This window comes from Thamnophis elegans, chromosome 9, assembly GCF_009769535.1.
Source record: "Thamnophis elegans isolate rThaEle1 chromosome 9, rThaEle1.pri, whole genome shotgun sequence".
Taxonomy (NCBI): Eukaryota; Metazoa; Chordata; class Lepidosauria; order Squamata; family Colubridae; genus Thamnophis; species Thamnophis elegans.
This window is the reverse complement of record NC_045549.1, coordinates 11,891,098-11,963,186: the sequence shown is the minus strand read 5'-3', so window position 1 is coordinate 11,963,186 and position 72,089 is coordinate 11,891,098. Positions and strand designations below refer to the sequence as shown.

General features: G+C 41.5%; 1 protein-coding gene and 1 long non-coding RNA gene across 2 annotated transcripts; one reads left to right on the top strand and one right to left on the bottom strand.

Moving 5' to 3' along the window:
• Nucleotides 1-20,800: 20,800 nt before the first annotated feature.
• CDS1 (CDP-diacylglycerol synthase 1) lies at nucleotides 20,801-51,351 on the bottom strand. The gene is made up of 13 exons (XM_032224222.1): nucleotides 50,146-51,351; nucleotides 41,638-41,765; nucleotides 41,090-41,186; nucleotides 40,664-40,761; nucleotides 40,056-40,195; nucleotides 38,421-38,479; nucleotides 37,293-37,375; nucleotides 35,206-35,293; nucleotides 32,224-32,292; nucleotides 29,824-29,976; nucleotides 28,359-28,478; nucleotides 27,611-27,714; nucleotides 20,801-24,198 (listed from the first exon to the last, which is right to left on the bottom strand). The coding sequence occupies exons 1-13, from the start codon at nucleotides 50,218-50,220 to the stop codon at nucleotides 24,078-24,080; spliced, it is 1,335 nt and encodes a 444-aa protein (XP_032080113.1). The 5' UTR covers nucleotides 50,221-51,351; the 3' UTR covers nucleotides 20,801-24,077.
• Nucleotides 51,352-51,452: 101 nt separating this feature from the next.
• LOC116513490 lies at nucleotides 51,453-62,989 on the top strand. The gene is made up of 2 exons (XR_004255995.1): nucleotides 51,453-51,498; nucleotides 62,915-62,989. It is a non-coding gene; the product is annotated as an uncharacterized LOC116513490 (long non-coding RNA).
• The last annotated feature ends 9,100 nt before the right edge of the window (nucleotides 62,990-72,089 follow it).

Here is a 72,089-nt window from a genome sequence, read left to right as displayed (position 1 = left end):
AATAAGCTATCTTAGATTGCATCTCCTTTATGCCCCAGATAGTCACAAAAAATGATGGATCCAAAACTTACAGTAGGCCATAGATTGTATACTACCGAAGACTTGGAAGATGAAAATATTGTATATGATATCTGTTTCATTCTTTGACCATGTTGTTTTTACCCTGTTTCAACGAAAATAAGACCTCCCCGGATAATAAGCCCAATCGGGCTTTTGAGCGCATGCGCTAAAATAAGCCCTCCCCCGAAAATATTGCAACACAGCAGCAACGATGAGGTCACCACACTCGCCTCCTCCTGCACCTCAAAAATAATAAGACCTCCCCAAAAATAAGGCCAAGCGTTTATTTCGGGGGTCAAAAGAAAATAAGGCCCTGTCTTATTTTCGGGGAAACACGGTATCTAATTTCCAGTTTTCATTCCAGAATTAAAGCTCTATTTCTACAAGGAATTGGTTACTCTACTTTGCCTTCCTAAATATCAGAAATATGAGCTATGATTGATAAATCACACCTATAAAAAGTAACTTAATGTTAATCTTCTTGAGGATTACACAACATTTATTTATTTTATTTTATTATTTATTAGATTAACCAAAAGTGCAAAGCATACACTCTGGGACACAGTTTGGGATTTTTTTGCGATCACTTTTCTAGGCTCTCTTTCCCCATAGCAACAGCACTTAGACTTATATACTGCCCCCCTGGTGCTTTGCAGCACTCTCTGAGCAGTTTACAACATCAATCTATCTGGGTCCTCATTTTACCCACCTTGGAAGGATGAAAGGCTGAGTCAACCTTGAGCTGGTCGGGATCGAACTGTTGGCGGTCAGCAGAATTAGCCTGCATTTACTGCATTTTAACCGCTGCGCTACCACCGCCAGAGGCCTTAGTATCGTGTTTATTCCTACTGCTTTAATATATCTTCTATTCTCTATTAATTATACATTTCCAAGTCTTGCTTTTCATGGGCCTGAAGAAATAACCGTTTGTCAAATTGTCTGGCAGTGTGTCTTGATTCCGATTCTCGTTCTCTTTTGCTTTGCTTTCAGGCGCTGCTTGGCCATACGGAGACGGTCACATGTTTGACGGCTTCCCTAGCCTATCACATCATTGTGAGTGGGTCATGTGACCGCACCTGCATCATTTGGGATTTGAACCAACTTTCCTTTGTAACGCAGCTTCGCGGCCACAGGGCTCCGGTTTCCGCCCTCTGCATCAATGAACTGACGGTATGAGTGCGCCCAGGCCTGAGATGAGGCTTGATAATGTGTTTTATAGGTAGTCCTTGACTTGCGACCATTTAGTGACTGTTCGGCGTTGCCCAGGATCATTTTCCCCACTGACGGCCGTCGCTGCCTCCCTGTGGTCACAGGATCAAAATTCAGACTCTTGGCAACTGGTTTATAGTTACGACCGTTACAGTGTCCCGGGGTCCTGTGGTGACCTTTCACAACCTTTTGGGAAGCCAGATTCACTTCAGGAAAGTTTCGCTTATGTAACAAACTGCAGTGATTCTCTTAACAAATGTGGCCAAAAAACCCCAAAAAGGTCGTAAAATGGGGCAAAACTCACTTAACGCCTTGCTTTGCTATGGAAATGTTGGGCTCGGTTGTGGTCGTAAATCAAGGACTACCTGTATTCATTCTAATAGATGTCAAGCATTATGTTACAAGTCTGAGCAGCAAATCCTCCTTGGCAATGTTTCTAAAGTTGATGCACATTCACCTTAGCTGATCACCTGGGGAATCTTTGTCTTTCCTCCCATCAAGGGCAGCTTTTCCTCTCAGGCCATCTCTGTTCAGATTGCTTGTTGGCTCAGAGTGGACCCAGAACAATTAAACTCCCACCCAACCCCACCCCATTTCTCCCGTCTTTCCCCAACATCCCAGCGCAGTGGTGATCTTTTAAAAGAAACTAAGCCGGAAGAATAAGGCTGTTCTGATCGAGGCTTCCCAAGAGCATGAAGCAAGCTCCTCGTCCTGACAAAAACCCCTTTTATTAATTAACTGTGAGTTCTGCTCATTCCCATCCAGCAAAGTCTTTCAAGGGAGGATTTACAGTCACAGACCTTATCTGGCTTGGAGAGCTGCCAGGCCAATATCTGCAAAACTTGGCAAAGAGTCTCGGAGAGTCACGAACCAATGAAGCGAACAAATTGTCTCCTGCAAACTCCACTCCCCCTTCGCTCCTCTTTTATTTCCTCTGGGAGGGGCCGTTCATCGTCCACCTGTGGCCTTACTCCCAAGTCGACCCCTGTTCTTTAGCTGTTACCTTCGTCTGGCAACTCTGGACATGCGCACACTGGGAACAGGCTCCAGCTGTTTGTCTGCCTCATGGATGTCTGACTTTGAAGGCAGCTGATAACGGGCGTATGGCTCTGGCCTCTTCTCTGCCTCCGACACAGAGCCTTCCCCAGACTCCAGGACTGGCCCATGTTCCTCCCCAACCTCCCCACTGTCCGAATCTGCTGCCAGCTCCCCTGGCCGCTGGAGGGCCACAACAAAGGCAACTTAGCTGGCAGCCGAGAACTGTCTCACCTGCCAATTCAGAGGGATGGATTTGCCAAGAGAAAAGGAGGCCCAGATAATTTCTTGAGCTTTGAGGCAGGAAGAAAACGGTGCTCTGATGAGATTGAGGCAACACCCTGCAGAGCTACTATTTCTGAAGTTTTCCTTCTTGCTTTTCCTGATAGAGCAGCTTCCTCTTTTGTCCTCTTGTTGACAAACGTTAGGGCGGAGGCTGTCCGAAAAAGCTGACTGATGGGGCTGGGGCCAAAATGCTTGTGGGTCAGATAGGGGTGAACACAGAGGCAGTTTCTAACTTTTTTTTTTTTTAAAAAGTTTTTTTATTTTTTGTTCTCTATGTACAATTATAGGTACACATTCACATAATTATTATTCTTTTTTACATTCTTCATTCTTATACATTTGTCATTCCATTTACGGGGTTAAAGCATACCGTTTGGGTTGCTTTGTTTACCATCCCTCGCCTATTTTGACACCACCTTCTTTTCCCTTTCTTTTCTCCCTCTCTCCTTCCTTCCTCCTCTCCTTTCCCTTCCTTCTTCCCTTACCTCTCCTCTCTTCTCCTCCTCTCTACTCCTCTCTTCCTCTTCCCCTTCCTACCTCTCTCCTTCTCCCTTCCATCTTCCTCTCCTCACCTCTATCTTCCTTCCCTCCTCTTCCACTCCTCTCCTCCTCTCTTCCTCTCGCCCTTCCTACCCTCTCTCCTCCCTTCCATCTTCCTCTCCTCACCTCTATCTTCCTTCCCTCCTCTTCCTCTCCTCTCCTCCTCTCTTCCTCTCCCCCTTCCTACCCTCTCTCCTTCTCCCTTCCATCTTCCTCTCTTCACCTCTATCTTCCTTCCCTCCTCTTCCTCTCCTCTCCTCCTCTCTTCCTCTCCCCCTTCCTACCCTCTCTCCTTCTCCCTTCCATCTTCCTCTCCTCACCTCTATCTTCCTTCCCTCCTCTTCCTCTCCTCTCTTCCTCTCCCCCTTCCTACCTCTATCCTTCTCCCTTCCATCTTCTCACTATTTTCCTTCCTCTCTCCTCCTCCTCTCTTCCTTTCTTTTTCTATTGTTGTAGGTGTCTCTTCCAGTTCTTACTTTTTATTTTCTTGGGGTGGTATATCCACAGTCCCAAAAATAGTTAAATATCATTCCTTGTTCCCTTTCCTTCTCAAATCTATCCTGATTAGGCAGTTTCTGACTTCTGTACGAAATGAAAACACCCTTTTTTTTCCTAAGGATTTTCTGTACAGCACAGGTGACTTACAAACACAATTGAGCAACGCATTTCTAACTGCAGATTCTAACCCACATTTCTAATGCATATCACGTTCCTCACTGAAACATTTTGGTGAACTTTCCCCCTTTTTATGACCTTTCTTGCCACCGTTGTCACTGTGAATCACTCCAGTTGTTAAGTTAGTAACACGGTTGTTAGGTGAATCTGACTTTGCTGGTCCGAACGTCGCAAGAGGTGAATCACTTGACCTCAGGACATTGATAACATCACAAATGCGAACCAGCTGCTAAGCATCCAGATCTGGATCGCATGACCATGGGGATGCTGCAACCGTCATAAGTGTGAGGAACGGACATTAGTTACTTTTTCAGCGCTGTTGTAACTTTGAATGGTCACTAAACAAGGCATGGCAAGTTAAGGACTGCCTCGATGTGAAGTTACAGTCCCCAGTACGTAGAAACAATGTATGTGATGAATTAAACTTTTAAAAAATCCTTCCTCATCTGAAACTATTATTCACCACGTTAGCACTTAATCCTCCTGTCGTTTCTGTGGCTATGGAAGTTATTTCCCTATGGTTTAGTTACAGCCTGTTGTGATGTCATTCCCAAATGGGGATTGGAACAAAAAGGTGCAAAAATGATCTTGTTCAAGGGATGCGGATGTTCTGATTGAGGCTTCCCAAGAGCATGAAGCAAACTCCTGGTTCCAACAAAAACCTCTTTTATTAATTGACTGTGAATTCTGCTCATTCACATCCAGCAAAGTCTTTCAAGGGAGGATTTACAGTCACAGACCTTATCTGGCTTGGAGAGCTGCCAGGCCCAATCTCTGCAAAACCTGGCAAGGAATCTCGGAGAGTCACGAACCAATTAAGTGAACTAATTGTTTCCTGCAAACTCCACTCCCCTTTCACTCCTCTTTTATTTCCTCTGGGAGCAGCCATTCAACATCCACCTGTGGCCTTACTCCCAAATTGATCCCTGTTCTTTAGCTGTTCCATTCATCTGGCCACTCTGCACATGCGCACAATGGGAACAGGCTCCAGTTGTTCTTCTGCCTCACTGATGTCTGACTCTGAAGGTAGCTGATAACTGGCATATGGCTCTGGCCCTCTCTCTGCCTCCGACACAGAGCCCTCATCAGAGCCTTCCCCAGACTCCAGGACTGGCCCATGTTCCTCCCCAACCTCCTCACTGTCCGAATCTGCTACCAGCTCCCCTGGGCCGCTGACGGGCCACAACAGGGGATCAGTTTGAGTGTCACTGCAGTGATGGGAACATGACTTCAGTGCTAGGCCGTTTACCTGCTCAATCTCTGGTGTGTGTGTGTTTTTTTTATTCCACTGCCTAATGATAAAACATTTGTAGTCTCCAGGCTGATCATCCATGCTTCAGAAACATTTTTTTGTTTCCCCATCAAGCTCTGAACGGCACCCTTGAAAGTAGAGAGAAATTGTCGCGCGTTGAAAATTGTTTCTGTGTGAACGTGTGTCTGTATCTAAAACATTTTCCTTTTCTTCTAGGGGGATATTGTGTCCTGTGCGGGCACATACATTCATGTCTGGAGCATTAACGGAAACCCCATTGTGAGTGTGAATACTTTCACCGGGCGCAGTCAGCAAATTCTCTGTTGCTGCATGTCAGAAATGAATGAGTGGGATACGCAGAACGTTATTGTGACTGGGCATTCGGATGGAGTCGTCCGAGTAAGTACCTGTAGTAGTGAATTTCCCCTCTCTCTTTTTTTATATCTTCCTCCTGTTCGAACAATTGATCCTACCTGTATACCTTGGAAGGCCAGCGATGGTTATGCGTATTTGTGGAAGAAACAGAAAAATAAATTAAAACTTGAAAACGGCCCGTTCTTTGCTCGTTTTGCCCTCCCCAGCCCCCAGCAGCACTTTGCAGGTCCCCCAAACCCTCTGGACTTTTGCAAAGGGGGCGGAGTTTCAGGAGGTCAAAAATGCTGCGTTCAGTGTATAAGACACACCCAGATTTTCACCCTCTTTTTTGGGGGAGGGGGGAAAGGTGCGTCTTATACTCCGAAAAATACGGTAACTTTCTAGGATTTCCCGCTGCATTGTAGCAATTTCTGTAGATTTCCTTTATATTATAATGATTCTGTTCATTACTATTATTCTAAACCAGTGGTTCCCAACCTTTTTTTGGCTATGTCCCACCTAAACATCTTTAAAATCTTGATTCCCCTCCTCCCCCCCCCGTGACATATAATTCTAACTTTACTCAAAAAGCTAATTCTACTCACGTGGAGGAAGCCTTAAAAGACCCTTAATTTGGTTTAAACAAGGTTGAAATTGCCCCCATTAAAAATCAAATTGCCCCTCTATGGGGCATGGGCCCTCCTTTGGGAACCACTGTTCTAAACCCTTTTCGACTGGATGTATCAATAAGAATGGAGTCGATTTTAATGTGTTTAAAACATTAATCCTTATGTATTTTAATGAGCCGTGATTTGCCCTAAGAGACCATTTGCTTTAGCTGGAAACCAAGTTAGGCCAATGTAAAAAAAATAATACTGTATGTGTTAAAGGATGTTGCCTCAGTTCCACCCTGTGTATCTGTCATCCTAGTTTTGGCGGATGGAGTTTCTACAGGTCCCGGAAACTCCCGCTCCTGAACCTGTGGAGATGCTTGAAATGCAGGAAGACTGTCCGGAACCACAAATAGGTGCTTTATTTTACATTCTAAAATTATCTTTCTTTTTTTTCAACTGTTCTTCAAGTTCAGTTAGTCCTCGACTTACAACTGGTTTGATCAATGACCATCTGGGATTACAAGAGTATTGAACCAAGGGGGGCATAAGAAGCCCTCCCAGATTCCAACCCTGGCAGTGTCCCTGAGTGTTCTGACCTAGGTTTCCCAAAATCACAAAAGCAGACTCCTTATCCCAACAAAACCCCTTTTTATTAAAGTAGTATGAATTCCTCTCATTCACATCCAGCAAAGTCCTTGCAAACAGTCTTTCAAGGGTGAATTTACAACCACGGGCCTTATCAGGCTTGGAGAGCTGCCAGGCCGATATCTTCGCTATGCTGAACAAGAAAATACTTGGCAAGGAGTCTCTGAACAAAGCTTCACACTAATGAAACAAACAAATTGTCTCCTGCAAACTCCATTCCCCTTTTGCTCCTCTTTATTCCCTCTGGGAGGGGCCATTCACCGTCCACCTGTGCCTTTACTCCTGAGTCAGCCCTCGTTCCTTAACTGTTCCCTTCGCCTGGCAGCTCTGCACATGCGCACATCAGGAACAGGCTCCAGCTGTTCTTCTGCCCCACTGATCTCCGACTTCAAAGGCAGCTGATAACTGTCGGACAGCCTTGGCCCCCTCTCTGCCTCTGACACAGAGCCCTCATCAGAGCCTTCCCCAGACTCCAGGACTGGCCCATGTCCCTCCCCAACCTCTTCACTGTCTGAGTCGGTCACCAGCACGCTACAGCATTTAAATCACATGACAAAAGGCAGCAGTACACCCACTCTTAACAGCCGCAAGACCGCTCCACTGTGGCTTTAATGGCTGCAACCGGAGGGAACTTAGATTGCAGTCATTGATGAGGTGGTTACATAGATACCTGGCTTAACAATTGCAACAACTTGTAGCCCAAATTGTGGTCTCCGTTGTGGTTGTAAGTTGAAGACTACCTGTGTAATGATTTATGATCAGATTGTGTGAAAATTTGATACGTGGGTTTCGAAGAAGAGAAACTTTTAGGACAAAGTGGAATGGACAATTCAGGTGCTTGAAAGCTACCTTTCACGCACGAATAGCAATAGCAATAGCAGTTAGACTTATATACCGCTTCATAGGGCTTTCAGCCCTCTCTAAGCAGTTTACAGAGTCAGCATATTGCCCCCAACAACAATCCGGGTCCTCATTTTACCCACCTCAGAAGGATGGAAGGCTGAGTCAACCCTGAGCTGGTGAGATTTGAACAGCCGAACTGCAGAACTGCAGTCAGCTGAAGTAGCCTGCAGTGCTGCGTTTAACCACTGCGCCACCTCGGCTCGAAGAGGTTGGTGTCCACTGGATAGTGCTCTGAGGTGCTGCCAATCAACCAGGGAGAAATTGAATACGAGTACATATTTTTTAGAAGGACGTGGTGGCTCGATGGCTAAGATGCTGAGCTTGTCAATCAGAAAGGTCGGCAATTCGGCATTTCCAATCCCTAGCGCTGCAGAACGGAATGAGCTCCTGTTACTTGTCCCAGCTTCTGCCAAGCTGGCAGTTCGAAAGCATGTAAAAAATGCAAGTAGAAAAATAGGAACCACTTTTGGTGGGAAGGTAACAGTGTTCCATGCACCTTCGATGTTGAGTCATGCCACATGACGACGGAGACATCTTCGGACAGCGCTGGCTCTTCGGCTTTGAAACAAAGATGAGCACTGCCCCCTAGAGTCGGGAACGACTAGCACATATGTACGAGGGGAACCTTTACCTTACTTTTTTTCCTTTTTTTCATGAATCAGACTAAGATAAATGTCATGGACAAGTTCCAGCCATCTTAACATGCTAATACAGTCCAAAATAGACTTAAAAAAATTAAATGCAAAAGAAATCGTATTAAAGAAATTGAATTTTCATTTAGTTTATACAGCAGTGACTGTGGGGCTGAAGAAGAAAATTCTGCCTGAGTAGTGTTATTATTAAAAGGGAGTCCCTTATCGGCTTGTTACTGACCATAGGGGGCAGTGTTCATCTCCGTTTCAAGGGCCGTTGAGCCAGCGCTGTCTGAAGACATTTCCGCAGTCATGTAGCCGGCATGATATTATGGAACACTGTTCCTTTCCCATCATAGTGATACCTATTTATCTACTCACATTTGCATGCTTTGAACTGCTAGGTTGGCCGGAGCTGGAGCAAATAACGGGCGCTCACCCCATTATGCACGCTTGAGTTCGAACCTTCCAGGCGACAAGCTCAGCTTTTTAATCACTGAGCCATCACGCCGCCCTAGTGTTGTCATTAAAGCCTTTATTTTTGCCTTCCAAGCAGAAGGGCAAGAAGGTCCCGAGGAAGAGAGCAGTGATTCTGACGCAGAAGACCAAGCCCCTGCCCACGACGCCAAATTGCCCGAGAGCCAGCCCCAGCAGGCCCCCGCTGGTCACAGACCTCGGTCCTCCTCAGCTCGAGCAACAGCTGTATGGTCAGTAGAAACCAGTTCCGAAGACACAAGGCGTTGGTCTGACCACCTGAGCTTGGACGAGAAAGACGGCTTCATTTTTGTGAACTATTCCGATGGGCAAGCCAAGGGATACTCGCATGCGCCCACAAACCACTCAAACGCCAACCAGGGGGAATTGCGGCATTACAGCAAGCTCAAACCAGGTATCAGACACCTTTGTAAAAGGGCAGAATTAGAGGTGGTGTGGGTGCCAGCTTCCTTGATTTTAGCATGTGTGGGGTGGAGACAGGAGTGAAATCTACTTACCTTCGCTACCGGTTCACAAATGTGAGTGTGCGCGCGTGCCCAGAGCCTCAAAAATGGACATGATGACATCCAGGCGGGCGGGTGGAACCTGCCGCCGAGCGTGCCTGCAAAGGTAAGTAGAAGAGCGAAAGGGGGGGGGGAGCGGGAATCCGCTGTGCCATGCGATTTAGATTAGCTAGAAAGCAGGAAATCCTGCTTTCTACGTCATATAAATCCCATGTCACAGCTGATTGTCAGAAATGCCACTTCAGGGGAACCAGTAGCATTTTTTTTTGCTACTGGTTCAGGCGAACCGGTAGCATTTCACCCCTGGGTGGAGACTTCATCTCGTCTAGCAGCATCGTGCCCTAATGATAGTGGGATAGGAAAGAGTTACAGTGGAGACTGGTGGTTTGTCTTGATTCGATAGTCGCGGGTTTACATTTTTGCACACTTGAGGACTCATGGGAACGTCGCAGCCGTTGTTTTACGAGAACGGTGTTTTTCCCAAATGCATTGAAATGTCTATATTGATCCAGGATAGCTGTCAAAGAAAACATAACATGTCCTGGAAGCTAAGGGGGGATAATTATCGGTCTCACAAATGCCTGTTCTATATTAGAAGAAGATGTTAGAGGCAGAATCCTGGCAACTGGAGTTCTTTTCGCTTTGAAAAGTTTTGCTGCTTATCCAAGTACCTTCTTCAGCCCTGTAGAAAGTTAGCAACCCAAAGTTTAGCTAACCTTTTCTGAATCGAGTACCCAAAGCGCACTCGAACCCCCCAAATGCAACGCGCGTGCAGTCCCCGTGCATGCGCACGGGGCCCCACCACATGCAACTCACCCCTGCGCATGTGCCCTGCCCCCGCATGTGCCCTGACCCCTGCGCATTCATGCATGCACGTCCCGCACACCCTCATGCATGCGTGGCAGAGACCTGAGAACCAGCATGCGCAGTGGAGCTGAACTGGGGTAACGGCTCGCATGCCCATAGAGAGGGCACTGCGTGCCACCTGTGACACATGCACTATAGTGGTTCTGGGAGATATTAAAAAGGCAGAATGTTATATTTCCCAGGATGAGAAAAGGGGAAGCGTGTTTTTAAAACCATAAAGCAACTCCCTGCCCCCAGCAGATATTTGGTGCACATTAAGACCGTGGCAGCCTATCTACAAGACAATTGGACCTTCAGCTCCAGGGTGATGGGATTAAGACATGACTTCTCAGGACATAATAGTATTAGCTCTCTGCCCATCATCACTGCATTGCGAAATCACCTGGGGACATGACATCAGCCCAAGGTTCAACCAAACTTGATTCAGATAAACATGATTCTGCATGGGAGTCTGACAACAACCAATAGAATACATATTCCTGCACAGGAACAGGAAGCTCAAGGGCAAGGCCCAAGAGAGGGTATAAATATCTCTCTCTCTCGCTCTCCACTCCATGTACTCAGCTGCCCAGAACCTCAAACCCATGTCCAATCCTGTCCACCAATAAACCATCTTTCCAATCAGCCTCCATGTTTCCAGTGTCTTTCTCCCCACTTGGAACTGAACCAGATGGACATTTCTTCCAACCGTCCAAAGCAGCAAAACATTTCAAACCAAAAAGAAAAGAACTCCAGTTGCCATAAATGAACTTCCAGGTAACTCTGGGAGCCTGCGAATCTTCATCAGCACTGGAATACAGAGCTTCTATTCTTTTGTCCACCCGTGTTAGGGATGGGTACCCTTTTCTGCCTCTTAGCCCTGTGGCTTGTTCTGAAAAAAGGGACCAGCTGCTCCACAGCCAACAGAGATGTGCATCCCCCTGTTTCCAGTCGAGTGTTAAATTTGTGGATCAGAAGTTTCTCGCTCGCCTACTTTCCACGTTTGCTTACCTTATCACCTGCATCTATTTTTAGGCTACAGATGGGAGAGGCAGCTAGTGTTCAGGAGCAAATTAACTATGCACACCGCCTTTGACCGCAAGGACAATGCACACCCTGCAGAAATCACAGCGCTGGCCATTTCCAAGTAAGTAGGTTGCCCTCTCCTTAATTCCTTGCACATAATTCTTCCAAATGGCAGCAGAAAGCTTAGTAGGGCATTTAGGCTTCAGATCACCGAAGCAAAATAGAGGGGGGGGGGGGGACCCTGCTTCCTATCATCTGTCTGAAAATGGCATTAAATCCAGTGGTGGGATTCTACCAGTGTAACAAGCAGTTTGTTGAGCGCACACGCAGTGCATTTGAAAGCAGCTCAACAACTCGCCTTCTACTCAGTGGTGGGTTTCAAAAATTTTTAGAACCTCTTCTGTAGGTGTGGCCTGCTTTGTGGGAGTGGCTCGGCGGTCATGTAATTGGGTGGGAGTGGCTTGCCGGCCATGTGACTGGGTGGAAGTGGCTTGCCGGCCATGTGACTGGGTGGGCATGGCCAACTTGTGAAATGTGGTGAAACTCACTTAACAACGCTCTTGCTTAGCAACCAAAATGTTGGCTCAGAAACTCTGGCATTGAAGCACACAAGTCTTAAAGCTGTCAAGTTACAAGACCCTTGCACCCCTAACCCTTTAGGGAAAAACCTCCAGGGATGTTCAAACTTGACAGCTTTAAGATGTGTGGGCTTCAACTCCCAGAAATCCTCCTCTCGCTCTTCATCTTGATGATGTGCGGACAGGCGGGGGGGAAGGAGCTGGAACCGGTTCTAAATGGCACTGTGGATTTGTAGAACCTCTTCTATAGAAGAGGTTAGAACTGGCAGGAACCTATCCCTGCTTCTACTGCAGCACCGGCGAGTAAAACAGCTGAGACATGGCAAGTGCTCTGTCGCGCCCGTCAGCTGGGCTTCAAACAAAGGAAATATAGGGCAGACTAGGGCAGAGGCCGGAGGGGGGGGGCAACTCATCACCGGAACTACCGGTTTGCACAAACCTGTCTGAACCGGCTGAATCCCACCTGATTAAATCGATTCATCATAAAGAGGCTGAGATAGTTAAATTAAGCCATCTTAATTTCTGAAAATAGAAAGTTGACCTATCTCACTGGGTCCTACTTGCATGCTGACAATATTTGGTGGAATGTAAGAGGCATCAAAAGGAAACGAGGCCTCAAAAATATTTTGCAAAATATATAAAATGTTCATGAAATAGCAAAAATCCCATTTCACTGAAAAGTGTCCTTCAGGTGCTCTGAAAGAACTTTAAAAGAAATAAAACATGAATATGGCTAGTCCTCATTTACGATCACAACTGGGACCAGAATATCTGTGGCTAAGCAAGGCGGTTGTTAAATAAGTCACACCTAACATTACTAACCAATTTTGTTGTATACATGATGTACAATGACAATAAAGGCTATACTATACTACCTTTTTTGCAGTTCTTAAGTGAATCACATGGTTGTTAAGCAGATCTGGTCCGTCCCGTCCCGTCCCCCCCCCAATTGATTTTGCTTGTCATAAACTGCCTGGGAAGGTGGTAAATTTTTTTATTTTTATTTTGTACCCCCTTCCCTTTCTGATTGTTAGCTGCCCTGAGTCTCTCGGGAATAGGGCGGCATACAAACTGAATAAAATCTAAAATCTAAAAAAATCTAAATGATGGTCACATGACCCTGGGACCATTATAAATAAATGCTGGTTGCCAAGTCCCTGATTTGGATCTCATGACCAAACAAATGTTCATAAAATTGGGCTTATTTACTCACTTAACGACCCTATTGCTTAGTGACAGAAGTTCCAATTGCAATCGTAAGTCAAGGACTGCCTATAATGGAGGGATGATGGACGATAGACCTGAGTTTCTTTTGACCCGCTGGATTGCACTCTCTTCTTCAGACCGGAAGCTAATGCATATTTGTTTCTTCCAGGGATCACAGCAGGATTCTCGTTGGGGACAGCCGAGGCCGCGTGTTCAGCTGGTCTGTGAGTGACCAACCGGGCCGCTCTGCAGCTGACCACTGGGTGAAAGACGAGGGAGGAGACAGCTGCTCCAGCTGCTCGGTCCGCTTCTCTCTTACCGAAAGACGTCACCATTGTAGGAATTGTGGACAACTCTTCTGTCAGAAGTAAGAGCAGCCACTTTCAAGAGCTCGGCTTCTCTGTAACCAAACGATTCTTGGGCGAGTCTATTCTCCAAAAACCTTGATAGCAAAGTACCGTATTTTTCGGAGTATAAGAGGCTCCAAAGTATAACAAGCACCTAGCTTTTGGGAGGGGGGGAGGGGGAAACCAGGGGGGAAAAATCTGTCTCTGACTCCCAGCAATTTGCCTCCTTGCAACAAACAGCAAACAGTACAGACAATATACACTATTTGTGATGGATTTCTGTGCATGTGTGCCTGACCCATAGAAATAGCAAAGAATTGGAGAAATGCACATTATGGCAGCATATTAATGCCAGAAAGTTTTCTTACATGTAATCACACTAACTCCTCCCAATTATTTAAATAGATCTACTCCAAACTTGACTAAGTCAGGGTCTAATTAAACAACAGGACACTATTGCATTTCAGACTATACTTGTATAGACGCTGTTAAAATTGATGTGGCTTTCTGGAAAATATGCGTTATTCTCTTCTATTTAAAAGAAGATACCATAGCACTGGGCCTCTTCAGATCGAGTATTTATTTTAAAAACTTCGTTTTGTTAAGTTGTCTAGAACAATAATAAATCAGTCTTTAAAAAATAAGTCTAATAATTTGAACATTCTATAGGCATTTATAGTTATTGACTTAGCTCCTTGCAGCAAACAGCCTGATTAGCACAAGGGGGGAAAAAAATCTGCCTCCTAGCAATTTGCCTCCTTGCAGCAAACAGCAAGTTTCAATCTCAGCAGGGGCCTCCCAACCATCAGCTGTTTCAGGCTGCAGGGATTGCCCTAACCTATTGCCACCTCCGCAAGCCCCATTTTCCCCATTTGCTGCAAGGAAGCAAATTGCTGGGAGGCAGAGGCCAAAGGGTGGGGGCTGGTGGGTGGGTGGGGCTACATTCAGTGTGTATAAGATGCACCCAAATTTTCACCCTCTTGTACTCCAAAAAATAGTGAGCTTCATTGGGTTTAGGAACAAATTAGGCAAAGTGTTCTTCCCACTCAAAAGCATCCATGGCCCTTTTGACTCCACTTACCAATAAAGGAGAATATTTGCAATTCGGGATTGAAATGAGGGGTCCTTGGTGCCCTCTGAGCTTGGTTGTTCTCTTGCAGACGTTTCATTACACAAACCAGCTAAGATCATCATTGCTAGTCCCGATATGTTCCCTAGTTTGGATTATTATTCTTAGAGCTTTATTGATTAGCCTATAGGCCAGTGATGGTGAACTTTTTCAGCACCAGGTGCCCATACCGAAATGTGGGTGCATACACGTGTGCTGAAGCACTGGAACCCGAAGACCAGTTGGGCGGTGCATGCTGTTTTGGGGGCATTTTTGGCTGTTTTTCAGGCCATTTTTCAAATAGCCTGAAAAACAGCCCACCATAGGTTCACCATCAGTGGTGGGATTCAAATAATTCAACAACCGGTTCTCTGCCCTAATGACCATCTGGGTAGGTGGGGCTTGGTGATCATGTGACTGGGTGGCCATGGCTAACTCAACGTCACTCGCATCAATGGGCGCTTCGCCTTAGTTGTTACAATGTAATGAGGGTTAACCGGAGAGGCAGTTTCTGTAAGCAGGGCAATAAAGATGAGGCTAGAAACAACACCAGAATGTTTCCTTCCTGCCTTCCTTACAGGATTAGCCCTGTAAAGTGGAAAAAGGATAAAATGAGATTTTTTCCAACAACCAGTTCTCCAAACTGCTTAGGAAGTTAACAACCGGTTCTCCTGAATAGGTGCGAACCGGCTGAATCCCACCACTGTTCGCCATCACGATTCTACAGCATTCAAAGGCTAGAGTGCATCTTCCACCTCCGCCCTTAGACACAAGTTGTGTAACACAACTGACTCTGCTTTACAGAGAGTTTTGCGTTGAACAGGAATCTGATGCTGAAGAAGGAACCGGAAGGAGAGATCAGTCTTAACCCCACATTTCTTTCTCCAGGTGCAGCCGTTTTCAGTCCGAAATCAAGCGGTTGAAAATCTCTTCCCCAGTCCGGGTTTGCCAGAACTGTTATTACAATTTGCAGCACGAGCGAGGGCCGGAGGAGGGATCCTGGAATTAACACCGCCAAGAGGAACAGGGCAAAGCCAGACGGCAATATTGCGGGGCCAGCAAGAACTCACCCGAGCGGATTAATTCCCGGCCTGAGCAGCACATTCGGAGCGGTTGCAGCGGTTACCAATTCCCCGTGTCACCTCCCTACGCAAGGACCGCGAGCAAGAGGGAGCATTCATTATTTTGTGGGGCACCTTTGCAGAGAGGCGCCAGAAAACATCAGCTGGGATCTGGCGGGAAGGGCGTCATAATTGCCCCGACTGCGTCAAGGTGCCCCGCGAGCCTCTTCCGTCTTCTCCGCCAAGAAAAGACCTCCTTCACCATCTCTCGCCCCAGCTTGATTTTGTAGTTAGTCCCATTCGATTTGGGTTGCCAGAAGCAGGAGGCTTTTTAGGAAAAAAAAATAGTTGTACATTTGCCTTCTTCGCAAAGCAAAACTGTGGATATTGTAAATAGAGAAAATGGCCTTTTTATCAAAAAAAACAAACAAACTGGACTGCCTGTTACATGGGATTTCAGACCACTAACTATACTTTGCATCTCTTCTTTGGCTCATCTATTTAAACATGATTTTGTTTTTGTTTTGTTTTTTTAAATTGAAAAGAAGAAAGCATCAAGGGGCATTATGTTTCCCCCCCCCCCTTCCCCTTTACTATTCCAACTGCATGATTCTTTTAGTTACTCACATGATCTTAAGTTAATCCAAGCTATTTTGAAGATGGGGGAGGGGGGAAGGGGGGAGGCCATCCTTTTGTTTTGTGGCATAGGACTTTAAACATTTTATTTTAAACTGTAAGATAACCAAAAAGCCCCCCCCCCCCCCGGGCGTTCTGTTGCGTTTTTAATACATCTATTTAGAATCTCTCTTCGTATTTAAATAAGGTCTGTTTTTATACACCTTGCTGCTTGCTCATCCTTTACCATTGTAAGTAACCCGCTAATCCAGATAGGTCTAAGGCAAGTCTTACTTAAAAACACTAGTAAACGGCTTGCATGAAAATCAGATTTAATACTTTTCGTTTTCGGGAGGGTTTCCCCCCCCCCCCCAAAGAAAACCAATGGACCATTTTTTTTCCTTTTAGGTGGTTTTGTTCTTGGGGTTTTGTTTTTTGTTTTTGCAAAATGGACTTGGAAACGTCCCGACAACTTGGAAACGCTTAGAGGGGTCCCAGTGAATTTCAAAATTAAATTCAGACTTGCTCCTTTACTTAGGGCTTGAACCTGATGTTGCACCCCAGTTTCATCATTCATTTGTTCACTTGGAGGACATAAATTCAGCTATTTTATAGATCAGCATTTATAGTACTATGAAAAATATACAGATCAGATCCAATCAAACATCTCAGTGAAATGAGGCTTTGAAGTGTAGTTTTTTGTTTTATCCCCTCTCCCCCCTCCCCCCCGTGTACTGGATCCTTCCTTCCTTCCTTCCTTCCTTCCTTCCTTCCTTCCTTCCTTCCTTCCTTCCTTCCTTCCTTCCTTCCTTCCTTCTTTCCTTGGTGATGAGATTATTGCTACTGCCTTTTAACTATGGTAAGACGACAGTTTTTTTTTTTAAAAAAAACAAGTAACTCAGAAACAACATGGCACATCCTGAAATGTAGCACAACATAAACCTTGTGATTTGTTAACACTTCGGTGGGAGGAGGAAAATGAATTTAAAATAATTTTGAATAGTTCGTCCAGAGCAATTTTCTCTGGTTAGAAATCAATGCAGTGATTAGGTTAAGTATGTATGTTGAGGATCTTTTTAATTGTCGCGAAGGATTGCAAGACTTCATTGGGGTTATAATAAATGGATTTCACACACACACACACACACCCCAAAAAAAACCCTTTCACACATGAGCACACACGGGTTTATGAAAATTGTTTTTCCCCACTGGATGTTTTTGTTACAACCAGCATTGAGCTAATGGCTATTCTTCTGCCTTGTTCGGTGCTGCCAAGTTTGATATCTGCCAAGTTTCTCAATAGTTTTTTTTTTTTTAAGATAGAATCTCCAACTATTGACATTATGCTAGAATAAGACTCTGTAATCATAGGCACAGTGCTGCTTATGTGGTCCTTAAACTCAGCCGAACAGAAAATTTTAAAGTACAAATATAAAAAAGGCAAGCACGTTGAAATTCTCTCAATCTCCTTCATTCCACTGAAAATTCTCCCCCTTCCCCAAATAACTAAATTTAACTTGGAAGTTCTTAATCTGAAGGTTATCTTTTTTTCAGCTTGAGAATGATTTTTTTTTTTTTTTCCAAACTCTCGATTAATTCCTCCAAATGAAATTCTAAGCCCTGGTCGACACTAACATTCGTAGACACTAATGCTGGCTCATTAGAAGATACGTATCGGTTTTCTGTGTTTTTCGTTTTTATTCTCCTAATTTTGAGTACATAGACCTATTGTACCGGTGTTATTCTACACTTTTTACATTTGGTGTTCTCAGAGGGAAGGTGACTTCTGCGTGGCGTTGTGGTTAAATGTGTATAACTTGTATTTAAATTTCGGTGTGCTGAACAAATTTGCTACTTGACTGGGGAGGAAAGCTTGCAGATTTCTACCCTTATTTATCTACTCCAAGGGGTAACTGTGAAGGTGCATCCTGTCGATGAGAGGGAAAAACGTGGGGATATTCTGCGCCAAGAAATGGTAAGGCACCCTCCGTTCCTACCGTAAAGCCCTTTCCAAGTCCCACTGGGACACATGGATACTGAGCAATACAATTCTTTGGTGTAGTGAAGTCTTCACAGCTCCCATCAGCTGCTACTATAATTCAGAATGCTTTTTTCTTTCTTTCTTTCTTCCACAGTCCCATAAAATGTTTTATCATAGCCCAAAGTTTTTCATCTCAGCATCTTACAAAGGTGTGGACTTCAGTTCCCAGAATTCCACAGCTGGGGAATTCTGAAAGTTGAAATCCACGCCCCTTGGAAGATGCTGAAGATTAGATTGAGAAAACTCTGGGCTCAACACCGAACCTTTTTCCACCAGTTGCAATTTGCTTTGTGTGTTTGTGTGTGTGTAAAAAACTGAACATTGGTTGTGCAGCAGCCAAACTTTTGCACTGTCAAGCAGTTCGCCTCACCCTGCCTTGTTCTTTGACGTGGTTCTTCCTGAAAGGTATCCATACACTCTTTGTTTGTAACGTGTGACTGTAATGTTCATGCTTAAGAAGAAGGTCAGAATGGCAGCCCCATCCCTCATCTGCCAGTCCAGGCGCAAAAGACTTTTTAGAGACATTATTTTGCACTTTCTTATGTATAAAAATTAGTAGGAACTTTTCCTTTTTTTTTCTTTCTTTCTTTTTGTTCCAGATTCCTTTGGTTTTGGTAAAATGAACTGTGTATAATAATAATAAAAAAAAATATTTATGCAGTTAAAACTGTTTTTAGAAAATATTTTTAATTTCAGCAAGTTTGGTTACTTGTTGCATGACTTAACACAACTGACTTTTTGTGTCAGTACAATGTATATTTTTTGTCCTGTTATTAATTTGTAAGCCTTGGGGTAAATGGCCATTTATTTGTACAGCAAACCGGAGTAAATTGAAGATAACTGGCTAGGACTGGAGGGGTGGATTTTTTTGTACTATATTGAAGAATCCAATATCTGTTTTTGGTGGTTATGTAAAAGGCCTGAAGAATTACTATCTAGTGTGCAATCTGTGATATCTGAATGTTTTATTGTATATTTGTCTCCAATGCAAAAAGGTAGAGTAACACAATTACAATACATGATTAAATGCAATAGTTCAGGTACCTTTTTTTTGTTTTTTCATTTCAAATAAATACTATTTACCACCACGTTTTTCGGTCCAGATCTCTTTGAAAAATCGTATAACCAGCTTTGGAAACGTCTAAACTATCGGATAAGGTGTGTACATCAAGAATTCTGTTTCCAGCCAAGTCAAACTCAATCCGCCCAAAATCAAAGGAACTCAAGTGTTTACCCAATGCAAACCAAGAAGCTAATAGAAAGCACTGAACTGTTTTAATCTGAGTTGCTGCAGCGATTAAGAGTATAGGATTGTTTTAATTTTGAACGAAAAGAGAGCTTTCTGGACACTTGCGTTATCCAATCATAGAAACCATGGTATTTAAGATGCCAAAGTTTATATATGGTGCTATAAAGATAAAAGTTCCCTTGCACGTGTGTGCTAGTCGTTCTCGACTCTAGGGGGTGGCGCTCATCTCCGTTTCTAAGCCGAAGAACCAGCGCTGTCCAAAGATGTCTCCATGGTCATGTGGCCGGCATGACTCAATGCTGAAGGCGCACGGAGTGCTGTTACCTCCCCACCAGTGATCCCTATTTTTCTACTTACATTTTTACATGTTTTCGAACTGCTAAGTTGGCAGAAGCTGGGACAAGTAACAGGAGCTCACTCTGTTACGCGGCGCTAGGGATTCGAACCGCTGAACTGCCGACCTTCTGAGCGACAACCTCAGCAAAAAGAACTATTGTATATTCTTTACATGGAACTTTTTATCATACGTGATACTCCTCTTAATCTGCATCTGTGCTTGATGCCTCTTCCAAATTATATATTGACATAATTAAAACTTATGAAATGGAATCCCAGGAGGACTCCCATTGACTAGAAACTGGGGCTACCCATTATCTAAAACATACTCATCTATGCAGTAAACAAGTTGAAGCCTCCCAGCGTGGCTTGATTGCCCTCAGAAATAATAGGTGTTTTGTCGGTAGAGGCATCTCTCTTAGAAGCCCTACAGCTTTGTAACCATAGGCAACCCAATGAAGAGGCTAGGAAATGCTGCCACTTTTTCGTGATCGTTTTTCTGGCACTTTCCCGAAGTTGCTGACCTCGCAAGCGAATTCACAAGACTGTAAAAAAAATGACTTGGTTGCCTGGCTAAGTTTTGACCCCCAGTTCCACATGTCGTCATAGTACAAGGAATACTTTTGCCATTCGCTTTGAAACAGTCTTCAATATCTGCAAGGAACACTGTCCTTTTTTTTTTCTTTTCGGAAGTTTTGGATCGAGGCGTAGATGTGTTTTTTTCACTTTCACAATTTTTTTCCCCCTGCTACGCATTCCAATTAAGTTCTAGGATAAACAGGTCATGTTGCATTATGTCCCCTTCTTAGTAAGAGGTCTGTTAATTGAAAGGGGGGGGGGGAACCCACTCTAGAAAATCAGGCCTGCAGGATAGCCTGGTTTGGCCGAAAGTGGAATTGGATTGGTAGCTAGTGCTTCTGTAACTTTTAGGAGCATGTGGATGAATTAGACCATTACTTCAAAATACTGTTTATTTGGGAACATAAGTGACCACAATTGCTAACCAAGTTTATATTGTGTGTTCCTGGCCATTAAATATCAAATTGGATTCCAAAAAATCAATTTTCCATTGGCTTGTTAGTAAACTAATAGAAGCATCAGTTAGCTTCATAAGGACCTAAACCAGAACTTGGATTGCAATCTGTAAATACTTTTTACATACAAAGAAAACTCACAATGCTGGGCTGTTGTTTTTTTCAGCAGAGCTTTATTATCTCCAGCTCAGTTCTACAAAATAGTCAAAACACATCTCAATGTTCAAACATTTACAGTATGCACAATTTTGCTAAGCAAGTGGAGGTGTTTTACTGAAAAGTGCAAATTAAAAGGCAGACATTAGCGAAGAGTTTCCTTTGGATCACACTGTTAGAATAGGGGTTGTTGAAAACTTCTAACTGCGTACAACAGAAAGAAAAACCTAAAGCTGAGTTGTATCCTTAAAAGAGACATCCAGTACACATTCTAATTCAGCCAATACGATTGGGACATTTATTTTTCCAAGTGCTTTCACTAAACCTATAAAGCAAAACTCTCATTCTTTGTGAACGGCTTATTGGCACTGCTTATATATGTGTGTGTGAGCACATATATAATAAACACCTTTTGAAATCATTTTGCAGCAGTTTATTAGGTTATTCTTACATTGTCACCAAAAAGTGTTTTATTTAAAAGACATCCTAAACGTTTGTTGATGCTAGAGCGCAACTAACATCATCAAGAAGGCTTTTTCAATTGAAGGAATAGCAGCATTACATAGTGGTGTCTCTTATTAGTGCAAACAAAGCTGACTGCTTTAATTCATTTGCGTTCAGTTGCTTAAATACAAACAAATTTAAATTAAAAAATATATATTAAAAAATTACAAACATAACCCCCCAAATTGCAATGTTATATTAAAACTGAACTTTACATATTTTTATGATTCACCATCAAGATGGAATAAGTAGCATGTTTTCTAAAGAAAACTTTTTAAGTCTTATTTTTTTATAGACCTACAATGACTAGCGTGTTCAGTGCAAATATTCCTACTAAATCTTTAACCCAATGCCAGCATCTCTTGTTAGGTATGGTCTTTTTTGCCCTGCTTTTCCTTCTTAAACGGCCATGTCCGTTGGGCTCTATCCTACTTGTTGGTAGTATCACTTTAGAAATCCAATGTTTCACCTACACAGGAATCCCATTTAAAATCCTCCTTCCACCCCACACCTCGCTGAACATAAAAGGAAGGCATGGAATGCCAAGCCACAGGATTCATTCTGTACAATCCCTACCAAACAAGTATTTTATGCAACCGGAAGAAATGGCACCTAACCAGGCAGGTTTCAGAGATGAGTAGCTGGATAGCCTCATCCCAAAGGCGTTAAGTAGTCTCGGCAGATCTTGCGATCTACCTCTGGCACTGCCTGACCAAAAGCACGGCTATAAGGATGGCTCTTCTCTGATCTTATGGCCCTCACAATTGAAAAGAAAAAAGAATGGATGTAAGTGGCCTGAACAATGGACATATTCAGAGAACCCCAGTTCCTTACAGATTTCTCAGCATGGCAAAGGTGTCTTTGGGTGTTCAAGCAACGATTCTGAACCCAGCCTCAGGGCCGCTTTGTGCCAGCCTAAAGAATCACAGCTGCTGCAAGTACTAGGAGGGCCAAAGACAATGGCTGAAGGGGAAAACTTCAGTGAATCCTGTATTATAATCAGCTTTTGCTAAGAATGGAGCAATACAGGCAGGACAAACACTACTGCTGCTTCCCTGTTTCTAAAGAAATGTTGCAAGGAATCCCCAGGGTTTAAATAGTGGCAATGTTCCTCATTTGCAGCAGTTTCAGTTGATAACATTAGTCTGAATCTATTGGATGTCTGCCTTGTCCGGAGTAATCTTACTATTGCTGAAAATCAAACAGACAGGTTTCATTATTTTGGAAGTCAAAGAGGGACAGGCGATTCCACAAAACCCGCTTTAAAAAGGTAAACAAAGCAAGGCAAAAACAGGGGTTAAGCCAGCTGCCTTAAAAACCCTACAAAAATAAGAAGAATGCTCACTGCAAAGAAAATTAACATTCAAATTAAATTTGTAGGGAACAATCCTCTAGAAATTATCTTGCCCAATCCAATTAAGTAAACTGAGCTTTTGTGCTGCTCCCTTCATTTGCATAAGCAAAGGAAGTCTGCAAAGACTGCAGCTGTTGATTGCCTTACATCCTATTTAGTCAAGTCACATTCATACTCTAATTTTTGGCTTTCCACTTACTGTTATTTGAACTTAAAAATAAGGTGTGTGGATTATGACATGATAACAGAAATCATGCAGAAGAACTGAAGAGATGAAGGAACTCTTTAAAATGTGAGAGTTTATGCAAGGCTCAAGGAAAGTCTGAATAAAATGGAGCACATCTCAGACAGGGCAGGTGACGCGGGTTTGAAGACTCCAATGTGATTGGCCAAGACCTTCCAGGTTAAGATGATGGATACACAAATCCTCCCATAAAGGTAGAAAACCACACTGAATCGAGGCTCTGTACTTCCTGAAATTGCCAAGAGAGCACTTCTATTGCACTTACCATAAAATAGGGGTCTCCAACCCTGGCAGCTTTAAGCTTGGAGGACTTCAACTCCCAGTTTTCTGGGAGTTGAAGTCCTCCAGGCTTAAAGTTGCCAAGGCTGGAGACCCTTGCCATAAAAGACACAAAACAATTAACATATCTGAACATTTGCAGGCGCGTTTCTTAAGAGCCCGCTCAAAAGCTCTGAATGGAACTTGCTTGGGAAAATGCAGGCCACCCCTCATGTAACTAGATGACTATGATTCCGTTAAGGGGCATCCAATCACTTTCAGTCCCACAGAGAAGATAACCCTAAAAGCCTGCACCCTTCCACTAGACTCCTCTCCCCCCAATACATACCTATTGGGTTTTGTTTTGTTTTTTCATTACAAACACAGTCAACCTGAGAAACCTAAAAAAGATACAAATTTGCCCATTTCCCTGCTTTTTTTGGGGGGGTGGCAAAACAGCTTCTATTGCCATTTGGTTGTTACTTAAGTTATACTATCAAATAACTGAGATACCAACACTGTCTTACATAATGCCATTCACTGAACTGGTGTCATTAATATCACTGCACTAAATGAGGGGCTACCTTTTTTTATGAACTACACACCCTAATTGTTTCTTTAACTTTTATTTACTAAGAGTATGTGCATCATTGCTCAGAACAGAACAGTTAAGACCAAAGCAAGAAGTCTCATTCCATTAAGTCAAGGATATAAATTATTGCAAAAACATGCAGTTGTTAAAAAAAACTTAAAACCTTGATGGCATCCTGGGTGTTCACAGTATCCTCCGTAAACAGTCATATCTTTGGACACAGGCTGGCTTGATTCCCACACACCTCTCTCTTCAGAAGCAGAATTGCATTCCTGGCTAGGCTTCACTTTTGTAGTCCATCCTTCAGTCCTCCTAGCTTCTCAGGGATGTTGGAGGAATCCTTTCTCGATGAGATGTGATTTCAAAGTTTTATAAATATTTAATTGCTCCTCTGGCTGGAGGACCAAGAGTTGTTTCAGCAGTTTGCTGGGATTCGGGCCTCTGGTGATTTACATTTAAGAAGACAACATTTCAATCTGCAGTGCCACTTTTCTGTGTGTTTCATTTATATATCAATTATAAAAAAACAATATAGCAATAAAAAAGAAACCCCCATAAGTAAAGATAGCAAAAGAAGCAATGAAAATGCCCCTTCCTCAAAAGGATCCACCCCCCTAATTGCCAAAGGCCTGGTGAAGAATCTGGTCTTCAAAGCACTCCAAAATACCAACAGGATCTTGGGAACTTCATTCCAGAGGGCAAGCGCTGTGACACAGAAGCTGTGCTTCTGGAGTACCAATACATTATGGCCCTTTTTAATGCACAGCAACACTGCTGGATCAAAGCCACCAGGCAGATACTAGGAACCCTCCAGGAGCTGACCCTATGCCACATAGGACTTTACAGGTAGCAGCCAATATTCTCTCTAAGCTGCGTGGCCGCACGGCCGCACACATGGCAACAAAACACCGCGTGGCAGTTTCCAACTGCCGCACAGTGGTTTTTGTGAGACGCCTTCCACGATAATAGGAGAGGAGAGCCAGCCTGGAGACAGCAATCAGTTCTAGGTCCACAAGGCAGAAAGTAGCTGAGACAAGGGGTGTGGGGGTTGGGAGAAGGAATGGGACGGGCTCCCAGCAGTGGCTGCTCAGATTTGCCATTTGAGAGAGAGAGGGAGGGAGGGAGAGAGAGTGAGCATGTGTATCCCTCCTTCCTTCAGCCCAACACTCGCACTGGCATCCCGACCAGATGAGAGGGACTGCAGAGGGTCTCCTCAAGTCTAGGGCAGCGAGTCATTCGATGGGAAACTTGCCTCTTGGAAGGAATGACCCGGCTTGGCTCCTGCTTCATCTTTCCTGCCTCGTCTCTCCTGCTTCTTCACTTCTCCGTTTGGTTGTTGGGCGGCAGATCGAAAGCAGGAGCCAAACCGGGCCATTCCTTCCAAGAGGCAAGTTTCCCATCGAATGACTCGCTGCCCTAGACTCAAGGAGACCCTCTGCAGTCACTCACGTCTGGCCAGGATGCCAGAGAGTGTTGGGCTGAAGGAAGGATACACACGCGAGAGACAGGGGGGGGGAGAGGGAGGGAGGGAGAGAGACAGAGGGTGTGTGTTAGTTAGTGCCCTCTGTTCGAGAACACTGCCTGCATGGGTACATTCTGAAGCAATTGAACTTTTTGAGTCATCTTCAAGAACAGCCCCATGCAGAATATATTGCAAAATCAAACTGTGAGATGGCCTGGGCTTTTCATTCTGTAATTTTGGTTTCATGTTTTGTTCCTTAGCTGTGTGCTCTGGAAGAAAAATAAGCACTAAAAACACTTTTGTGAGGGAAAGAGGAAAAGAACCAAATTCCAACTGATCATCACTGCTGAAGAGGTGATCTCAGATATTCTGTCTCTTAGCACTTCATAGCCTAATGACCACAAAGGCAGCGGGGGAAACAATCCGTTAACCCTAAATCCTGTGTTTCATCTGTCACTCTAATCCTTCCTCCTCCTTGTTTATTTGACTGTTAATCTCCTTCCTGCCTGCCTGCCTTTGTTTTCTAGGCAAGCACCCATGAGGGCTCTCCTCTTGACTACTCCTGGTGGTGGGACAAGCAGCAGCAAAGCATTAGGCTTTTCGGACTACCTCATGGACTTCCTGTAAATAAGTCTTTCTGTTTAGATTACGAAACCTGGCTTCTGTAAGCCTTACTCAGGTCGGATCCTGTTCTCCAGGAACACAAAGTGCTTCCTCTAACAATAGCAAGCCTACTTTCCCATTATAAAAAGCTGCCAGGGAAATTCGCCATTAGATAACTAGAGAATTTGCCGTCTAAAGCATAAATAGCTGACTCTCTTGCATGACTGACCGAGCACTAATACAGATTCCGCATGAGAGGATGTAAGCAGTGCTGCCTGCTTTGCCGTCGGAGCTCTCAATCTCTCAATTCTGCCCTAATTCACCTCTGCTTTGCTTTCCCTATTTCAAATGCCATCGGAATAATGATGTCAGGCGACAAGGAAGATAACCAGGGGGACCCAGGACTTTTGAAAAATATTTTACATCATGTTCAAGACACATGAGAATCAGTGGTTCTTGTTTCCCTGAAAATAAGACCTCCCCGAATAATAAGCCCAATCGGGCTTTTGAGCAAACACGCTAAAATACTCCCCCCTGAAAATATTGCAACACAGCAGCAGCCATGAGGTGACCATGCCCGCCGCCTCCTGCACCTCAAAAATAATAAGACCTCCCCGAAAATAAGGCCAAGCACTTATTTCAGGGGTCAAAAGAAAATAAGACCCTGGCTTATTTTTGGGAAAACATGGTATATTATACCATGTCAATCCTTACTTATTTAGAGGTAATGCAAAATTCTATGACATGAAGAAATTGTTTGTACTGCTACCCATATCTATTCTTTCTATTTTTACCCTGCTGCTGAACTCAAAAACGATACATCTCCTCTGTGCCTTTCGTGGATATCATTTCATAGGCAAACACTACTGGGCCTTCTCTGTTTATAATTGCCGACACACTCAAGAAACTCATAGAAGTTTGACACAGCATCTTTTGCAAAAAGAATGCTGAGTTTTCCTTAGCAAAACTTGTGATCTATACAATTGTAAAACCTCTTCTTCTTCTTCTTCTTCCTGGCATATTCCCGCAGATGCAGGGTCAGTTTTTCGGATCATTGAATGCCACTTTGCGTCTCTGGGACGCAGGCCCATGGCTTGCATGTCTACAATTGCCAAACCTGGAGTTTAAATTAAATACTCTCTGTGCCGGCCATATTCCATTCCTCAAAAAAGACTGAATTTTGTGATGCATTTTTCTTTCAGCTCAATAAGTATTTAAAGTATTATTATTTTTAAGGACAGAGAGCGAGTAAGTTTTGAGGATGAGAAGAATTGAGAGGACCAATTATGTAAACAGTACTCCAAACATACTGGTAATAGTGCAGTGGGACAACAGGACATTATCAGGAGGCAGCTGATTCAGAGGATGGAAACGGCCATGTTTGGTCTCTGGAAGATAAATCACTTCCATTTCCAAGCACATTGCCAGTTTTTCCTGGAAAACCTGGCTGAAATTTACCAGCCTAATTTCAGGCTGTTTTTTTCAGGCTTCCTGGTGTTGTGGTTATAGATGAGAATTAAACAGTTGGCTTCCCAGAAGCTTCTCTCCATTTGATTGAGGTTCAGCATCCTCAGGAGACCTGGGAGAAGAAATGGGGTGCTGGGGAACCACGTGCAGCTTCCTAGTTGTAGTTTTACCTCACCTATTTTGGAGTCCAAAAGAATGGCTCAATTGACTTCTTGGCTCTCAACACCACTTTCATACAGCCCAGCATTGGGGATATGGCTGGTACAAAAGCATCTGTATGTCTTCCAACCAACTCTAAAATGACGCCTTACAAAAACGTACCTTATGAAACTGGTAATGTAGACATGTACAAAAGTAGCCATCAAGTACTGACAATCAAAACGATCCATTATTCCACCATGGCCAGGAATAGTATCAGCAAAATCCTGAAAGGGAAAAGGACGTCCTTATATTGTTTGACTACATGGCCCAGTATCCAGAGTTAGAACTATTTAGTAGGACTGTCAACCAATTGAATGTTGTGAAATTCTGATCTGGCAGATCCCAGTAGAACAGAAAATGCATAGAATTCCAGTGGGGAATTGGCAAATAAAAAAAGGGTGTGATGATGTCACTATGCAAACTACATAATTTGTATCAATGCTGTCATTTGCATAATGACATACAAATGACATTATTTTGGATTGACTCGTGCCATTTGCATAATGTTTATATGCAAATTACATTATTTTGTATCAATTTATGTCATTTGCATAATGAGGCCATCACACAAAAGGCATAAATTGATACAAGTGGCTTAATCTGCATAATGATCTCATTACCCAAATGACATAAATGGCTATGTTTGCATGCTTTTGTATTGAACAGACATTTGTGAATGCAAGACATCTCTTTCGCCTTCAATCATTAAACATTATGAGGTTTCATTGTTGCTATCTTTTAAACTATCGAGTTGAAAGTTAATTATCACTGCAGTAGTCCATTAATAATAGTTTATTATCTTTAGCAACTGGAGACACATTTTTTAAAATGTGTGCTTACAAAATGCCACCCCAGGTTATGTACTCACCTTGATTTTGAAAGCTCTTTTGAATCCACTAGCAAAAAAACCTCCAAATGGCCCAATTAAAGATGCAAATGTTGATAATGCAAAGCTGTGCATCTGGAATGGGTACAATGTCACAGTTTCCTGCAATAAGACAGCATTTATTTGACATTAACAGACAAAATCAGTCCTACATTTAGCATATTAACGGATTAAAAGCTTTCAAGCAAAATTAGCAGCTTAATTGTACAAAGAGGAAATAATCTTGGTAGCCATGGTAAAAGTTGGAGTAAAGGTTGGAGATTTATATCATCCAGAGAAGTTCATATGATTCTTTTCTTCTGTTATGAAAAGGGTAAAAATGATTCCTCTTCTGAGGCTAACTTAGGACGGAAGAACTATGATTTCACCCAAACCATGTTGCTGAATGATTAGTTTTTTCCTCATCAGCATCATCAAGTTCATATAAATATTATGTCATATTATAGCAGCTAGCAAAGTAACTGAAGCTCTGTCCAGCAGAAGAGGGATGTGCATAATCATGGTCTGGTACCAGAATTATATCTTTCTATTTAAATGAAAGGCACATAACTGGGCATTCTAGTTGCAAGGAAGTTCTCAAGGTGGTAGAAAATCCTTCCTGAACCCAGAGGACAATCCACAGAATAGGTTTGTTTCACGTCTTGCTATCCAAGTGCAAAACGGACCTTTCTTTCTGCCATAGTGGGTCAAATGAGGTTCTAACCTTCCGCCAAGGGTAGAGGAGTGTCATAAAAGGAAAGGAAAAAAAGTCAGGGTAAAGGTATCCCTTGTTCAGTCATGTCCAACTCCAGGGACCTGTGCTCATCTCAGTTTCAACGGAGCCAACATTGTCCAAAGACAGTTCTGTGGTCATGTGGCCAGAAGGACTCTCTGCCGAGACACACAGAACACTGTTACCTGCTAGACTGTTGTGGTCTAGAGGTGGAGCTCTCGCCTCACAATCAGGAGGTTGTGAGTTCAATCCTAGGCAGAGGCAGAGGTAGGGCCTCCTGCTTGGGCAGGGGGGGTGGACTAGATGACCTGCACAATGTCCCTTCCAACTCTGTTAATCTGTTAAATCTGTTTGAATGGTACCTGTTTATCTACTCGCATTTGCATGCTTTCGAACTGCTAAGTGGGCAGGAGTAATGCGTGCTCTCCCCGTTGCATAGCGCTCTGGTCTTGAACCCAGACTGACAGCTTTCCAGCTGACAAGCTCACTGTCTTTAACCTCTAAGCCATTGACTTTTCTCCATAAAAGAAAAACTTAACAGTGATTTTCTTTGTGATATATTCTTGTACTTGTGGGAAATAGGGTGAAAGGGTTGTTCCTAGCGTTGTTATTTTATTTGTTCTAACAAACTAACCGGAAGGAGAGCTGAGCATTTTAGATACTTTAGCCCTTTTTCTAGCCAATTTTCTGAATGCTTAAGATCTAGCTTTTCTTTAAGGATTTAATTATGCATACCTTTCTCAGAGCAACTTGAAGCAATGGTGGTAAGGAGTATTTCTTTAGCTGGAAAAGTTCTGATGGTTCACATTCTGTGACAAACCTGTTAGTTTCACTGTTATATTCCACAGGACATACAAAGTACTGGTATTGTGCCAGAAGATGAGCAACCTGAAAGGACAACAGATATCCTTAGATATTGCTGATTAAGGGCTTCCTGTAGAGTTGGGGTGCAATTATGAGCTTCTCCAGTCCTCCACTAAGCCTTTATATCCCCTGAAATTAGATAAATGGTGGCTGGAAAGAAAGCTTGGGAGGAAGGGACACAACCTGGCTAGGCAAGCTGGCTGGCTAAACTAGCTACCCTTGATATTTTTTCATTATTACCAAACTATTACTGAACTGTTATTACCAAACTATTACCAAAATTAAACAATGCTCACACATTTGCAATGCTAGTGTATAGACCAGCAATGTCGAACCTTTTTTGGCTCGTGTGCTAAAAACGGGGGGGGGGGGAGCGCAGGGGGGGTCGTGCGCGGTCATGCCACACCCATAATGCAATGCGCAACCCCCAGCATGCATGCACGCATGACAGGCACAAACAACCCCCCCCATTTTTTGCATGCTTTTTTCGCCCTCCCCAAGCTCCAGAGGCTTTATAGGAGCATGGGGGGGGGGGCAAAAACAGCCTCCCCTGCCCCCCCTGGAGGCTCTTCAGAGGCTTCAGGAGTTTTCCTGAAACCTCCGGAGCGCAAAAAACCAGCCTACTGGCAAACCGGAAGTTCGGGAACAGACTTCTGGTTTGCTCGTAGGGCCGGTTTAAGCCCTTCAGAGCCTTCAGGGGTGTTCTGGAAGCTTCCCTGAAGGCTCCAGAAGACAAAAAATGACCCTATAAGCAAACCAGAAGTCCATTCCTGAATTTCCAGTTTGCCCGTTGGTTTTTTGCGCTCCGGAAGCTTTAGGGAAGCTCCTGAAGCCTCCGGAGGGCCTTGGGGGAGGGGAGGCTGTTTTTGACCTCCCCAGGTCCTATAAAGCCTCTGGAGCCTGGGGAGGGCGAAAAATGGCTTCAAAAAAAGGCTAAAGTCAGCTGGCCAGCATGTACATGCACACTGGCCAGCTGACAGGCAATGCCTTGCGTGCCCTGACAAAAATGGCTCCAAGTGCCCCCTGTGGCACGTGTGCCATAGGTTCGCTATCCCGGGTATAGACTAAGGAGAGGCCTTGTCTCCTTCTAAGTCAAAACGTAATTATTAAAAGTAACTCTCCTTTTAGGATTCATATCAGGTTGAATGTCTATCTTGAAACCAAGGGAAATCACCCGCTTTCTCCCATTGTCCTTTGTACCAATTAGGACAACATAAATCTTATTCCATGAGTCACCCAGGAACAGCAAGAACACCTGATGGATTCAGTTTATTATTCAAAACCAGCTGTTCTTCTATATCCCTATTTATAGCTGCAGAACTCCATTTGGTAATATCAAGAACAATATTAAAGATCTGACTATGAATATCATCCATCTATAAATTGTACTGAATTATGTTACTACTGAAAAACACTATCATGGCAGATCAGGGTATAAGTAATAATAAGTAATAAACCATGCGCCTAAGATAAACTTTTGGATGATGCCAATCACTAAAAATAATTAGGGTCACTGGCAAAAAGTTAAAGTTGCTTCAGCAGTGATCTACTGGCTATGAAACTGCTTTGAATTACACAAGGTCTTTACATTTTAAAGAATATTTCAATGCCTTTTATTATATTGCAGCCTGCTTTTTTTTAAATGTCCCTGCAGTGTTGAGTTTTATCTTAATGAAACTTTTAATAGTTACATTAGATAGCACTTTATCATAGCAATAGCACTTAGGCTTATATACCGCTTCACAGAACTTTACAGCCCTCTCTAAGCGGTTTACAGAGTCATCTTATTGCCCCCAATAATCTGGATCCTCCTTTTACCCACCTGGGAATGATGGAAGGCTGAGTCAACCTTGAGCCTGGTGAGATTTGAACTGCCAAATTGCCAGCAGTCAGCAGAAACAGCCTGCAGTACTGCACTCTAACCACTGCACCACTGCAGCTCATAATACATCTTATTTATATTCACAATACTCATCTGAGAGCCATCTTCAAAAATATCTATAAATACATACTGCTCAGCTAGATGTGAGTTACTTCTCAGTTTCCACAATGATTTTTATTATGGTGATTACAGATGGTTGCTAATATACATAGCATATTAATAACCAACCATTGTAATATCTGCCACGCATAAACTTCAATCAGAGTAGAGCATTAAGTTTTAAATTAGTTTAATGCTACAGATTACCAGCAATTCTAGTCCTTTATGCCAATTTCAGTACCAGCATCAAATAATACAACATTAGTAAAGAAAACACTGCATCAACTTACAATAAATCCAAATATAACTGTGATAAAGAAGCCACCAATGAAGCCTTCCCAGGTTTTTTTGGGAGAGAGCTAATCAAAAAGAGAAAATTAAAAATTAAAAAGCAGCAAGTGGCACAAGACTCTTTCCTCTTCTGGGAAACATTGCTATGTTGACTCATTTACTTTTGTCTAAGTTCCTTCCAAACAACATGAAAATTCAGACAGAGTTACATCAAAAGGTCACTTATTCCATGAAAGGTGGAATAATCTGTCAAGTGCAGTAAATCAGGAGTCCAGGCAGTTTTTAAAAATATATAGATTCATTGTATTGTAAGCTCTCTATAAGAAATCTGAACTATTAAACGTCAAAGCAATTGGTGGTAGATAAAGAGTGAACGGAATTCAAGGTGGGCTGGACATAGAGACATGGACCTCTAGTGGGCATGAGGAGACTCGAGACTGATGACACATTTGATCCCCCCCTCATGCTTAGCCTGGTCATCTCCTATCTTATCTTTCTCACCTCAATTCTGTTTGTCCATTGGCCCCTAGTTTATCCATTTTTTAAATAACATTTATTGTTTGATGTCTTAATGTTTTCATATTTTATCTTCCTCTTTTTATGATGTTCTAACTTGCCCAGAGTCACTTGACAGTGAGATAGGTGGCACAGAAATTTAATTAATAAATAAAATAGTATATAATGTCTATAAAACAAATTGGAATTCTTAGGTTTTATATATCCACGTTTTTAAAAAAAACTTTAAGAAGATGGGTGAGATAAATATATCGTATTAGCAAATGTAGTTGCTAACATGATCTAACAGGTGCATATAACATGCTAAATAAGACTATACACAGTGGTGCTTAAAGTTTGCGAACACTTTTGAATGTTCAATATTTCTGCATAAATACAATCTGAAATCTGACCTCTTTTCCACACAAGTTCTAAAACAAGATGAGAATACAATTAAATGATTAAAAAACATTATACTGCATTTATTCATTTGAGAAAAATGATCCCAAGCTATGTAATAGTATGTGGCAAAAGTATTGAATTTCTAGAATTTTCAATTAATTTGAAGGGGAAATCAGTCAGGTGTTTCAATCAATGGGATAATAAGCAGGTGTGAATGTGGGTGGTCCTGCTTTATTTAAAGAACAGAATTATAAGTATTCTCTATCAATATAGGATTGTTACAACACAGGTATGTGGGAGTGTATTGTGGATTAAAAACAAAGAAGATTTCTGAGGATCTCTGAAAAACAGCTGGTGATGTTCACCAGCAAGAAAAGTTTACAAAACTCTATCCAAAGAGTTTGGATTCCACCTGTCTTCTGTCAGGCAGTATGTGGGCAATGGAGGCAACCCAACACTATGATTATCCTCCTCAGGAGTGTTTGACCCACCAAGATCACCCCAAAAACAAGGCATGTAATAATCCGGGAGGTCTCAAAGAACCCCAGGAGAACATCTAAGGAATTAAAGACCTCTCTTACATTGGCAAATGTTGGTTCTTAAGGGACCACTATCCGTGAAACACTGATGAACAACAGTGTGCAGGAGGCAAAAAGAAAAGCACTACACTTCCAAAACACCATTGCTGGCCATTACTGTGAATGATCACATGGGTAAGCCAGAAGGCTCTTGGAAGAATGTCCTTTGAACAGATGAGACCAAAACAGAAATGTCTTGAGTGAAAAGCATTATGTTTATCGAAAGGCAAACACTGTATTCCAGTGTAAGAACCTTATGCCATCTGGGGAATATGGTGGTGGCATATTTCGGGCCTGCTTTGCTGCCTCTAGGCTAGGATGGCTTGCCATCATTGTTGGAAATTTTAATTCTGAATTTTATCAGCAAATTTTACAGGAGAATGCCAGGGTATCTTTTCATGAACTGAAGCTTGAGAGAAAGTGGGTCATGCAGTAAGACTATGACCCAAAACACAAAGGCCATACATATAGTTAAAGCAGAAGAAAGTTAATGTTCTGGACTGGCCAAGTCAAAGTCCTAACCTTAATCTCAAGAGATCCGAGTACCTGAAGCAGGCAGTTCACATGAGGAAGCTAACTGAACTGAAACTGTTCTGTAAGGAGGAATGGCTAAGATTTCTCAAAACTGATATGCAGGACTGACCAACAGTTAATGGAAATGTTCAGTTGAAGTTACTGCTGCCCAAGTCGGCACACAATTACTGAAAGCAAAGATAGTTATGGATCATTTTCCTAAGTGATAAAATAGAAGTATAATGTTTTTCATTTGTTTGCTTAATTTATCTAGTTTTAGGACTTATGTGGAGAATAAATCGTTTTAGGTTGTATTTATGTCAAAATTCTGCAAATTCAAAAGGGTACACAAACTGTTAAGCACCACTGTACTGTATGATTTGAGTAATGACATATCTAGGATTTAGTTTTCTAGTAATCATATTTTGGAGGTGGAATGGTGGTATTATCAGTAAGAAATAAGGATGCTTATATTTTTTATAATATACATCTCAACTACAAAAATTAGTATTATTATACACAATCATAATCTCACTGCAACAATTCTATTTCTACTTTCAGACAATGTAATATAAAACAATCAGGCATAGACAATAACTAGGGATAGAATAAATCAAACAATTTAAAATCCAGTAGAATTATAACAATCCGAAGATAGTGTTAGCCAGATAATATGTACTATATATTAGTTAAACTAAGATTATAATCTGTTAGAAATACAAGCACAAACTATGTATTTTATTTTGCACTTTCATTATCAGAAAAACACCCTTTATGTCTCTTTGCAATTCTGACGGATGTCTAAAAAAGCTTTATAAGGGATGCCTCTCAAATCATAAAGTATTTCTCAAAACCAGAGGTGGTTTCTATTAAGGTTGGATGAGGCAATGTCACTCAGATATCAAGCGGTGTGAGAAATTACTGGCAGGGTTTAAATATTTTCTCTGAACTACCTTGTAATCAATGTGCATATTTCAAACTATGTATTTTTACCTTAATTAATGGTGTTCTGCCAAAGAAGAATCCACATATATAAGCAGCAATATCATTGCAAATGACACTTGAGATTGGAACAAGAAACCTGAACAGCAAGTAGGCAAAAAAAGTTAAACGATTTAAATTCAAAAACAGACTGTATTATGACCATAATGCCTTAGTTTGTAATTTATACTTCAACAATACTGGCGTCTACTAAGTCACTAAGAACTGAATGCAGCTCAAGAGTCTGTCATTAGTTTTTTGCCAAAGGGAATCTCAACTTCAGAGCAGCTGCTAATAAAGAAAAAGGAGGCAGGAATGTTGCTCTGGAATAATGGTAACCCAAACCAGTTAAACTACAAGGAGTCCTTGATTTATGACCACAATTGAGCCCAAAATTTATATTGTTAAGTGAGAAATTTGTTAAGTGAGCTTCGTCCCATTTTGTGACTTTTCTTGCCACACTTAGTTAAGTGAATCACTGCAGTTGTCAAGTTAGAAACATGGTTGTTAATTGAATCTGGCTTCCCCATTGACATTGGCTTGTTGGAAGATTGTAAATGTGATCACATGAGGGCAGGACACTGCAACCGTCCTAAATATGAAGCAGTTGTCAAATATCTGAATGTAAATCACATGACCATGGGGATGCTGCAATGGTCCTAAATATGGAAAATGGTCATAAGTTACTTTTTCCAGTGTTGTTGTAACTTCAATTGATCACTAAATGATCTGGATTACCTGTAGACGAGGACTACCTGTAAAGCCACGTGAATTAGGGAGAGTGCTTTTCAATAATACCTGGTTGCTAAGCTACATATATTCATCCATGAGTTCTCAACAAACAGAGATTGTACTGCAAGTATTGTTAAACTGAAAGCAAGCGCTGCTACTATGTTGGTGGGAGGACTTTTTTTAGAAAAGGGTGCAGACCAGCAAAGAATGTATCTTCCTTGTTATGTTATACAGTAAGTTTACACAGTCATGCTCAGTAATGTTATGGTTCAGTTGGCCCCTTGACTTACAGCCGTTTGTTTAGTGACTCTATTTAGAGTAACCATTTAAAGTTACAACAGTGCTGAAAAGAGAGAACTTATGACTGGTCCTTGCACTTATGAGAGTTACAGCATCTTTGTGGTCATGTGATCAAAATTTGGGCATGTATTTATGACAGTTACAGCACCCCTAGTTCATGTGATTGCCATTTACAAGCTTCCCAAATGGCCTCTGACAAGCAAAATCGATGGAAGAAGTTGGGTTCACTTACTGACTGCATGATGATGCACCTAACAACTGAAATGATTCACTTAACAATCATGATCAAAAGGTGGTAAAATTGGACGTGACTCACTTAACAGTCGCCTTGCTTAGTAATGAAATTCTCAATTGTGCCATTTAATTCTTAGCATGAAATCTATACTATTTATCTCTGCACATATTCCCACATATATTATATTCCTCAATCCTAAAGAATCCCATTTGTAGGGGGGGGGGGAGGTGTTATCCTCTTAACAGTATCTCTTTAGCCACCTTTTAGCCACCTTGGAGTTAGTTGGCTTTTGTTGGTAGCTGGCATCCTGCTACTCTCGGTTCAACACTGCTGTCTGTTGCTCTGAAGTGCTGCCAACGCAAAGGCTTTCGTTATCCTTCAATTGGCAAAGTGGCGAAAGGAAAGTTTGTTACTAGCTGTTGGCTGGCTGGCTATAGGCTCTTTGTGTCTTTGGTGGACATGGAATGGCTGCTGGACTCTACTTTTCCTTTCAAGTATTCCCTGGTTATTGGAATTCATGCCCAACTTTGTTTTGAAGACAGATGATACACTTTATCCTGGCACCTGTTCACCTCTCTTTGCTCTCCCACAAGACAAAAATAATCTTCTAACTCAGACCTACACACACCAGCTGAAAGTTTGATTATCATGACCAATTCTTGTCAGTCAGAGGATAAAGGATTTAACTGTGAAACTTTATAGCAATATTCTGATACACATCAGAAAGGTCTCACTTCGAAATCATTTTAAAAAACCATTGAAAAACAGTAACATTCCTTAGAATATAGATATAGATGTATATCCAAATTTGCAAGAATTATTGTTCCCTTACCAGATCATGCCTTCAAACAGATTCTGGATGACAAGATGAGACTGGGTTACAGTTATCAGCAAAGTGACATGAGTCCATGCGAACTGGTAATAGGGTAATAACACAACAATTAGTTACAAAAGCAAAAAGCTTTACAAAACTTATGAGAACAGACATCTATAACAATATTTATATCTTCCAATTGGTAATTAAAAATGCAGAAATTAAGTTAACATGAATGGTATATAAGGAAAATCATAATCATCAGTCTAGATGTATACATAATTTAGAATTTGAACATTAAAATGTTAATGAAATCATGCTATGTAACTGAAAAATTGAGCATAGGTTCTACAAATTATTAATTCTTAAAATGTGATCTCCATAGAACTAGATAAAAAGTCCTTTCTTATTGATAAACTAGCTGATAACTTGGTGTTACCCGGGTATTTATTTATAGGGGGAAAATATCTGGACCAAACATAATCTAATGTTGGATTTTCCCTCTTACGAGAGGGAGCCCCCTTGCGGAGTACTGTGAGTTACTATGGCAACTCCACTGTCCTGTATAGTAGAAGCAATTTTATGGCAATACAGTAGAAGCCACTTGAAGGCATAACAGGCTGTATCTTAACAGAACACACAGCCCAAGGGGTGTTAGGGGTGTCTTATCCCAACACTATTTGTTTGCAGAGAGTAAGTCATCTGTGTACCAGGTTTGGTTGAAATTGCTCGAGGCGTTCCAGAGTTATGCTGGAATACACACACACACACACACACACACACACACACACACACACACATATATATATATACACACATATATATACATATACACACATATAGAGAGAGAGAGATTCAATCAATGTGTTTCCTCCTCGTAATACTTGTATAATGAAGTTAGAATCTCACTATAATCTCTCTAATGCCTGATCAATTAACAAACATAAAAGGTTTAGTTTTGATTTGTATTCTACCAATTTTTGTTAGATTTGACCCAGATCTTATTCACTACTAAGTCAAATTAACATGATGTAAATAATTTTGAGCTGTGTCCATGAGTCTTTAGAATTTACTTTATGAACATTTCTATTCCAAAACCAAAATACATTTAAACAGCAACTGAGATACCCAAAGATTGATACATACCATATAAAACTGTAAGCGATAATGTCTCTTCACCAAACTCAATACAAACATACAAAACCCTGTACAAATAAAGAAGACAGATGTATGTTTTACAATTTTTTTATAGCAATTGTTAGACTTATATACCGCTTCATAGGGCTTTCAGCCCTCTCTAAGCGGTTTACAGAGTCAGCATATTGCCCCCAACAACAATCTGGGTCCTCATTTTACCCACCTCGGAAGGATGGAAGGCTGAGTCAACCTTGAGCCTGGTGGGATTTGAACAGCTGAACAGCTGAACTGCAGTCAGCCTGAAGTAGCCTGCAGTGCTGCATTTAACCACTGCACCACCTTGGCTCAATTGTTATCATTATGCTAAATAATTAAGCTTACAGCAAAAGACTGCTGATTATTAGCTCATTTGTATTTATAAGAGTCCCACTGCAATCTACAAATATTTTGAATAAATACATTCAATTCTATATTATTTCCATCATGACACACAGGACATATGTACTTGTGTCATTTCTATCATGATATATACTTGCCACCATCCAAGTTATTTTCCCCTTCAGATATTCACTTTACAATTAATTAATGAATTTCTGTAAACCACCTTTTGAAACTATAATTTTGGCTGTTATTAAAAATGCATATTCTAGGTAGCATGTATTCTTCCTTATCTGTTAATAAAGTTTGCAAATTAACATACGCCTTGATGATCTGTACTCCATGCAAGTTTGAAAAGCACATTAAAGGACAGCTTCTATCATATATAATCTACTACCCAAAATGCCCTAGAATCTCTGCAGCACTAATACACATTACAATTACAAGGCAAGAATGCAATTTTTGAGAACATGCAACATAACTCTGCCTGTTATGTGATCCAGAGAATTTCTTCTTCCTTGAAAATGTTAACGCTCTTGCTACCTAAACACAGCTTGAAATTAAACGGAGAGTAAACTGACAACAGTTTTCCTGACATATTCCTCTAGGAGTTTTATTCTTCAAAAACCATATAAAATATATAACAAAGAAAAACTATTACTTCTATTATTATTACAATGCTATTGCTAAATACATGCTCTCGGGATTATACAAAGATTGCCATGTCTTTTCTGATCCATACTCCAATATCAGAACTAATCTACAGTTTCATTAAGAACAGAAGACAGAAAGAGTATCAAAATGATTTGATACGTCTACAATATTCATTGCAACTCTTGGATATGTATTTTATATTCCTTTCTTTTTAACCTTCAAAGGCTATATGGAGCTATGCAAAGTATTCAAAGTGTGTTTCACAAAGCATGTTGGTGCAAACAAAGAGAATCTCCTTAAAGACTGAGACATTCTCCAGAAACCCTTGTGAAAGCAGTTGCAAAAGCGCTTTCGAATTTTCTGCCAGCAAAACATTTTATGTGCACATACATGCAGAAATGTCTTCGGAAAACCTCCAGTGCCACTGCCATTGCTTATGTCAACTCACTTTGTAACACGTTGCTACGAATGTTCTCCATTCTCCTAATAAATTCATTAAGGCCATATAAAAGGATAACATTTCATATTTTGAAGAATACCAGAGGTAGAAGGTTCAACAAGTTACATTAAAGCACGTGAAATACACTGATTACTGACAAGATTTATTCTTACCTGCCAGATAAAGTGTAAAAGATATAAATCGGTGGTAGCGAATTAGGAATTGAAGTTGTTCTCGTCTCTGAACAAAAGTAGCAAAGTAATCTGCTACTGTCTCACCATAAAAGAAATAGTTCACGCATAACAAGAAGTACCTACAAAATACATTATAGATCAAGATATGAGCTACAAAGTTTATTATATTTTATTTTACTTTCTTAGTATTACATATAATTTAAAAGGATAGAATCAAAACGTTCACTCAGTTTAATCCAAAAGAATACCAATATTCTGATACTTTAAAATAAATCATAGAATTGATGGAGGGTTGTCTAAAATAGACATATTTTGCCATAAGAAGAATACAATTATTTAAATTAGTGTTATTTGATAAATATTTATAATTTGGACCTTATTAATTCAATTAAGTTAAGTTGATCCCACTGTTGTGGGGGTCTCAAGAGTTCAGTTTAAATGCATTCAGAATGGAAGCAACATACAAAGCCAGCGGCTGGAATCAGAATCATAAATCCTAGGTTGATATTTTTCTTAGGAAGCAACCATGATAAAAAAGAAATTTGGAAATCAGAGCTAAAATTTTTAAAAATCCAGTTGTTACCTACCAGCTTAATGTTCTAAACCACGGTAGGTCGTAAGATCGATATACTCTATAACCTATAGTGATGATTTCATGAAAGCACTTGACTTGAATGCTTAAGACCTGAAATAATGGAAAGGGGTTACAGAACACCAGATTTTCTAGAGGCATGAGCAATTATAAAATATTCGTATGCTGTCATTTCTAGAATTTGTACAATCAATTTGTCTTAACTAAATGAAATTGAATTGTCATTCTGCTGATATAACTAGAGAAGCATATCATTCTAATAAAACCATAGGAATTCTGAAAATTGCCCATTTATTGTAACATTGCAAGGCATCTCTGTGTGCATGAACATCTTCATTCATTGTTGTTACAATTAATCCTTGGATTGTGACGTTTATAGTTCCACCTAGAAGTAAATGAAATGTTGAGATATAAAACTTACAAGCAGCATCAGCATAAATGATCCCATGTATATAATGAGGGAGAAACCTGAAATCATTGCTAAAGTTAAAATTCCACGAATCCACCAGTTCTTCCATCTGAAAAAAAAAAAAAAACAAATATACAAGTTAGTTTTACAAGCTCTTATAATCAGAGAAAATGTTTAGCTAATCAGTAACATTACAAACAATGAAAGTTTTGAATACAGGGATTTCTTAAAAATAAATTCGACTTTCACATGAGCTGACAACATATCAGAAATAGGTCTACTTGTACTCAATGATTTTCGTTCTAAGGAAATGACTGCAGGATTCAAGCGCTTGTTCTGTTAGTAAGATACATATGTGAAGTATACAATAAAACTACGATGTATTAGAAATGTTTAACTGACTCAATATTTGTACATAAACGAGTGATCTGAACTGTGTTAACGTGCCCACTTCCATTCAAATGGTTGCTGAAGACCCTTCTAAACAGTTCTTTGCATATAGCCTGTGACAAATATTAATTTTAAGTTAATATCACACCAGCTACATTTATCCCTCATACCTGGAAGATAAGCCAGAAAGAGCCCTTTTAAAAATTTCTGGAGTGCTGTCTGTTGCCGGGACAACTTCAGGAACTTCTGAATCATTTCTGACGTCCTGTTCTCCAAATTTTTCATCTTCATCTATATCCTAAAACATAAAGTGCAGGATAAAAACATAATATTTAGCAATTTAAGCACAAAAACATACCAGAATTTTACTTAAAATAACCAAATAAAACTGCAAGTATACACTAACATAGCTGCTTCACTCAAAAAAACCCAGAAAGTATGCAGTTAGATCTCCAAACTATTTAAACTAAGATATATAATGCTGGGTTTTTTTTTTAAATCATTTGGAGGCTGACTATAGCAGTTTCACTATAAAATCCTAACTGGTCACATGATTAGGCTTTCTGGAACCTGGGATTTTGTATATACAGTCCATCCTTGACTCCATTAACATATAGTTGAGATTTACTGTTGGAATCAGTAAGATAACACATTTGAGGCAGTAATAGCCCATGCTATTTTAATACTGTAAAAATAAAAATAAAATGAATATGAATATCTTGTTGGACAACTTTAAAATATTCTCAAGGCATGTTTTAAGGCTTCACACATCTGTTCTTATTTCCAAATGCATAAATGCTTCTTTCAATAAAGCAAGTAAAAGAATTTCTTAAAAGTAAATTTTAGGTTGCAACTGTAGCATGTCCAAATGTTCTAACAACAACCATTTCTCTTTTATTTATTTATTCATTCAGTGATTTTTGTAAGATGTATCATTCCCAATGGATTGTGGGCAATGAAAAACATAACGGCAATATAATTAAAACAAAATTTTCAAATTTAAAATTATGATACATTTCAAAACTGAATATACATCTCAGGTACAGCTTCAATCAACAAAAAAAACTATGAAAATAAATTGGCATGTTTATTAAATCAACTTTATTAATTTCTTCAAAATAGCTTGAGCTATGTTTGCATGCAAAGAATAAGTCATATGGTTTATCAATAAACTAATAATGGTTTTTTAAGTACTGAGATTGTTACCCTGAAGTTCCAGAAGATTTCCTTAAGTCAAAGGAAAATAAAGATAATATTTCATTATTCTGTTGTACTTATGCAAAATGCATAATTCTGAACTGAATTATATGTGTCCTTTTGAGATCTATATACTTCATAAGCCATGGGTTCTAATTGCACAGAGGCTTTCTTAACAAAGTATTATAAAAACTCCACTAAGAAAAATGCATTATCATTTGTTGCACTTTAGTGTTTGCTATGTAAAAACCACATACGGTACATAGCAATATTTACATAATTCCACTCTTATAATGTCTAGTCAATCCAGAATCTGTTGGGTCAACATTTTAGAGATATTTCCTTGCCTAAATATAAAACCAGAGTGATCATGGGCAAGTAAAGAGCAGTGGGAACAGGAACAACTTCCAACTTCCTGCCAACTTCCCCATTGACTTTCCTTGTAGGAAGCTGGCAGGGATTGTTGGAAATGAATATCACCTGACTGTGACTGATTGTGGCGGCGCAAAGCACAGAAGCAGTCACAACTTTGCCAAATTTCAATTTCACAGAAGTCATGAGTCCCAGATTTTTGACAAATTCTCTAAATTAGCCCACTTGAGCTATGTTGATTCAGAAATAGTTGGCTTATGATGCACTGTTTCTAACTGATTACAAAATATCAAACAGACATCAAACAGAATTTTATAGGTATATAGATGTACTGATTAAAGTTTACATCTCAAATCATACTCTCCCAATGCTCCTTCTCAGAACAAATGTCTTTCTAAAAAGCCTTACAGTAACATTCTGTGGTAAGGAATTATACCATCTCTTAGCAACAAATAATCTCAACTTTTACAAATCAGGAATTGCTTCCAAGTGGGTCACATAAAAGCATGTGTAATAAATAAATAAAGTTATTTCTGGATGCCAATAGTCCAAATGGTGTATCTTCATGCTAAAATGTTTGAATCGGCATACTTCAAATCCCCTAACTTAAAGAATGAGTACAAAATCTGGAAGTCATTACTTCTGTGTAATTGAAATTTCAAGGATCTTCACATCACTTGTTTTTGCAAAGCTGTGACTCTGTAGCATTGCCATAAGCACATGATCATCACTTCTGACACTCCCTGCCAGCTTTCTACAAGCAAAATCAATGGAGAAGCTGGCAGGAATTCAACATTCAGAAGTTGATCCTGCTCCCACTAGGGTTTTTTTTTTTGCCCACCCATAGTTATTCTGTTTATCGGTGAGGTAAAGAAATATCTCTAAAAGGACGACCTAACAGGTGGTTGTCTAGTAATTCAGTAATGTAATTAGTACTATTAATAGCAATTCAAAAATAGTTAAGAGCACAGAATAAATGGAGATGAGAAAATTTAAATGTTGTCCTACAGCTGCATAGCACTCAAGGAACAATCATTAGATATGTATCACTGAAAAAAATGTTTGATTAGATGCACTAATGGTTTCCTTGCATTAAATAAACAGATTAAAATGAACCCTTCAGCATCACTTTCCAGCAAAAGGGGTATTGTTGTGAGCATCTTGAAGGACACATATTTAGGTAACCACAGAAGTCGGTAAAGGAGGATCCTGTGCATCCTTTCATTTTTGCTAATTGACATTATGGGAGTAACTCATTTTCTTGATTAGTTGGAGTACCACTTGCAATAATAGTATTAAACTATAATAACAGAAAACCATGGAATCCTAATATGTGATACCCATAACTGAATGCAACTAATAAGTCGTTGTTTTAAAGTTGCCTAAGATAATATAAACATAAAAGAAATTTTGGGCTCAATTGTGATCATAAGTCGAGGACTACCTGGGGTGAGTTAGTGTCATCCCCTTACCCTTCAGATGGCAATATACTATGCCTATATGCTTTCTCCACTGTCAATCCCTAATCTCTCTCAAATCTCCCTGCTCCCTTGCATCTTAATAGTATTATCTTGATTATGCATCTGCAGCATTAACAAAGCCTTTAATCTACCTTTCTGACTTTGCTGTCCTTCCTTCTTTTGAACATTCCCAGACAGAGGAAAATATCTACCAATCACAACATTAATGGAGTGGGGTGGAATTTGGCATCTGAAGTTTGATATCTCTGAGCTCCTTTCTCTCAACTAATAAAAGTTAAGCACATTATAACTTATTAAATGAAATAATAAATGTACAAGAATGATAAATGTAAAGAAGAAGAACAATTATGTGAATGTATACTTAAAATGGTGTGTAAGATGGGAAAAAATTATTTGGAAAAAAAAGTTAAGCACTGAGAAGGTGGCTGGGATTATCAAGGAAACTAAATAACATAAACACAATCATAATGCTATCTATATGCAAGGGACAAAAGACTTCTAGTTCCAGGATCAAGCAGGACTATTTTATTATCATTTCAATATAGTACAATTTTAACAATGTCCAAAGCCTGTACACCCTCTGAAACCACACCTGAGTGCAAAACAAGGCAGGAGAGGATGGTTATATTCTTATGCATAAGTTTGCATTATAGACCAATGGCCTGACTAAACAAAAGTGGTTTTACAGAAGTAAAAAAAAACTTTCACCTCTCCTTTTTTTTTCTATCTGCTCTATACTGAAAATACAAAGAATGGCAAAAAAGTAGTTAACAGAGGACAAAAAGAAATGAGAACATAACCAAATCAGGCCCAAATTACCAAGATTTATCCAACAGACCGCAGTTGTGAGAGTCACTTGAATTTGTCACCAACTAAATGGATTGAAAAGTGAATCAGATGTATAGTTTGCAAATGTCACTGGTCACTGTCAGTGTAAGGAGGAAAACATTACTTTAGTATAAGTTTAAGCCTGTTTGACTCTTGGGTTCAGGAAGAGCTAAAGGAAAATTACAAAAAAGACATTGCCAAGGTACCACAGTTAGTTGCAAGTATGGAAAGTCCTTACATATATAATCTCAAAAGGAAGTATCCTAACATCTCAAATATCTTCATTCTGCAAATCAGCACCACAATTCAAACTAAAAGGTCATTCATAAAGGTTGGGGGAATATACAAGGCAACCTTTAAGAGGTGTCATGACAGGAAGAAGAAATGTAAAGGCCTCTATAGGTCTTACCTAATTCACAGTAGATGGACAAATTAAATAAAATATATCTTATTTATCTAGACCAGGGTGTTTTATGAAAGTTAATTGATGGAACAGATTTTAAAATAAACATAGCAAAACTCTGGATTCATCAATATAATCCTTCCTATAGTTTTACATGCTTTGTAATATAATATAATGCAATTGTAAAGATCATGCATTCCGAAAGTTTTCAATCAGTATGACCTGCTCTAATATATGCCTGTGAAATAGGGACACTCGCAATCGATACAAAAGCTAAAGGGTGGTGCAAAGAGCCATGGAAAGATACATGCTCGGCATTACAAGACAAGATAGAAAGACCTGCGCATGGATTAGAAAACAAACAAAAATATACAATATCATCAAGAGAGTAAAAGAATTGAAGTAGAAATGGGCTGATCGCATAGCAAGAAGAACCGATGGCAGGTGGACTAAGGCAGTCATAGAATGGATCCCACTTGATAAACATGTCCACAAAAGAGACCTAAAACAAGAGGGATCAATGACACTAGCAATAGCTGAAGAATAGTTGAACTAAGGGAAATCTGATTTCTCATCCATTTAAAAAATAAGTCTGTACAATAAAACTTAACACATCAGGAAGAATAGAAGACTAGCACTTCAGAGTTAGAATTCTGTAAAGGCAGCCATTTAAAATATATCTAATATAAATAACCTATGCCTAGACAATAGACCACTAAAGCAGTATGTAATAAAAAGATTCCAAACAATTTATGTTGGAATTAATTATGGGACAATAGTGGTAGCATGGCAACAAAGCTATCCACTCTCTAGTGATAATGTATAAAATAATACTAGTGTCATTTCAATGGGTATAGAGGTTACATAGCTCTTAGGAATCCAAACTGTTTGCATTTTACTTGCAACCAAAGGTGAAACAATTCAAAGGCTTAACTATGTTCAGTTGCTTAGTTAAGTTAGTTGATAAGAAACAGTACTGCATAAGGAGTCTACATATTACCTTAAAATAGTATATTTATAGATTCTAGTTCATATTAAAAGTAGCATAGGATCTCTATTTTATATGATGCTAGGGCTATTTTTCTTTTTAAGCAACAGAACTGTATATAATTGTGAAAGTGTATGATGCTCTTTTATAAAAACATGTCTATTCAAATATCACTACGTAACAAATTTCAATTTAGCTTTTGTTCCTGGGTACAAAGAGTTTTTTCCTGATTCCTTATGCCTAAAATAAATAGAAAATAGCTACTGTTCAACAAAAACTTTGCTTCTGTGGTCAGAACAATATTTTGAAATTTATCTGTTTTTGTGAACATTCTCAATTCACATTCAATGCCGAGTAGACTTCCAGAATATTCTGGAACGATGAGAATTGTCGAAAGGTTTCTAAAAGTGACCAGATTTTTCTAGAACTTCCTGGAATCTTTTACCTTTCCTAGAACTTTCTGGAATCTTTTAACTTTAAAGCACTTTCTGGGACTATCCAGTAGTATCCATAGAAATATAAAGTAAAGGTACTTTAAAGCAACATTTTAGTTTGTCTAATTGCTGAGTAAGAGAACAGTAAATAGCAATATTTGATTTAGATGGCATCAAGAAGTTGTTTGCACCCAGCAGATGCAATTTGCTACATGTGTGGATAATTTATCAAGACAAGAATGATAAAGTACTCTGTAAAGGTGTCTATTAAGATGTGTAAGGCCTACAGATCATACTCTGGAATGCTTGTCAGGGATCAAGACTAGCCCTGGGCACCTCATTTCACATGTAAAAAACTAAACACTTGAAGATAATGTGAACAATTGCTCCTCACTAGATGGAATTTAGTGAATTATTGGAGTTTAGGAGTTGCAAGTAAACATGTTCATTCTTTTAGGAAAATGGACTACAATACATATTTTATGCCCTATAACAATATCTTGCACAAAATTAGATGTGTGAAATATCTTTTTTAAATTTATATAATTCTATGTTTGCAGGCTGATACAGGGGAGAAAAGAGCGGCATGAAGTTTGCTATTCCAAGAAGTTGGTGGAAACCAACTGACGTTCAAGTAACTGCTAATTCTGCATAGTGGATCCTTCCAAACATCGAACTGGCAAGAGCATGCCTCCTATCATGTATGCAGACATTCCTTCATCCATCACCCCAGTACCGCACTTCCCTGAGCCTCCCATTCCCACCCCTCAGGAGAGGGATCAGCCATCTTCAGTAGTGAGACGCAAGTCAGATAGCAAAGATGTTGCAAATGCAGATTACAATTTCACAGGTGCAACTGAGGAAAGAAAGCCGTACTTCCCCAACTCAATGATCTGATCAGATACCTTGTTCTTACCAAGTCCCATGTTGAGTTTCTGACATCTAGGCTCAAAGAATGGAACTTGTTGGATGAAAGTGTGCAAGACACAGATGAGAGTTGTTTTTCCAACTTCTTCAGTTGGCAAGTTGGTCTGTGTTTCTGCAACAATGTGGCTGGTCTATTTGAGGCTATAGGAATCACCTGCAACCTAAGTAAATGCCGCCATATTCATTCAGGAGCCTCAAAGCCTTGTTGCTTCGTAATGGAGAAAAGTACCCATCTCTCCCTATGTGCATCTCACTTTGTGCATCTCAAGGAGAACTACACCAGTGTCAAGATGTTGCTGAATGCCTTGAAGTATGATGATTATGGCTTGAATATCATTGGAAACTTCAAAATGGTGTCGTTCCTGATGGGCCTCCAAGGCAGTTTCATGAAGTTTTCTTGTTTCTTTGCCTCTGGGAAGCTGGGACACTAAAGCACACTATCACAAAAGGGACTGGCCACAGCAGACCAAGTTCTTTGTAGGAAAACAACATAACAACAATGCTGCTGGTAGAACCTCAGAAGATGCTGATGCCACAACTGCACAGTTAGGCCTCATCAAACAATTTGTCACTGCTCTAGACAAGGAGTCAGCAGCTTTCAACTACCGCCAAGATCTCTTTCCATAGCTGTCAGAGCCACAGGTTAAAACAGGTATCTTCATTGGACCACAGATAAAGAAGATCATAGAGTGTGATGAATTCACCAAGAAGCTGAACCAAAAGTAGCTTGGAATTATTTCGTTGAAGTGGTTTATGGCTTTCTGGGTAATCACAAGGCTGAAAACTATGAGTAGGTGGTTCAGACTCCCATAAAGAATTATGCCAAAATGGGATACAGAATATCTTTCAAGATTCATATCCTTGATGCTTATCTTGACAAATTCAAGGAGAACATGGGTGCTTACTCAGAGGAGTAAGGCGAATGCTTTCATCAAGATGTACTGGATTTTGATTCCTCATTACCAAGGACAGTATAATGGAAGGATGAGAGGACTATGCTTGGAGGCCTCTTTGAGAAAGTGATTTGCAGAATAATCGCAAATCTAGAAAATCTACTCATTTCTAAACCCTTGTGAGTGGTTTCGACTGTCTTTGTGTTTTCACCATCCAAGTATATATTGTTCTTCTCTAACTGCTTAAAAAGATAAAAAATTACCTGATTTGTACATATGAAACTTTTTGGCTGTGGTCACAAAATGAAAGTTTGTGATGAATGTAGCTGTTTTTGCATAGGCTTTAAAAATAAGCTGTTTAAATATAACACTTAGAAGCCAGGAACAAAAATTGTGTTACATGGTGATTATAATCCATCCTCTCACATAGTCACAAAATTCAATGCAAAAAGGTTCTCAGGTGTTTGGAAATCACCTTAAGGCTCTTAAAATGCTGTTTCCAGTCATGTTAGACTTTGAACTGAGTTCTGAATATGTGCATACTTATAAAGGGCGTAAAATGCAGTATCTATGTTTTACTTCTTTCGGTTATACAAAGTCCATAAATTAATACGCTGTTTACATCCTATAAGTCAGCAAATACCTTGAAAACGGGGGAGGAGTGATATATGAGCGGCCTCCTACATAGCGCGCAGACTGCAGGTAGAGAGGAAATGGCCTCTTACCGCAGAAGTGAGAAAAGCAGAACAGCCACATTTTTAAGCTTACCCAGTTCCCATTTTATAGTAGAGCGATAACAAAGGAAATGAAAAATAGCGACTCTGATATGAACCTACATTCACTTCCGTAAAATTCGTCACATGCAGAAGGTCGGAAGCAGGGGGGGGGGGGGACTTCCTAAGAGGGAAGACATGGAAACAAACACCACCCCTAAATACATTACTGAAGCATATTTTGAAAAGTGACGCTGTAATTGACAGAAAGAGGGGATGGTGAAGAGAATGCACCGTTCCCTCCTCTTTCCAAAATGAAGGGGACGCCACATTACATGTCAAGGAGGAAAAGCTATGAAGCCGGATGAGAAATGGAGAACTCCCACATTCTCTCCGGCTGCATACCTGGAGACAGGTAGAAAAGAGGCTCATGCAGACTTACCTTGTCCCCCATGCTTTCTCTTTCATGATCTCCACCACCTCCTCGCCTCCTAAGCTCTGACATCTCGGAAGACATTAAAAGCAGCAGCAGCAGCCAGGGAACAAGGAAACAATCTGGAAGATGTGCAGGGTGTCAACCCCCCTTCTTAAGCGCGATGTCAGATTTTTATTCCAAAGGTTAGGCCTCTAGTATATTTTTATATCCCGGATGCCATATAGGATAGAATTTCCTCCCTATGGAAGAGAGCACCTGAAATCACTTCTCTGCTGCAAAAGAAGTCTCTCTCTCTCTCTTTTTGCAGACTAAGCCTGAAGAGGCAGCATTTTGGAAGGCGTCCTGAAGGTCTGTCTCCTCTCCGTTTTTCACGTCCAAGTAGGAGGGGGGTCCCTCAAATCGGAGGAGGGAAAAAAAACCCTTTTCATTCAATGTTTCTCCCCCAAAGAATCCCTTTTGTTTTTGCCTTCACGGGAAATAGGGAAGGTTGGCTGCTTCGCACAGGGAAGGCTCAGAATTTTCTTCTTCCAAAAAAACACGAATCCATGTAACCTTCCCTTCCCATTCAAAAAGCCTTCCTTTCACACAGTTTTTTCTTAATGGCTCAGGGAGGAAGTCCACCCCAGTCCCGGCTGAAAAGAATATCGAAACCAATCCAATCTTCCAAATCCACCCCCCCCCCTCAAAATTAGGATGGGAAAACGAAGGGGGATTTTTTTCCACTTCGGGAGAAGTTTGAGGGGGTCTCCGAGAAACTTGACCCTCTTGAGCAGCTCCTCTGGGCAGGCGGGACTCCTTCTCACAACCACACACACACAACCCCCCCCCCAAGGTAAAGTTCCTCTACCTTCTCCCCCACCCCGCTTCATAAAACCCCACAGCTACGAAATGCGAGCGTGGGGGGCCCCAGCACCTCCTCCCCATGCTTTCTTTCCACAAGAGGCGCCCCTCAAAAAGGGGCCTCTCAAAAGGCGGGACAGGCAAAGCCCTCCGCTTGCCCCCGATTTGGAAGTTGGGGAGGGGGAGGCCTCCAGCGACGACCCTTCCCCGGTGAGACCTTTCACTCCTCCCTCCCCTGCGGGGGGGTGGGGGAAAGAGTGGGGGGGGGGAAGCCGGAGCGACCGCGAGCGCGAAAAGACGGTTGACTGCGCGCGCACAACCCCGCGCGCGCGCCTGCCTGCCTGCCTCTGCTAAGCAACCTCCCGCTTCTGGCGTTCGGCCATTCGGCCCGTCGCGCGGCAGCCGGGCCACGCCCCCTCGTATGAGGCGCTGGCCCCGCCCCTTTCTCTCTCATTTCTCTCTCTCTCTCTTTTCGCCTCGGCCCCCGCGGAGGTGACAGGCCCGGTTGCGTGACTTGAGGTAAAAGGTGTACATAAATACCTGAGGAAACGTTTCCTGGCCTTGCACAATTATGCGCCGAGGCTCACGAAGTACATGCAGGTAGTCCTGTGCTTAACGACCAGAAATTGAAGCCCGAAATTTCTGGCGGGAAGTGAAGCGTTTGTTAAGAATAGAATAGAATTCTTTATTGTCCAAGTGTGATTGAACACACAAGGAATTCGTCTTTGGTGCATATATGCTCTCGGTGTACATAAAAAGAAAAGACACATTCGTCACGAATTATAAGATGCAACACTTAATGATAGTCATAGGGTACAAGTAAGCAATCAAATCATACTAGGTGTGGCTTTGCCCCGTTTTGCAACCTTTCTCCCACCCCCACCCCCAGTTGTGAAGTGCATTCACTGCTGTTGATAAGTTAGAAACCCAGAGGTTAAAAGTGAATCGGGCTTCCCCATTGGCTTTGCTTGTCCAAAGGTTGCAAAAGAGGATCTTGGTCGTAAGTATGAACCGATGGCTAAGTGTCTTGAATTTTGATCATGGGGATGCTACAAAGGTGGTGACTGAAAAACGGTCATAGGTCAACTTTCTCCCGTGCTGTACCTTTGAACGGTCACTAAATGAATCATTTGTAAGTTGAGGACTACCTGCATTGGATGAAGGAGGAGAAAGAGGAGGAGGAATTTCACCTTCAGTTTCAACAGGATACCTGCGCAAGTAAAGGCACCTTAGCAATAGCACTTAGACTTCTATACCACTTCACAGTGCTCTACAGCCCTCTCTAAGCAGTTTACAGAGTCAACAATTTCCTCTCAACAATCTGGGTCCTCATTTTACTGACCTCAAAAGAATGGAAGGCTAAGTAAACCTTGGGTCTGGTGAGATTCGATCTGCCAGACTGCTGGCAGCCGGTGATCAGCAGAAGTAGCCTGCAGAACTGCATTCTCACCACTGTGCCACCGCAGCTCTTATTCAGTTGTAAAAAAAGTAAACTTTTAAGACTCTGTAAAAGGCAGGTAGATGAGCCAACAGAAGCAGGCAGGTGTGACTAAAGGTGAGAGTGAACTGGTAAGTGAGAATCCACAGAGGAGGTAACAGCTAGAGGCCCGTAAAAGTGAAGGGGCCAATTCAACAAGACTGCAGGTAGCCCTCGAGTTAACAACAATTCATAGAGTAACTGAAGTTACAATGGCACTGAAAAAGTGACTTCTGGTGATTTTTCACACTTATGACCATTGCAACATCCCCATCGTCACGTGATTTACATTCAAATACCTGATGACTGGTTCATATTTATGACAGTTGCAGAGTCCCAGAGTCAGGTGCTCGTCTTTTGCGACCTTTCAGCAAGCAAAGTCGATGGGGAAGCCTCTCAGTATTGTAAGCTAATTCACTGCTGACTGCCAGGAGTTCAATCCTTACCGGTTCAAGGTTGACTCAGCCTTCCATCCTTCCAAGGTCAGTAAAAAGAGGACCCAGATTGTTGGGCCCTATGCGCTGACATTGCCAACTGCTTAGAGAGGGCTGTAAAGCACTATGAAGCGATATATAAGTCTAAGTGCTATTGCTATTTCTACTAATTTAACAACTGGTATGATTCACTTAACAAGTGTGGCAAGAAAAGTCATAAAATGGGACAAAACTCACTTAACAAATTTCTCACTTAGCAACATAAAGTTCAATTGTGATCATAAGTCAAATTACTATCTGTATAGCGAGCAGGTTGAGATGTAATGGGGGATTTCATCCAAAATTCCCCAATCGTTTTTTTAATTCAGGACGTCTCACTTGGAATAAATGTAGGATTCAATTCACAATGTTTGGGGTATTTGTAAAACATTTGATACAATTTGTAGTCATCTTGTATGGAATACAAATCTTTTAATGCCACCCTCTGGGCTCTTTATCCCAAAAGACAGGTGGCTAATTGTTATGGATAGTGGAGCTAGTAGTAATAGTTTTTTTCTGTATTTTAAATTCAAATGTTTTGGAAGCCACCAAAGAAAATATGAAATAAATTAAAAGTGTAGTTTATTATTCCTCGGTGTAAAATAGGGTAGTGATTTCCAATCAGTCTAGAAAGCCAAGCTTTCTCTAGCCCCAAATGGTGTTCTGCGCAGAAACATGAGTAGTGTAGATACTCATATGTTTAATTTCATTTTAGAATTATCTCTTTCTGCAATAAAATGGCTAATTTATTTCTAAATAATTGTGTTTAGCACAAGGGCAGCAGAAACAAAATCCCTTTATCTTTGTAGTTTAATATGGTTCTGTGATTCAATGATAATACACAATTATATATGCACAGCATGTATTTATTCATTCATTTTAAATCAAGTTGGTAAATGAAATGTATCCATAATATAGCATATATAACTACAATGGGAGGAATGTCAGTGTGAGTGGAAATGCTAGCTATGGGTTTCATAAGTGAAATATTGCTTGTGTCTGCATAGGGATGAGTCCTGTCAAACCATTATATCTAGCTTTTTACTGATGCCATATTTGTAACATGTAGATTGTTTCAAAAAATCTTCATTGAATCTTTGGAATACCGTATATACTCGAGTATAGGCCGACCCGAATATAAGCCGAGGCACCGAATTTTACCACAAAAAACTGGAAAAGTTATTGACTCGAGTATAAGCCTAGGGTGGGAAATGCAGCAGCTACCGGTAAATTTCAAAAATAAAAATAGATACCAATAATGTTTTTGAATATTTATTTCAAAGAAAAACAGTAAACTAGCGGTGTATTCAATGAAATACTTCACTCACCTCATGATGCTGATGTCCCGCTGTGATGATGATGTCCCGTGCAGCCGCGGGAGCGATGTCCCGCCTCCTATGACACACGGCACAGTGATTCCTATCATTGGATCACTGTACCAGAGGAGGTGGGACATCGCTATGTGGCTGCTTGCCATAACAAGGAGGAGGTGGGACATCGTTGCAGAGCGGCAGGAGGGGGAGGAAGGGGAATTGTAAGACAGCCCTGCATTACATTAGAACGTGAGGAGGGGGGATGGTGCGGTGCGCGCTGCGCGGCAAACTGACACAGAGGGAGGGGAAACTCACAGGGGCACTGGGCCATTCACGAGTGTCACCCAGCGGCATGGCCCCGCCCCTTTTTCTCCTCCATTTCGGGCAAATTTTTCACTGACTCGAGTATAAGCCGAGGCGGCTTTTTTCAGCCCAAAAAGTGGGCTGAAAAACTAGGCTTATACTCGAGTATATACAGTATACGATTCCAACAGAATAACTGAGAATTATAGCTGAACCAGATTTCCATGGGGAAACATTGTCAATGAAAAAGGGGGGAGCTTCAAAACTTCAAACTTTAATTTAATGGGGTTTATTTTTTAAAAAAAAATGGTCTGCCCTTGCCGATGGATGGGATCCAAAGTGATTTCAGAGGAAGCTGGAGATTGTCCTTGTTGGTTTTCTGAATGGTCCACTGATGCTTTTGTTGCTTTTTGATGTTTGAAATGAGGAGGAGACCATGCAACTTCTCTATTTTCAGAAACTTAGCTCTTTCCAATGATTTACAGAGGAACTAAGAGCATGAAATGTGTGAAGAGACATCCAGAATGTTGCTAGCACTCAGCAAAGGACAAGCTGAACTAAACATAGCCGTTTTTAAGGCCTACTTCATAGCAGCAAGGATGGTGAAACACCAGTATTTCACCTATATTATATCCACAGCCTACTCCTCCACAACATTGTTTCTTGTGACGCAGGCCCGCTTAGGTAAGTGATGGGGAACATGAGGTTCCTTTTACAGAAGGGTGTGGAATAATAAAAACATCTGTCAGATAAAGTCGATGGGATTTGTTCCCATTTGGAGTTGGTCTTGTCGCAAGCCCAGAGAAGATGCCTGGGTGTAGTCTTGCCCAGTTATCTGGGAATGGTTTGAACATGTTGGGCTTGAAGGAGTTAACATGGTCCTCAGGAATGAAAGCTCAGCCACCTGTTCCTTGGCTCCATGTCCCTTCTGACAACTTGGGATGGGTGGGGGGCAGGGTTGATCATGTGGATAGGTTCAGGGTTATCCTTTTACATGTTAAAGAGGCCATGGTTTGCCCCCTCCTTGAGAAGCCATTCCACTATATTGGATAGTTTTTGTGCATTATCCCACCTTCCCTTTTGTGGACGTTAATATGAAGGTGGTTGCAACGGCTACAGAGAGGTTTAAAGAAGAGCATTACTTGGGTCCTTTTCAGTCAGATTCACACTCAGACATGGGACAGAAATGGCATTAGTCATTATTTTGATGACCTCTAACTTGATTGGGATGGGGATAGTGCGTCCATTCTTGGGCTATTTGACTTCCTGGTGGCTTTTGATACCATCAGCTATTACATCCCGTGACCCAACAAAAGGGAGAATGACAAAACCGTGCCGACTAAACCGCGTCGCTAAAATCGCGACATCATCAACGCGCCGACAACAACGCGCCGACAACAGCGCAGAGACAGAAGGGTGATTTCAGTCAACAGAGGGGCGATTTAAGTTAAGGGTTAGGTTTAGGATTAGGTTTAGCGTTACATTTAGGGTTAGGTTTAGGATTAGGTTTAGGGTTAGATTTAGCGTTACGTTTAGGGTTAGGTTTAGCGTTACGTTTAGGGTTAGGTTTAACGTTACGTTTAGGGTTAGGGTTAGCGTTACGTTTAGGTTTAGGGTTAGGTTTAGTTTTACAGCGCGTTTCTGTCGCCGCACTGTTGTCGGCGCGATTCAGCGCTCATTTGTCGGAGCGCTTTAGAACACGCGGTTTTGTCACCGCGATTTAGTCAGGCGCAGTTTTGTCGTTTGCTCTTTTGTCGGTGAACCATTCCATCCATCTGGATTGGCTCAAAAAATTAGAGGTGGTGGCACAGGATTGTGCGTAATTTCAGTCAGTGAGAATTGGTGATGAGAGGTCTCAGTCCTTACAGTGTGGAGTGTCATAGTGCCATTGCTATCTCCTCTCCTTTTCAACATCTAAATGAGGCCACTGAGTATGGTATCATCAATTAGGTAATAGAAGGAATGTCTTATCCTGGTGCCTGGAGGCTGCGCGGATCTGGATTGGAAACAAGGCTTCAGCTATATACCCTTGCCAAAACTGAGTGGCTTTGGTTCTCAGAGCTTATTGATCCAAGATCTATGCCATCTTTGGTCCTGGTACTACCCCAGACAGGCCCAATATACAATCTGGGTGTTGTGGCTAGGAGGCCTTTGCTCTGCTTTGTCTAATGTGCCAGTTGTGCTAGTTTCTGGAGGGGCAGGCTCTGCTTACAGTCACTCATGCCCTAGTCACATCCAGATTGGACTATTCCAGTGCACTCTACACGGGGCTGCCCCTGAGGAGTATTCAGAAGTTTCAGCTGATCAGAATTATTATTTATTAAATTTGTTTGCTACCCATCTTGCTCTGAGGTGACTTTGCAGAGTTGGTGCATGATGCACCTTTGTCCTTTAAGCTGCATTTGTTGCTAGTTTGCTCCTGGGTCCAAATCAAGTAGTTAAATTTAGTCTTTAAAGCCCTTTTTGGCATGGGCTTGGATTATCAGAGAGACCATCTTGCCCTGGTTACATCAATCCACCCCATTAGATTTTGTAGAGGAAGGCATGCTGCAGGTACCATCAGCTACAGATCTAAATCTGGTGGGTCCCAGGAAACTTGCCTTTCCTGCTGCAACTCCCCTTTATGGAATCTCCTTCCTCCTGAAATTAGGTTGGCCCGATCCTTTTTGATTTGTCATAAGGCCCTGAAGATCTGGATATGCTGCCAGGTCTGGGGCTCCCAAGGGATTGGAGTTCTGTCTCAATGGTTCTATTGCTGAGGGAGCAATATTGTTCCCTTTGCCCAGGGCTAGTATTTTTATGCTATTTATCACTGTGACTTTCCAGATTTTTATCTGTTTATATTTGCTGTTTTCTTTATTGTTGTATCCCTCTTAAAAAGCACCTTTAAGAGAAATGGGCAGCTATATAAATTTGAATAAAAATATTGCAATCTTTGCTCTGCTTGTATGAGTTCAACGCTATTCTGATTGCAAACTTCAGAAGAAGTGTGGTGCATAGTTGGGGGAATCACATCTCTTGTCACTTGTGTATGCCATAAGGGATTATCTGAATCTCTCAGCCAAACAAATTTAGATTTGTGATAACAAAATCAAACTAGAAGGAAAGCAGTGCTTCTGCATCATCTGAATCTTGGATGCTGCCTAGCCCAATTTAGCAGATTTTCTCTCTCCAAAAATATTGTTGAAATAATACATTTTTCAAAATATAAACATCTTTCCCTTTATTCAGCTTAGTCCTCATGAGAATTTGTATTCTCAATGTCCTCCTTCAATAAATATTTATTATTGAGATACTTTGCTACCCTGATAAAATAATAATACATTATAATTGCCATTTTCTGTGAAGGTGTTGTACGTATTTCAATAATTGCTCACCAGAAAGTCAACAAAATCTTTGAAAGCCTTGACACATTCCCATCTGCTTTATGAAGTAATAATTTACTTAACTGCACATTCTATAACTCTTGCATAATGGAAGGTGTTACTCTCAGGATTCTGGTTTGACCAGTCCTCTGAGCAGGTCACAAGACTGGGTACTGGATTCCACAGTTTGTAGCAACTTTACACAGCTAAACCATAGGAGGTAAACTCTAGGACTTGTACCAATAAAGGAGAATATTTATAACTCAGGGTTGATATGTGGGGTCCTTGGTGCTCTCTGAGCTTGCTTGTTTTCATGCAGACGTTTCATTATCCTAACTAGATAACATCAGTGCTACGGTAGTAACAAATGCTGTTTGCTGTCAGTTTATATTCTAGTGACTTGCCTGTCTGTGTGGGTGGGGGGTGTTCTTAGAGATTCTTTGGTTGGGCTGTTTACTGATGGCTCTTTGGCAGTTTCTTGACTTGTCTTCAATGTTACTTTGCAAATTAGCCGTCCCCCTGTAATAGCCTTCAGATGAGTTGAGATACAATTCTCAATTCCTGCCAACATGACCATACCGTGAAATCCCAAAAGAAAGCTAGTTGTTTACACTGGATTTAGTGAAAAACAAAATCTAGAGTCCGGGAATGTTCCATGCCTTTATTCAGATCAACCAAAATGAAACAAGTGGGTTTCAGTCAGGCGACAGCTGTAAAAATCAAGAGTTAAACTGGTGTGTCAACTAGGAAGCTTAAAGTGTTTCAGATCAATTCCAAGCCAGGTATGTCCAACCTTTTGGCTTGCCTGGGCTCCATTGAGTGAAGAGGAATTGGTTTGGGCCACATATAAAATGTGTGTATATGTGTGTATTACATGTATGTATAAATTATGTTAAAAGTTTACCATCTTGTGGAGCTGTATTACTAGCTGTCCAGGGCCACATGTGACCCATGGGTATGCAGGTTTGACACACCTGCTTTAAAGAGAGATCACAGTATAAAACAATGCTATTACAAGGCTACACTAAGTAAACGACAACATAGTGGTTTTCTCAGCTCTGCAAATTCAAGAGTAATAAATCCTCCAGTTCTCCCCTGCCAGTAGCAACACACATTTTGGCTTGGCAGAGGGAATCACAGTCTTTACACCAGGAAGATGAGAAAATGATTTTGATTAGGGCATTATGAATTTTTGTGGATTAGAAATCAGTCTTTTGTGGAATTGATAGAACTTCTTGCCTCTTTTTGCTATCAAACCATGTTATCTTGATTGAGGATTGTACCTGATAATGACCTGGTTGGACATGCTCCATGACCCATCTTAAGACACAGCTGCTCCTTTAGCAATGATCAATTAGTGCCAATGTGAACAACACCTCTTGAGAAGTAAGGGAATGAGAAACATGATTTACATACCTCAGCTGTTAAATGAAGAAAACTGGTTATCTTCCAGAACTTGAAGAATCATCCTCTTAAATGTTTAGGGTTGTGGGACCAAGAGAAAATACCTTTTTCCATGGGTCTTGTTTCCTGTCCCTTTCCCTCCTCTTGCTGATTCATATAAGGGATGGCTTTAGGACAGGGGTGTCAATATGGTTGACTGTTCTATAGCGAGTCTATGACAATTTGCCATGGCCAACTCACCATGGCTAACTCGCCAGAGCCATCTCGCCCCAGGACAACTTGCTGCAAGACAAGAGTTACGCTAATATCAAAAAATTGATGGAAAGGATGCAAAAGGAGAGATAGAATGAAATGTGAATGGCAAAAAATAAAATATTTATTTAGGTAATTAATTAATTAAATAGAATTGTTGAAATTGTCCCGCAGTGAATTTTCCCATGGCGAGTTGGCCATGGCAAGTTGTCCTGCAGCGAGTTGGCTGTGATGAGTTGGTTGTTGCGAGTTGGCCATCCTGAATTGGCCGCAGCAAGTTGTCCCATTCCCACCTCATCCATTTGTAGGCATAGTGCTCCATTTCCACAGGGATCACTGAGAAGTCCTCTCCACTTTTACTATATGTATTATCATCACTTTAGCCTTTGCCTATCCACTGCAGGATGAAGGCCTCGTCCCCATGTTTCCAACCAGTAGGGTCCTGAGCTTTCTTTTGCCAGTTGGGCCCACAATACTTGCTGCTGTTGTCAATCCCTCTTGTTTTAGGTCTCTTTCGTGGACAATTTTATCAAGTGGCCTATGACTGCTTTGGTCCACCTGCCATTGGTTCTTCTTGCTATGCGACCAGCCCATTTCCACTCCAATTCTTTTACTCTCTTGATGATATCATATACTTTCCTTTGTTTTCTAGTCCATGTGCAGGTCTTTCTATCTTGTCTTGTAACGCCGAGCATGTATCTTCTAATGGCTCTTTGTGCCATTCATAGCTTGTGTGTCGATTGTGAGGTTAGTGTCCGTGCTTCACTGGCATTAGTTAGAGCAGGTAGCCCACACAGATCGAAAACTTTTCAGGCATAGGGGAAATTGGACAGAAAAGTATATATGTGTATAATATGTATTATATATGTATATAATAGCTGTTCTGTATAGAGGCAACTTTGTGAATGAAAGAATTGTCACAGCTATGATGGAAATGCCCTTTGGTTATTTAGCAGAAAACTCCACTCTGATCCTATAGACTTTAACTCCCAACTCCTTTACCAAGGATGGGACATAGTAATGACACACCAGTTGGGGTTGCTGGAAATGTAGGTCCCAGCACAGCTGGAGGATAACAGGATGGAGAATGTTTCTGCAGTTCTTTGAACAGCCAGTGCCCAGGAGAAAAAGTAGCTTTGCTATAGGAAGAAAATGTTTGCCTTTGTGCCAGTGTTTGTGGTTTACTTGGCAGCAGTTTCGGAAGTGGTTTGTCATTGTGTTTTGCCAAGTGTTAACGGCAGTGATCAAGTGCCTAGGCAATTGTTTCTATTGGATTCAGAGACAATAAGCATATCAGTAAATAAAGGGACTTTAAGTGTTATTATTAACTAAAAGCATAACACAAAAAGCAAAGTTTATCAAGCAAGATGATACCAAAATCTCTTACAAGCTGCCAGGAATTCCTTAATAATGACAGCCGCTTCCCCAGTGCCCAACATTCTCCCTCCCCCCCTTTTTTTCTTTATTCAGTAAAGAAAGAATAAAACAATCAAGCAGGTTAGGTCAGAATGAGCTTCAAACTTCTAGACTTTTCTTAATATGAAGGAGAAATCAAAATATATCACTAAACTCCTTGAAGTAACAATGGTCTTCCTTACTGCTATTACACCTTGCCTTTTTCCTAAGGCTAAAGGCATTGCACCCAAAGCAGGGCTAGAACTCATGGCCTCCATTTCTAGCCAAATGCCTTGACTACTACACCAATAGGTAGCATTTGGTGTAGTAGTCCAAGTAGTCCTTGACTTACAACAGTTCACTTAATGACCGTTCAAAGCACTGAAAAAAGTGACTTTCATATTTACAACCATTGGGGGCGTCTCCATGGTCACCTAGTCAGAATTCAGATGCTTGGCAACTGGTTCATATTTATGACGGTTGCAGTGTCCCAGGGTCATGTGATCAGGTTTTGCGACCTTCTGAAAAGTCAAAGGGGATGCCAGATTCACTTAACAACTGTAGTGATTCACTTAACAACTATGGCAAGAAAGGTCAGGAAACTCACTTAACAACATAAATTTTGGGCTCAGTTGTGGTCGTATGCTGAGGACTACCTGTACTTCTGGAAAGCTTTCATTTAAGCTTTTCAAAAGTGTCTGAGTACTTAATCTGCTTGCAGAACCCAGATTGTTTAGGCTTTGCTTATGAATCACAAATCAGGTTCTTAAATGCAAATAGGATGACCTACTTATGGGGCTCCCTAAGATCTTGGATATAATCCCCACAGCTCCCCCAACAGTTTTTACAAAACTGTAGACAAATGAACATATTAAATGGATAAGAAGTAATCACATAAAATGTCTTGAGTCAAACAAATGTTAATCAAGCATAAATTTAATTAAATGTAATTCTTGTCCTGACCCCACCCACTTTTGAGCATGCAACTCAAATTACAACTCAGGGACCATCTGCATCTTGTGTTTTAATTTATTGAAAGTTATTTCTTATCTGTTCCTTAATTACTCAGGAGCTGGCGTTTTCTAATCAGCTGATGTTCCCTCTCCAGTAATATACATTTGTATTATTGCGAAGCTAGTTAACTGCCTCCACATGCATTTGAAACACACCCACAGTGCAGGATTTGACATGCTTTGGTATTACATATTCATGTGAAGTTGCCCTGTATATTTTTAGACATTTTTAGGGCACACTCAAGATGCTTTGGGCAACATCTGGCAGAATTTCCTCCCAGAATTCCCTAAGAAAACTTTAGTTCAAGAGATTGGGAGTACATGGGTAAATATGTACCATGGCACATGTAAATCCAACCAATTGTACTTAGTAAAAGAAAAAAAGATAAACAAATTGTGCTTATTGCAATGTGTGTACCCAAGCCATGTCTGAAAGAGAGATTCAGAAACCTGAACATCATCATCTGTTTTAAGATTATAATCCTCTCTGAATACCAACATTAAAAACAGCAACAAGGAAAATGGACAGTAGATGGCTCAGTTGTAACACAGAATAAAATAACTCACGTTTAGGGATGCTTCCCATGCAAAGCTGAATTACGCTTTGCAAGTTTTAATTTTGCATGAATAGTGTACAAAATTGTCAAATCTTAGAAATGCCTTTTAAGAGCAGAAAAAAAAATAGCGTTAAAAATATTATTTGGGAACTCACTTTCTGAATTTCATTTGAATGAACCTTGATGCTTTTTGAAAGACATTACTTGCAAATATATATTTGATCACTCTCTCTCTTTCGTTGCTAATAAAAGTTGAGTAACTAATATAACAAATGCAGAAATAGACTTATGTATAATCTTCCTTCAGTACCTAAATAAATTATGTAATGGCCTAGCCAGTTTGCTTCATCTTAATTTCTTTGTATCACAATCTTTACTTGTAGATTTCACAAACTTCCACAATAAAGCTGCCTCTAAATGAAATGAGATCTGTGGCTCTTGTCCACCTAGTTACCTTTGAAGATAGAACACCCTGACTCATGCAAAGGATAAGCAACAAACTTACTGATCTGGCTTATAGATGCGACATTTCCTGATAACAGTATTCTGACACTTGAAATCTCACACACCTGTAGGATTGAGGAAGACAGGATTAATATAGCCCCCACATGGCCATGAGAAAACAGACAAGTACAAGGTAAGAGTTGTAAGTATTATGCTGATGGATTGGATCATCGGCCCATCTAGTCTGTTGTCATAGCGGCTAACCAACTGCACAAGAAAACCCACAAGTGTCCCAGAAGGTGGCTTTCAGAGGTAATCCCACTGCCTTCAAGGCTATGAAGATTGCCATGACTTCCATGAATTGATCTTTTGTTTTTTTAATTTTGAAGCCAATCCAGCTGGCCGTCAACATAGCATTTCAGGGTAGAAAATTGCAAAGCTGAATTATGTGTTGTACAAGAAATAATTCTTTTGCCTGTTTCGATTCACGATTCAATTTCATTAGGGTGACCTCTGGTTCTAGTATTTTTGGAAAGGGGAAATATCTTCTCCTTATCCGTTTTATCCACAGCACAACATAATTTTGTTTACCTCAGTCATTTTCCCTCTCATTTCTAGACTGAAAAGCTCCCGAGAGGCCAGCTGTTAATCCTTAATATTTATTCGTAATGTAAAACAAACATCTCAAGCTTCTTGCCTTTTTAAAAATCATCTCTAACAAGCCAAATGTGGGTTTATGATTTAGTCTAAAAGTGCTGATTAATGACTGCCTTTCCCTTTCTGATCAAGAACTTTGACGGCAAGGGAAATGCTGAAATAAGTTTTTTTTAAAAAAAAATCACACGTGCACATCATAACCATATTTCTCCAAAATATCACTCAGATCATAAATTGAATGAATTCCAGGTCCCTGGCACCAGGACTCAACCTGCCAACAATTTCTAAAGAGGAGGATTCAGTTTGGAGTTCACTGCCAGGTTATCTGGAAGACTGATGATATGAGAAGGCACACAACATTCTCATCAGATAACCAAAGGGAATATTATCATTTTCCAATTTGCTTACTTAAATTTCAGAATACTCTTCTATTTAACTGAAATGGGGGTGGTGGGGGGAATGGCTCAGCATACATGTGCCAATATTTATTTGGGTTAAGAGCAGTGATGAAATCCAAATTTTTTATTACCAGTTCTGTGGGCATGGCTTGGTGGGCAAAGGATACTGCGAAATCTCTATTCCCTCCCCACTCTGTGGCCAGCCAGAGGTGGTATTTGCCAGTTCTCCAAACTATTCAAACTTTCCACTACTGGTTCTCCAGAACCTGTCAGAACCTTCTGAATTTCATCTCTGGTTAAGAGACTAATCAATAGTGTGCTTACTACTTTGGTACAGGTTATGCAGCCTTAGCAAATTCCTACACAATAGCATCTTCTTGTTGGCCACACAAAAGGACTAATTCATGTAATTGTTTGGGAATAAAGCCCAATGGACCCAATAAAGCTTTCTCTCTGTAAACCTATCTACATTAATCTGGGAAAAATTCAAGTATTTCTAAAAATTGTTGCTATAGTACTATGTGTAATTTATTGATTAGAGCATCTTTATTATTTTTTTATAAATAAGGAGGTGATTTTTCCCCACAGCAACAATCCTGTGGGGTGGGTGGATCTGAGAGACAGCAACTGATCCAAAGTCACCTAGCCTAAGACGGGACTAGAATTCATCGTTTCCCAGTTTCCACCTGGTGTCTTAAACAACTAGTGTAGCAAAGACAATCCTTATGTAGCATGATGACCAAGCCACCATTCCTGGGCTGCAAAAATACAGACCACCATTAGATGCTACCAAAGGGATTGAGTTTTATACCTCTCTTTGCTGCCATCTGGTGACCATTTTGGAATTTTGCAAGCTAGTTATGGTTACCTTACTATAAACAATAGTACTTGCAGAGAAGCCTCCAACTCTGCAGAGTACAATTACACCTAAATGTACTCCAAGAGTCAATCATCATTTCAGCTGGTGGTATTACCTGGCTAATCTTGCGTGAGCTCAGAAGCTAAACAAGTTTGATTTGGTTTGTGTTTTGTTGAAAAACCATCAGATAATACCAGAAATACAGGTTAGACTAAGAGGAAGAAAGCAGTGGATAATTACTTTCCTACTGTTGCCAGGAAAATTATATGGACATGGTCATTAGACATTGTCTTAAAAGTGACTGTACATTTATCATAATCTGTAAACAATGGAGTATAACCAAAACCAGTGGCATTCTAGAGCAGGGATCTCCAACCTTGGCCACTTTAAGACTTGTGGACTTCAACTCCCAGAATTCCTCAGCCAGCAAAACTGGAGGAGGCTGGTGCCAAGGCAACCAAACCCCTAGATGTGTTGAAGTAGAGAGTGCCATAGCTACCCTCCTCTCAGTCTTGTTTGCACTATTGGCTACAATTGTGTAGGAGTGGGATAATTGGCTGGGCAAGCTTTTGATGGCCCCTAGACATTTTAGCAAGGCAGGCTTAACCAGGCAATACCATCCACAGGGTGAGGTTGGGTCTCCTGGAAATATTTCCCTCCCTCAGATCTCTTTTGAAGTCTCACTCAGCCAAATTTCATGAGCTGGCTTAGAGCAGAATTTAAAAGTTTGCGGCATTATCTTGCAAGAGTTTGCCATGGACTTTCTGAAAATGTCTGGAGCCTGATAGTAACCCTAGGCAGAATTGCCTGGGACAAATCCTGCCATTACATACAGGACCCCAAATTCAGTAGCCTAGTGGCGGTTCTCTCCTGCCCACCACAGGCAAGAGTAAGAAACTGTAGCAGTGCTCACTTCATCCCATATTTCATGGCACATGAATCACAAGCTAGGGCCATGATGGCAAACCTATGGTACACGTGCCAGTGGGGGCATGCAGAACCCTCTCTGGGGGCATGTGCATCAACATCAGCTGCTCTTCATGGGTACCGGAGCGCTGAAAAATGGCCTGAAAAACAGCCAAAAAGAAGGCTGTTTTAGGCCATTTTTCAGGCTGGTTTTAGACCATTTTCTGAACCATTTTGGGGGCATTTTCAGGCCATTTTGCAAGCTGTTTTTGGCCCGAAAATGGTTTAAAAATGCTGCCCCAAACAGCAAAAAAAACCTGGCATGTGTGCGCCAGCTAGCTGATCTTCCAGTGCTCCGGTCTGTGCGAAGATCAGCTGGCCAGAGTGCATGTGCGTGCTGGAAACCCGAAGACCAGTTGGTCAGTGCGTGCATGCGCACTGGCCAGCTGGTCTTGGGGTTTCCAACACTCCGGTGCGCACACATGAATGCACATGCACACATGTTCCAGTTTGGGCATTCGGTGCTGAAAAGATTCGCCATCACTGAGCTAGGGGAACACATTTTAGCCCTGTTCATGGGGCTATTGCATGAGTCGGCATCTTATGTAAAACCAGATAATTGGTTTCATTGAATAAACCATGCTTAGATGTCCAATAAGGCTGTGGAAAGTCTGGATTTGGGGGTATCCCGGGATCATGTGATCACCTTTTGACAAGCAAAATCCATGTGAAAGCCAGATTCACTTAACAACCATGTTATTATCCACTGTAGTAATTCACCTAACAACTATGGCAAGAAAGGCCACAAAATGGAGCAAAACTCACTTAACAACAGGAATTTGGGGTTCAATTGGGGTCGTAAGTTGAGAACTCTCTGTACAGAGTTGAAAGATCAGTCTTAGAAAGTTGTCTAGATACATACTGTAGATGGCTTCCAACTTCTAGTGGGCTTATTCTTTCCTGTTTTGTCTTTATCCAGAACATCTTTCATATCCTGGTTTCCCATGATGGCATTTGGGTTAAAAGGGCTGCTTGGTAGTTTAGAGTTACACAAACTCAGTCTGTGTGGATTATGGTTCGGTATGTTGCATGGAGCTAAAAATGGAAGGAAAAACCATTGGCCAGAGTGTTTACAGTAATGAATTTCCCACTTGAGTTCTGCCCCACCCAACAAACACAACGGGGCACAGAATTAACAACTTTCCCAGCTCCAATCTTGATTCAACCACATTTCATTGGGTTTCCGAGGGAGAGGTAAATAACCCTTCCTTTGCACCGTTTCCAGAGCTTGCACACATAAACTCCTCCTTACCAGACATTAGGCACACCAGGCTGCATTTGTCCCCAGGGAAAAGCAATTAAAAACCGCCGAGGAGAATTCTACTTACATTTCCAGTGGTTTTGTTTGGAAAGCTATTTTGGGCTCACTGCCCGACTGAAGAGTTTCAAAGTTCAATGCCTGCTCAAAAGAGCCTTTTTGATGGTACTCCAAGTTCTAGCTATTCCATTGAGGCGGGGTTTTTCCCCCTTCAACCGCAAGGTGGCGAGCGCAGCTCAAGAATTTCGTGTAAAATACTTTCCGCTTAACTGTGGCCGAAAAAAAGTCCTTTTTTTCTGTTCAAGCGGCAAATTGTTTGTACTACAATCGACCGATCACCCTTTAAAAGCAAACTGCAGTCCACCGTAACAGGCTTACACGAAGCTTACGCGGCAGAAAGAGCCGCTTGGCGAATGAAGCGGCGGAAAGAACAATGATTTTAAGAGATTAGCTGAAAAATTAAACATCGTGATATACTTTTAATTGTGGAATAAAATAAAGACGGCAGTCCTTAACACACTCAGAATTGCCCAAGGAGACTTCTAGTCGTTCTGTTTCTCCATTCTCGGTCCCAAATGTTTGGTTTCGGGTTTTTTTTTCAGGATTACCTGAAAGAACAAGACAATAATGATCTTTTATTGACTTACTTCTTTTCGGACTACAGTGCCCACCAGCCACCCCTATCCGACCGTGCTATCGAATTCTCGCGGCTTAATTTCGAGGAAAATAATTTCTAAAAGTAACCTTCCTTCCTTGGAAAAAAAAACTCGGAGAAATTTACACTTTCCCTGCTCCTCTGATGAATTCCTTTCAACCCGAATCGGGTTGACTCGCCGCCCTTTAACGGATGATTCCCACGTGTTGTTTGTCCGCATTTCTCTAAGAGTTGCTTGACCGTCCCTTTTCGGTCCCCACGGAAAAGTGCCGCGCTCCCGTCCCCGGGGCCAAGCGAGAACTTTACCCGCTGTCCTTACACGCGTTCAGACTCTGGTGTAACTAACAAAAATGCACGTGTGAACGCAGCTCGAAATATTTGATTGGTATTGCTTCTTAAACATTAGCTCTTTTTTAAATCCAAAAGCTTGTCCCTTTGAGGAGGATTTTCTTAGGATGGCGAGGAGAACGATGGTACATCCCAGTCCTCGTGCCGTTCACCGGTCAGCCAAACACGAAGCGGCAGCATTCAAACGACCTGTCGAGCGCGGATACTTTTAATGTTGGCTAGTAGCTTGGTGGTTTCATGTTTGAAGCCCACTGGTTCGGTTACAATATACCGCGGGAAGCCAGGATTAATTCACTGGCAAGCAGGACTTAAACATGTCAATTAAAAAAAAAGATGGTTCAACTTGACTAACTAGTATTATTAATAAAAATCAGCGCGCGTTTCTCAGGATCGCTACCAAGCCTGATAACGATGAAGAGTCGCGGTCTGCAATACGAAGGTTAACGAAATAGGCCGAAACTCTTTAATGGGCGCCTTCGGGCTCCTTCTTTAAGTCCTCCTTTAAGTTATTCGCGTCACTTTCTCAGCTATTGCCACGATTGCCGAGGCAAGAACTTCAGTAAGGGCGAGCGAGCAAACGATTGCTCTCCATGGGTGGCCGCCCCGGCCCACTCTTGTCAATAGGGTGCGTCTGTTCCCTGCCAGGGTCCCCCTTTCACTAACTGCTTTCTTTAAGCCGTGTCAGGATCGTTGGGGGCTGGGTGGTGGTGGTCCCCGGGCCCCTTGAAAAAAATTCTGTCCATTCATATCCTTTCAAAAGGAGGCATATCTCTCAGACATAGATGCGCTGTAGCTCGCCCCCCGAATTTCTCATCGGTGGCTCCACGGAAGGTGATGGGGCAAGAGTGCTTCGCTTTGGGCTTAGGACTTGTGTGAACAAACTGGAGTTAAGCACTCGACGGCTTTGCACGGTTGGGGGAAACCCCGTTTTAAGGTATTTGCTATAGCTCCTAAATTCGAGAATTAACCAAAAGCTTTGAAACGCAGTGCGTCACAGTTCATAAACTGAGCAGGAAATCAGGCCTAATCCGGTGTATATGTGGATTACATCGCAAGGCAAAGGTGTTCTTTGAGTTTGAGCCTATTTTAAAAAATAAAGTTGCTTGTCCCTTGTGGCTTTATGAGCAGGTCCTATGGTTTGTGGGAATTAATAGCCATTACTTACTTCCCCATACTAAATATATACATATTTATATAAATACATAAAGCACATTAAAAAGCAGAGACATCACCCTGCCAACAAAAGTGCATATAGTCAAGGCTATGGTTTTTCCAATTGCAATGTCTGACTGTGAAAATTAGACCATAAGAAAGGCTGAGCACCAAAGAATGGAGGCCTTTGAACTATGGTGCTGGAGGAGACTCCTGCGAGTCCACTGGACTGTAAGGCATCAAACTAGTCAGTCCTAGAGGAGATCAACCCTGACGGCTCTTTAGAAGGCCAGATCCTGAAGATGGAACTCAAATACTTTGGCCACCTAAGGAGAAGGAAGGACTCCCCGGAGAAGAGCCTAATGCTGGGAAAGATGGAGGGCAAAAGAAAAGGGGGATGACAGAGAATGAGGTGGCTGGATGGAGTGATGGAATCAGTAGGCGTGAGATCCAAGGCCCGTTTAACGGTGCCTTTAGAAGTGCAGTGCAGAAGGAGAAAAATAGACTGCATTACGTGATATAGCCAGCATTCAGCCTGGAGGACTTCAACTCCCAGAATTCCCCAGCCAGCAAAGCTGGCTGAGAAATTCTGGGAGTTGAAGTCCGCCAGGCTTAAAGTTGCCAAGGTTGGACATCCCTGTTCTAAACTACAAACTAGACGTCTCTTAGACAAGGATTTTGTGCAAACTTGCCCTCTCCCCCCCCCTTTCATCAGCTTTTATATCATATTTTTCAGATGCCAGGTTCCAAGCCTTCTCCCTCCCTCCCGCCCCACCCGAAGCAAATTCATTTCCCCCTCGCCGATTAAAATGCTAATCAGTCGCCTTCATGTGCAAACGGCCAGCCGCCTCTTGGAAAACCCGCCGAGCCATTCCCAGCTGCTAGCAACCTCAGGACTCGACTCTCCTACAGCTGCTTCCCGCTCGTTCCGCCCTAGGAGTTGGCTGTCAAACCAGCAAATCGCCTCCGGCGCCGTGAGAAAGAGCTTGTAGTAGATGCACTGAAGCGGGCCAGACCTGTTTCATTTCGGGACTTTGAGGTCGGGTCGGTGACGAAGCGTTGGAGGGGGTCTTTCTTTCGGGCCCAGAAAGGGAGATTTTTTCCAAACCTTTCGAAGTCGCGGAGAATTTGGAGATCGAGGGGCGGCCAGCCTTCTGAACTGGGTTCCCCTTTGACCGCAATATTTATCAGGAAGCTGAGGATGATGATAACAACAACAACAATCAGGGTCCCGCAGACTGACTGCAAAAAGGATAAACGCAGCCTCCTGGCCTCTGGGTACCTTAGCTTGTATAATGCCCAGCATCCGATAAAGAATCGATGGGCATTTGTAGTTATATATATTTGAGGGGGTTCAAGGTTGGGGTCAGAGGGGGGGAGCAAAAGGAGGCAGGGTGTTATTAAATGATCGCCGGGTACTTATTGGGTTAATTTTCAGGGGAAAATTCAAAGCAATGTTTCCGAAACGGAGAAGGATGAGAAGAAAGAAAGGAAGGAAATGAAGAAAAGAAAGAAAGAATTGAAGGAAAAGAGGGAGAAAGGGAAGGAAGGAAGGAAGAAAACAAAGAAAGGAAAGGAAGGAAGGGAAGAAAAAAGAAAAAAAGGAGGGAAGGAGGAAAGAGAAGGGAAGTAAGGAAGTGAGGTGGAGGCGTAATATAGCAACCCTACGCTGTGATCCTAAACTGTTCCTAATAAGATAAAGCTGCGCAACCCCTCTTATCTCTGAGAAAATTATCGCGGCCTCTGTTGGAATCCAAACCACCCTTCCAACCTTCCCACCCCCCTGGCGGTGTTTGAATAAAGGTTGCAATAAAAGCGCCTTGGGGCCGAAGCAGAGAGAGTGGCGGGTGCGGACGGAGTCGGGGAGCGTCTTCCCGGCCTACCACAAGATTGCTAGAAGCTGCCAAGGGACCCGGAATCCTAATTTCGCTTGGCGTTCAAACCCAGCTGATCCTGCGCGCTGCTGCCGCCGCCTCTAGGAGGTTCGCGGGTTAGCAACTCGTCTCCCGCAGGCTGCTTTGCCCCGGGCCAAGAAACCCAGAAGCCTCGGGACTCGAGAGTGCTTCCATGATTCCTGGCTAGATCAGAGAAAGCGGCGAAACGCCGCGGAGAGAGCAACGATCCACGCACCACCAAGTCCTTAGCGTGGGATCAATTGCCTAACTTAATTCTGCAGGGTTTTATTTAAAAAATAAATAAGACAGGTATTCCACAGGTTTCGTTTTTCTTTCGGCGTGGGAGGTGCCGCAACAAAAAGAAATGCCCCCCCCCCTCCCCAATGATTTCTGCTTGCCGTGCAACCCAAAGCAACGAATGCCAGTTTAGGAGAGTTTGAGATTGCAGTCTCGGGACGAATGAGCTTTTCCGCCCTTAACTTAACCCTGGTTTCCTTGTACTCAATTTAATAGTTTTGCCCTGCGAGGCGGACTTCTTAAATAAGCAGATGGACTGATTCCTGCCACCCACCCCCTACCAACCGGCCAGGCTGAAAGGTGGTTGGCTACGTTCACACAATGCGTTTAACTCCAAAAGTGTTGAAGGCAATGGCTGGCTTTCCCACTCTCTCTCTCTCCACAGCCTCTTCCCATTGCTTTGTTAGGGGCATGCAGTGGAAGGCGACAATCTGTCGACCTTGGTGGGGGGATTTTTGGGGTGAGATTTAGGAGTTTACCGTGACCTTGTTCATTCAACACACTAAACAAGCGCGGGTTTGTTTAACCACAAGATTTATGAAATACCAAAGTAGGGTAAGCCTCAAACAAACATCAAGTGGTTTATATATTCTGCCTGGAACTACAATTTCCAGAACTCTCAGCCAGTG

Excerpts from the sequence above, each read along its gene's own strand:
- CDS1 (XM_032224222.1), bottom strand. The coding sequence starts at position 50,220 with ATGTCTTCCGAGATGTCAGAGCTTAGGAGGCGAGGAGGTGGTGGAGAT. Across the intron at positions 32,293-35,205 it reads GCAGAACACCATTAATTAAG|CTCTCTCCCAAAAAAACCTG; the intron begins GTAAAAATACAT and ends CTTTTTGATTAG. Across the intron at positions 24,199-27,610 it reads TACATTACCAGTTTCATAAG|AGGCCCGAATCCCAGCAAAC; the intron begins GTACGTTTTTGT and ends GTAAATCACCAG.